This window comes from Uloborus diversus, chromosome 8, assembly GCF_026930045.1.
Source record: "Uloborus diversus isolate 005 chromosome 8, Udiv.v.3.1, whole genome shotgun sequence".
Classification (NCBI taxonomy): domain Eukaryota; kingdom Metazoa; phylum Arthropoda; class Arachnida; order Araneae; family Uloboridae; genus Uloborus; species Uloborus diversus.
The window spans coordinates 124,775,052-124,847,140 of NC_072738.1; the positions used below are offsets into that span (position 1 = coordinate 124,775,052).

The 72,089-nt window shown below is 33.4% G+C and overlaps 1 protein-coding gene across 1 annotated transcript; it reads left to right on the forward strand.

The window, feature by feature from the left end:
* Positions 1–6,935: 6,935 nt before the first annotated feature.
* LOC129227304 (uncharacterized) lies at positions 6,936–54,058 on the forward strand. The gene is made up of 12 exons (XM_054861844.1): positions 6,936–7,062; positions 12,583–12,750; positions 20,359–20,537; positions 22,451–22,594; positions 26,258–26,399; positions 27,765–27,909; positions 30,936–31,084; positions 32,219–32,286; positions 38,104–38,156; positions 40,079–40,258; positions 48,960–49,073; positions 53,558–54,058. The coding sequence occupies exons 1-12, from the start codon at positions 7,048–7,050 to the stop codon at positions 54,055–54,057; spliced, it is 1,857 nt and encodes a 618-aa protein (XP_054717819.1). The 5' UTR covers positions 6,936–7,047; the 3' UTR covers position 54,058.
* The last annotated feature ends 18,031 nt before the right edge of the window (positions 54,059–72,089 follow it).

Here is a 72,089-nt window from a genome sequence, read left to right on the forward strand (position 1 = left end):
ATTCAGAAATTTCCTGCGATTTGCAGCTCTTTATCGATGCTATCGCCTCAATAGCCGCATGAGAATCCGATAGGACAACGCATCCCTTAAGTTTAAAATCACGGTATTTCAACTGATCTAGAGCCAGGTGTATAGCTTTTACCTCTCCATCGAAAGCAGAGGCATATTTACCAACAGGAATAGAAAAAGAAAAGTGCTCACTGTAGACGCCTGCACCTGCATTTATATGGTCTGCTACTCTTGACCCATCGGTATATAAATGTATCCATTCACTTTCGGGGTATTTAGTGTAAATCGTCTCCAGAGCAATGGCCCTAAGAACTACTTGGTCAGTCTCACTCTTTAAAACAGGCTGTATCAAATTTAAATCATAATTCACTGGTTCGTATTCGCATGGGTTTGTTGGTAAAGGGAGCGACTGTAGGTTAGAATTGATGTCATACGTTCGTTTTGTATCAAGCGCAAACTGCACAAACCCCTTTTGCGTTTTGAGAGATCTCGGGTGCAACTCCGGTTTCCATTCGTTTCTAAATGGTATTCTTTGCATTTTTTCAAATAAAAGTAGAGTTTTCTCCTCTATGTATGATTTTATTGATCTGAAATTAGTAAATAAAAACAATGCATCCAGTGGTGTTGATTTCACGGCTCCTGTTATTAGGCGGAGTGCTTGGTTATGTATAGTTTCAACTCTGTTCAGGACATGTTTTGATGCAGTGCTCAGTACCTCACAGCAATAGCTCATTAATGGGAGAACAAACGTCCTATAGGTAATTTCAAGCGTATTACGACTACAGCCCCATTTGCAGCCCGCTAAGCGTTTCAATACGTTTAAACGTCTGCATACCTTTTCAACAGTCTTCTCAACGTGGGATTTCCAATTAAGCTTGCTGTCAAAAGTTACTCCCAAATAATCATATTCATCAGTATGGGATAGAATATCCTGTTTAAATTTTATTTCAGGTTTTATTTTCTTATGTGCAATCGAAAACGTCTGAACAGCTGACTTTGAAGCATTTAAAAACATGTTATTATTATCACACCAACTGGACAATGCCCCCATAGCTCTGTTAAGTGTCTCCTCAATGTTCTTAACTCCATTGCGTTTTTTAGTTTCAGTCCATATGACCAATTATTTCGCCAATGTACTGTAATTGGTTTTGTTCGGCGATCCTAACCGGTCGACCACTGAGTAACCGGTTGCTAACCACTGCATTTTATCATCAACCGGTTACCGTATTAATATGTTGATTAGTTGATTGAAGCACATGATCATTAGATGTCACGTGATCGATTAACTGGTAGCTACCAGTTGAGCTCATCGAACGCAAGCATTCCTTGCGTTCGACAAATCTCACCGGTCAACCGGTTACTAACCGCAGCGTTCTATGATCAACTTTATGCATAACATCGAATTTATCTGTTGAATTATGTAATATGTGTGAAATAATGACGAATTCTCATAAATTACAATTTAGTAAATTTGAAAAAGTAAATTGTATTTCAGATTGATTTGAATAATCATGAACGGGAGCAGGGTTTGTTAATATTCATATTGTACTCAGTAAGATTTAGTTATCAGTGACTAAAAAACATGTTTTTAATTTTAGCTAAGACCAACATTTCTTTTTAAACTAATTAAATGCGGTAGAAACTTATTATACCTCAAAGATTGAGGGATATATTTTGCACTTGGCTCATAACTTAACCATGGTATAACATTGTTCATTATTGCCTTCCCATTAGGCAACAAATTATAAAAATTAAAATGAAGAAAATGCGTTTTACTTGGGTGTTATTGTTTGACAGCTGTACTTTACATGTTATATTTTTTCCCCGTTATAAAACTCGGGCAAGAGAGGAGAAAAATTATAGGAACATTACATGAAAATTCCAACTTTGTTTTGTACATGCATATTAAATGCTGTCATAATTTATTTTGTCGGCTAAGGTTGCAGAGTGCTCAGGGGGATGAGACCCTGGACCTGGAGAAGGGCACCCATTTCAATCTTTAAAGTAATTGTGTGTTTAGTATTATTATTTGCATCTGCAATAGTTAATCAAGCATTCTTTCATAATTTAACACATATACATTACATGATATCAGGCCTGGCTCCTGGGGTAGGCAATCGCCTAGTGCAGCAGATTTTAGGGGTAGAAAATTTCAAAGTTGAAACATTTTTTTCTTTTAATTATGAATAACTGTTTCAGCGTCATAAGATTCACTGCTTCAATGCAATATATATATATATATATATATATATATATATATATATATATATATATATATATATATATATATATATATATATATTTAAGAGTGTGTACCAGTGCTTGAATATGCTACACATAGTTTGGAATTGAACTAGAAATTCAATTTAATTTTAGAGGTGGCAAATTGCATGATTTGAAAGTCTTTTGAAAATATTAATATCTGTTTCTATGGCATAAGATGCACTACTTTAATGTTAAAATTAAAGTGTGTACCAGTGCTTGGATATGCAAAAATCAGTTTAGAATTTAACTAGAAACTCGCTTTAATTTTAAGCACTTTACTATTATTTTTATTTTATTAATATATTATTATTTTATTATTCAATGGGGGGGGGGGCACTTGTCAATATCGCCTAGGGCTGCAGAACTACTAGAGCCGCGCTACATGATATAAAAAGTAGTTGTGCACAATTCTTTAATCTTTTTGCTATCTACATAAGATTTAATTCAAAGGGAGCTGTAAAATGAATGAACATTATGGTCAATAGCCAGAAAGTAAAAAATTCCATGCTGAGAATGATAATATGACTAAAAACCAAATGTTCCAGAAGAGAACTTTAATGCCCCCTAGTTGTAATCATTAAAAGTCCCTAATTTTTTGTAGGAACAATTTAAAAAAAAATTATTTTTTGTGTAGTCTTATTTTTTTTTCTTGTCTATCCAATAAACAGACGTGCTGAAAAACTTTGAAATTTGATAGTGAGCAGAGTTATTATAGGGGCTCATGTGAACAATTGAAGACTTTTTTTTTAATGTCATAAAGTAAAGAAACTTTTTAAAAAAATCTCAAAAAATTCCATGACATAAAGAAAATACTTAATAGGGACGTTAATGGGGAAGTTCGTCATAGTTCATAGACTAATGTGCACCTAACCTTATTAAATGGGATGATTTACGAAAATTCTTAATTCCAATTTGCATTGTTTTGACCTAAATTACCCTTCATCTTCATTTCAAATTTTAGCGTATACACTTTTTTTTTTTAAATTTTCTGCTAACTACCTTCTGTTTCCACTAGTACAACGCTGTACATGTATAAACAAACCATGTCATGATTCACATCATGTGGTATGTAAACCAATCAAATAAAATAATGTGGTGTATAAACCAAAATATAGTCCAAGTGGTGTATACCAGCTAAGAAAATGTATTTCTGTTTCCACTAGTACAACGCTGTACATATATAAACAAACCATGTCATGATTCACACCATGTGGTATATAAGCCAATCTAATAAAATTATGTGGTTTATAAACCAAAATATAGTCCAAGTGGTGTATACCAGCTAAGAAAATGTATATCTGAAAAACATAGAGCAGATCAAATTCATCTAAAGTCAAACCCAGTAGCGAATTTACCATGTGTCGCAACTGTAAAGGGGATCCGAAAGACGCACAAAAGTGCACATGATTAATGCTTTACATAGTTCTGTTTTAGACAGGGCCTCCAACTTTGTATTCTGACGGGCTCTAAATCTAAAACCGCAACTGGTCAAACCATCTATTTTTTTCCCAAAATTAGGGCCTGGTTAAGACATCAGGGAGCCCTGTGTGGTCAACTCTTACAATTTTAGCCATTGACGAAATCAATTTGAAAAAAAAAAAAAGCCGTTTGGGGCCACGGCCTAGTTGACCTATTCAGTAATCATGCAATGCCTGAAATTAAATGAAAAATTAGGTATACCAATAATTACCAAAAATCGCAATCATGAAATCGAAACTTTTTGAAAAACCGCGATAAAAAAAAAACGAAAGCTTTTCATACACGAGTATAAACTTAACATTTACTTTCATTTTTATATTCGCAACTCCAACGAACTATAGGGGGCACCGAAGTCACTGTCTAATGGCGGACTTAAAAACCAAAACAAACGCACATGGTAACGAAGAAAATGCTAAAAGTGTTGTGATTTTTGTTCGTACGTATGATTTTTTCGCTTTATTCTTTTTAAATTAATTTTCAAAGTCTTGTGGATATTCTGGCCCACGTAGAAAGAAATGAGAATTCAAGAAGCATTACTAAACGTCAAAGATTAATGCAAACTACGTAGTTCGTAGTTCTAAGCAGCTATTTCCACGATTTTGAATTCGATATTTATCAATTCTTGATAAAACTAAATAATAACTGTGGCCTGACAAGAATAACAATTAATGCTAGAAAATTCAATATGACATTACAAATTGTTATCGAAAGAAGATGATACTTTTTTGCCTTGCTTGGCTAGCGCTTATTGTTTTCCATTTGTAGCCGAGTTATTTCTCTCGAATTCCCGAATCGGTTAATTTAAAAATTTTCTGTTTCGATTTTTCTAATTTCTGAGTTACGATTTAATTGTGTCATGTTATACAAATCATCAACAAAATTCTCACGGATATATGGTGGTAGTTTTCTTTTCAGTTGTTGACCATTATTTCTTTTCACTTATCGAATTCTGTAATCCTACTACCATTTTATTCCACTCATGATAAAAATTAAAAATGGTTTAACTAAAAACGCGAAATCTCGCCAAGGCTACTTTCCTCGCACTATACTAAAATTATAACCCTAAACAAATTTGGCGAACCCTTTCAGCTGAGAATAAAAGGAATAAAGTAAATTCTTTCTCGGTTATTCATTTTGTTCTACGTTAATATATTCAAGAAAATACTTTGCATACTGTCCATTCCAACTAAATGCTGCTGTAAAATATGGTAAGTTTAATTAATTTAAGATTAAAAAGAACCCCATATAAATTCATACAAAACAATAAAAATTTTTACCTTGTATAACGTTATCCAAGTTTGTTAATCCAGAATTTTCGCTTTCACCAATTATTAAGGAAATAATGAAAACTAACATTATTTTGAGAAGCTCGAGAATACTACTAAGGGACGAATTAATTTCTGTAGCTGAAAGCAAACTAAGACACACTGATTGCGTTAATAAATACTCAGAACAAACTGCCTGTGTTTACGTCAACAGACACACGTGGAACGCAACGTGGCAATGTTTTAGTTTCATTTGCAGTTTTGTAAATCACCGCAAGGTAGCGTATTCGAGCGCTGGAGTTCCGAATATTTCCATTTCAATTTTCTTCATTTTAGTCCATTTATTTCCCCAAAAATGCAGTGAAGTTTTACCGATTTTCTTCAGGCCATCTTACTGACCATATTCCTTGAATAGAGAGAGCGACCCATATAAACGAAATTAAAAACTTTTATTTTCTAAATGTATTCATTTTCTGTTTTTATATTCTGTTTTGTTCTAAATTCCAGCGCATGGCAGTCCAGTTCCTGCACTTGTTTGCAATTTTTTTTTTTTTTTTTTTTCAAAGTTGTCCATTAAGAATGATGACGTACCCCTTCAGATGTTACAGAGCACCTACAAATTGTCCAAAACTTCTAAAAATCTCAATGACGCAGTCTGCATCGTGTTTTTTTCTCATTATCGACGGGATCCTGTCTATTTACGCATTAATTTAATTTCTGAAGACTTAGTGCAATTTTTTCTGGCCAAGCCACTGGCTCTTATAACACTTTTTAAATTAGAAATGAGGCCTTGCCCCGAACCTAGACTAGTGTATTACATATAACAGCAAAAAACAAAATAACATAAAATGTATTTTTTGCACTCAGTTTTAGTTGCCCTGCGTTTTCAAAATATCCCGCTTCTTGTTTTTTAGAGACGGGACGTCAGTGTATGTGTGTGTGTGTGTTTTTTTGGGGGGAAGGGGGGGGGGGGGCATTTAAAGGTATTTTTCAACACTCAGCGCAAGTGATTTTTTTAAAATAAAAATTTAAAATTAGGAACATTTTACATTCTCAAGTAGTTTAGATTATTCTGGAGGCCTAATGATTAAGCATTTAACCTTCAATTCTCGCGACATATCATCATCGTGAGCACGTGAGCCCTAAAAATTGGGGGCACAGGGCCGCAGTCCCATCTATAGAGTCCCTATATGAAATAAGTTTGGAGCATTCGATTCTCTCCCTACTCTTCTGATGATGCTCATGGAAGCATTAATTAAAATTTTACCAACTTTTCTCAGTTTCTTGTTCATTATTATTATTTTAATTGTCATTATCCGATTTTTAAGAAAAAAAGACTCTGCGAATGACCTACTTGATCTGTACAATCCAGAAAACACCAAAAATGAATTCACATAAAACGTAAAAAAAAGTTAATTTAATTACATTATGCGATGTTTACTCTTGTTTACGATTTTTTCAAGGCTTTTTTTATGTTTTAAAAGTGAAAAATACTAATTTAAAAAATATTATTACTGTGAAGAATTTCTATTTATACCATTTTTAACTGTGACCCAGTTAAGTGCTTGTTCTGTCTTTATCCATATCTTCGAAGTGAATAATTAGAATCTTTCAACTAAGCGATAAGTTGCCAAATATGGTAACCCTGCAGCGTTTCCTGTTCCTATTATTAGTCAGACTACGGAAACATTGGGCACCGAGCATTTTAGGCCCCGGGAATACTGGGCACAATATGCTCGGCGCCCAAAGTTTTCGGCGCCCAAAGTTCCCGGCGTCCAAAATGCTCGGCGCCCAATGTTCCCGGCGCCCAAAATACTCGGCGCCCAATATGCGGCGCCAATCTTCCCAGACCGCCGTGTTCCGGTGTTCCTTCCTGTTATCATACCTCCAGGATGGGGGGAGGGAGATAAAAAACAATGTGACGTCATCAGCCGATCGATTTCCGGGCAGCCGGCAGCGCAGTCACTTGTTACTGTTTTTGTTTTGCTGGCGAAGAGGCAAAGTTGTGGGTTTTTCAAATGTTGTAAAAATGGATCGTGTTGATGTAAGATATGTATTTTTTTTATTCGTTTCATAATTTTTACAACCGGTGGTAAAAAAGTTTTCAGTTAATTGAAATAGTGTGTTGCTATAGGAAGATTTTCGTTTTTTCTGAAGTAGTGTATTGAAAAAAAATATATATGCTGGGTTTTTGGATGGTTCTCTAATGAAGCCTTCTTTTTACTTTCTTCTACTATATCTAATACAGTGGCTCTCAAAAGTCTTCGTACCCCTTGAGATTTTGTAGTAAAACCAAAATAACGCAAAACTGAATTCGAATATGAAGTCCAATTTTTTTTTCGCATCATTCCTATGCCATTCTGAATAAAACCCAGTAGTGTTTTTCAAAATATTGCCAGATTTTATTTTTGAAATTTGTCAAAAAACGAAGAGACAGAGAAAAAATACGCCACAAAAGTCATCGTACACTGAAATATTTTCGAATAAATTCATGATTAAAATTATCATATGTCGTTTCTTATTATTTTTGCATTGTATTGACCCTTAAAAGTCATTTGGCTTTAATTTTTTGTTTATTCATTCCCTAATATTCTGCTTATTATTTTTAAATGGCTGGTATGCGTAGAAAACAACAAACACGATTCGAAATTTGTTTTTTTCCCCTCACAGTAGCCACAAATTGGTTTGAAATGTTCCTAAATTAGTTAATTTATACCATTCTGTAGTGAAGTGCTTGATAAAATGCTTTTAAGACAAGAATCGGATCGAAAACAAGGTAAGAAAAGGTCAACTGGCAATGGTAACAAAGCGTGATCGGAGGTTTACAGTTAAAGAAATTATGAAAAATGCGCATTTGAGTGCTGAAAAAGTTTCTGCATAGTTGAATGAAACATTTTACGTTTAATTTTCACCTAAAATTGTTCGCCAAGTTCTCTGGTTAGTTGCATTAAAGGGGACTTCTTCCCGCAGAAATTTTTTTGTTCATGCGAAAAACACTAAGCTCACGCTTTCCGTCGTAAAATAAATGATAAATAAGCTCAAAACGTTTTGGAACAAAGTCGTACTTATGGAGGAAAATAAATTCAATATTTTGGTTTGAATTGTTGTATAATTGTCAATAGAAGAAAAAATGAGGAATTTAATCTTAAGAACTTAGCTGGATCCGTTAATCAGGACGGTGAGGTGTTCTTGGGTGAGGGTGCATAACTGTAACAGGACTTAGAAATTTTGAATTTTTTGATGAAATAATGAATCATGCTGTTCATTTAAATATTTTAAAAAACAATTTCAAATTATCAGCCCAAAATTTGGTAATTGGAAACAACTTTGTTTTTTATCAAAATAACGATAAGAAGTACACGTTTGCGGTTGGAGCCTCCAAAATTGTCTTTAAACTTAAAAATATCTCCTCAATCGCCAGATTTAAACTTAATGGAACATATTTGTAGATATCTGGTAGCTAGATTACGAAAATAGACCATTGAATCGAAAAGCGAACTAGAAACAGTAAGACTCGAAGTGCGGCTGAATACTTACTCAGAAATCGCAGAAAAAAAGAAAGAAAAAACAATGAAATCTATTCCCAGACGTTTAAAAGCTGTTGTTGATACTCCATGATACTCTACTAAATAATAATTTTATAAAAAGTTAGATTATCTACTAATCTTTTTAGATTTTTTCAAAGTGTATGAAGATTTTTGTGAGATAAAATTTCCGGCACTTTTTGGTTTTTGATTTTTAAACAATTAAGTTTTAATGGTTTTTTTAAAAATTTCGTGTAATTTTGTTAAAAATAGATTATATATCTTATAATTAAATACCTATTCTGAAATATTAATTCTAACCAATGCATAGGGGCCTATTTCATTGAAAGTTGTAGGTGTACGAACACTTTTGGGAGCCACTGTATATAGAAGAAAGTATTGGATTCGTGCAAATTTTCGAATTTTGACGGATTTGAACGTTTTGAGGTGTGCTGAGTCCATTTCGACTTTTTTTGGAAAATGTCTGTCTGTCTGTGTGTGTCCGTGTGTCACGTCTGTGTGTGACCAGTTTTTTGTGGCCGCTCTACAGCAAAAACTACCGCATGAAATCGAACGAAATTTGGTACATGTGCCCCTATGTGAACTTGTGCCCATTGGTTTTTGGCACAAATTCTTCCAAGAGGGGTGGAGCAATGGGACGTTTTTTGAGTTACGCGTGCTTGCTATTCCTCAGGAAGTAACTGGCGGAATCAAACAAAATTTGGTCCATATGTTGACATTAACAGGAACAGGTGCTGATTCAATTTTGGTGTCAATAACTCAAACGGTGGTTGAGCTATAGAACGTTTTTTGTCGTCGATTGTGACTGCTGTATCTCAAGAAATAATGAACGGAATGAAAGAAAAATTTATCGGCAAGTAGCCCTTAGTGGGTATAAGAGCTGATTTTATTTTGGTGTCAACAGCTAAAAAGGGGGTAGCGCAATCGCCCGTTCTTTTTTTCCATTGTGAGTGCCCTAACTCAAGAAGTAATGCTACGTTCTGGTTGAAATTTGGAATATATGTGAATCCATATGTAAACAGGCTTTGGTTCAATTTTGACTCCAATCGCTCCAAGAGGTGTTAATTTTTTTTGAATAAAAATAGCTTTATTAATGCAACAATAAGAAAGATAAATCGTAATAGACTGTCATCTGCGTATTTCTCGTGATTTTAATTGTATGGAAATGATCGGAAATATTATCTCAATGATTTAAAATGTTTAACTGTTGCCATTTCATGTTTGTTAACAAATAAAATATTTGTAATTAATTCAAGCAATGCTTTTAAAATAACTTTCAATTTTCGCTCTTTGCTTTGCTTTTGCAATAATTCAGACATTTGGATGGTTGTCAAGTTTTTGCATCTGTAATTTTGTTTTTGTTGGGAATATTGCTTCCTCGTCAAGCATGGGGAGGGATCAGAAAAAGGAAAAATATAGAAGAAAGTTTCGTGATGGCCACAACATACTAGTTTTATTCTGAGATACATTATAAGGTTTTACTGTGATTTAGGTAAGGTTGATTTAAGATTCCCATACAAAGAACAATTCTATTGAGCTTTGAGAACTGTTGAAGAATGAATTCTAACGCTTTTTATACGATATCCAATGGGTTGATAAATTTCATTTTCAATTACTAATTGGGAATATCCGAAGATCTCCTCACGAATAGATTGTATCCTCAGTGTAATTTTTGTGTTCATTTTTAGACTTCAGACCACATAACAAACTCGTTTTTTTTTTTTTAATTTACCAATAATGTTCCACGGTCTGTGATTTGAGTATTTATTAAATCATCTGTCGGATGTGATACTAGATAAATGGGGAATGGATTCCGCACTCTAATTTGCTTGCTTTAAAATTTAGCCTCACAGAGGTTGAAAATTCTGTAAGAAAACAAGAACTTACTAAGTTGTCAACAGCTAAACACTATTGAGACCCTGGTTTATTTAAAATTTCTAATCCCAAAATTATTTGCTGCTCTTCCACTTTGGGGAGTTGGATTTTTAGAAGTGTTTCCTGCACACAAGAGTTTAAATAATTTATGCAATGAGTCCTTATGCAGTCCTTCCTTGTGACGTGGACTTGTAAATGCCTATCAGGCAGATTTTTATAAATGGGCTCAAAATGTAAATTTATAAACCTTTGTACCATTTTTAATACTTATAATGACCCTAAACTAATATTTATATTATATAGAGGATATGAAAACACTCGACGTTAAATCCCGGTTATCACAAATTTGCCATTTCAACTGTGTTTGTGCGCGGACTTTGCTGATTTCGAAACTCTTGCTCAAACTAATGAAAAACATTTAAATTTGTTAATATGAGATAAGAACAGATAAAAATTAGAAATTACAAAGCTGTCTTTGATTTAGTTTTTACGCCTCGGTAAAGATTGAGTTTTGCGTCTTAATTATTAATGGATTTGGAGCCTGATTTTTCTATCAAACAAAGGCCCTTTTTAGGGTCAAATTTTTAACCTCAGAAGAGCGTACTCAATCTGCAGGATCACTTCCAATACAAAGCGGAACCCTCAACCTAAATACAAATGTATAATACTTAGTTGTTTACGCCTAACGTAAAATATCCGCAAAAGACGGATATTTGTAATATTCCGATCATTTTTGAAGTACATAACGTGTTTTACGTTTATGTTAAATAAATATTTCCATACCAATTAATATTTAAGTGTCATTTTTCTCTTTTCTTTATAAAGATTATCAGTTATTCATATCCGTAGTTTCATATAATGTATCCCGAAATCGCTGTGAAAATACTCTAATCGCATTCATTAATTTGTTGGGACTTTAGCACAACCTAAATATAAACAAGCAACACGAAATCTTAAAACAGAAAGCCCAAAAAGCTAAGTCCGTGCGCAAGCGCAGTTGAAATGGCAAATTTGTGATAACCGGGATTTAACGTTGAGTTATGAAAACTGTTCACGTGTGTCCCTACATGTTGTATTGTTCACAAGTGCCCCGTCACCTACCTTAAAACTAATTTTTAAAAATAAAGGTTTCTTAATTTAATTTTAAAATTTAAACATTGTCATAAATTTACTTGAATGTTCATATAATGGTTTGCAATAATTAAATTTATATTAGTTTGTTTAAAATATATTTTCACTTGAAGAAGACATCAATAAAATTACATACAACACCAGCTAAAACAAAGAGGTTGTCACCACAAAAACATAAACTTACTCATTGGTCCAAAAGTTTGACCAAGAAGTAGGACTTGTACTGCCATTACTTAAGAATTTTGAAAAAATTTTTGCTTGACATTATCCTAGTAAAACATACCATGTTCACATGTGCCCCGTCCTCACATGTGCCCCCTTTCCCCCTACTATCAAAATGAAAATTGATTTTTGGAAAAAAAAATATTGAAAATGAAAAATTTTACTCAGTGGAAGATACTATTGACATTTTTTATCCAAATTTCCAAATACTGTAATAATTATTTGTTATCTGACCATTTAAAAAAAAAAATGAAATGTGAAAACACTTTGAAGAATGGAAGTGTATGTAAAGCTTCAGACGCTATTGAACTGTAAAGATAAAAATCAATTATTTGGAAGACATTTGAGCTGAGTGAAAGAACCAAGGTTTGATCAAACCAAAATGACGCCCAGGATTCTGGTAAAAGATGGTTGCTTCCCACAAGAAAATCCGTACACTTTCACTTTAATGGGTTGAATACTAGGTTAAACATTAATACCTACATATAATAAACTAATCCTACCATAATGTATTCTAAAATTGTGATAATGAGAGATGTGCTAAAAAGATAAAAAATTAGGAAATTTACCCTATTGTGATGCCTTAAAATCTAAAAGTTTTGGTGTCTACTCCACATCCATAGATCCTTATAGAACTATGTGTTGATCAAGTCCTGGTAAGATTTGTCAGGATTGCTTTTTGAAATGTCGGATTTTCTTGACTTTTTGATCTTGTGTGATATTTATTTCAGTTCCGAAATTCATTGCGTTAAAGAAAAAAATGCACTAAAAATATTTTTTTTTTTTTTTAGGAAGAAGAAAGTAGAACTTTGCCTATGGATGAAAGTTTGCAAGTAATTTTTAAATCGCTTGTTGATCAACAGAATTATGAGACTGCTATGGATTTTTTGATTGCTATTGATCTGCAATATATTCCAAATGAACACACGCTTAAATTAGTGATCTTTGAGATACTGATGGTGAGTATGTGATATACTTTGCTGTTGCTTTTCATTTGAAAATGAGTTCATGTTAAGATTTAAAATGTAGCGTACAATTATTTCTCAACTTGAGTTTAGGAATTACATTACCCTTTTTTTCATTGTCAAAAGTGAAGCCTTCATAAAATTTTCTCTGTGCATTATAAATTGTAACTTAATGAGAAATCCATTTGTACAATTCTGTACCTCAGAGCCAAAAAGGACGTAAGTCACAACATGGTAATTTTACATGAGAAGGATGAAACTTTTTCTGGCACATGCAAAAGATGGGATGCCCACTCTTTTAACCCTGGTAGAAATTTGAAAACTATTTTTTTTTTAAAGAATTAAGTTCACATGGCTCGATGCGGAATAGGTTTCTACATACAATGCACTAATAAATGAAAAATCGCTACTTTTGTACTTACGTCAGTCTGATTTAATGTCTTTATCTGAAGTTTCTTACTTTGTCATTTTCTGAATTTCCTGTGCACTATTAGGATTTAAGGCAGTGGTTCTCAACTTTTTCACCACTGAGGACAAGACCACTTGGTACCGTTCCAAATCCTAGGCGTACCACATTAAAAAAAATAATATTTTCACAACAATTATATTTGGTGAAATAAAAAGATTCCAAGTTTTTGTGATCATGTACTCTAATTTTCGCCTCCATATCCAAGATGAATTTTCACTCGTTGTTCACAAATCACATGAAAATTGCTTGTGGACTATAGGTTGAGAATCGCTGAATTAAGGTATGCACTTTCTCAGCCATGACAAATCGGCATATTTCTTCTGCAGTGCAGGTTTTAGAGTACGTTAAATTAGTTGTGGAAAAATGTGTTGGTTTTAACAGGTGTGTGCAATTTTGCATCAGATGTACGCTTGAATAAATCATAGTGTTATTGTAAAGGCTCTGTACACGTACGCATACACATACAAACTTGTATTTTGCTACAGATTGTTAAGAGGACACCCAGATTTAGATTGCAATATTCATCTTACTTATTTTTGTTTAACTTGATTGGTAAATTCATGTTTTTTCTTTTGTTTAAAAATACTAACTTAGGGGAAAAAATTAGTTGCATTTATTTTACTGAACTAATGAGCTTATAGAAGTATCATGTTTCTTAAAAATTAATAATTTTAATAGAATTTCTGAAAAAAAAATTTTTTTTTTGAGAATGTAGCCCAGTGGTTGGGTAGTTGAATGATGAAATGAATGAAATGAAGGAGACGGGGGCTCAGCAGAGCCAAGCACTGCGACCAGAGGTCTATTGTACTAAACCCCAAACAAAAATCTTAAAAAAGACCAGTAGCCGTAGCAAAGATTAGCAGGCATTTAATGGGAATATCATAGATTTCCCAAGGATCAAGTAAGTGGCAGCCAAGGTGTTCAAACCTATAGGCAGAAAAGGTATCACAATCATACAGAATATGTGCAACAGTTTCCTCATGAAAGCGACAGCCTCTACAAATTGGGTCACCAGACACGTCCATAATAGTAAGATGCCGCTTCAAGGTACAGTGACCAGTAAGGAGGCCAATAGCTCTTCTGACGCTGTTGCGGTTCAGACTTAAGAGCTCCTTTGCCCTAATACTAGGGCAACCTCTATTAAGTTCTTTCGCCTGCCGCTGTCCATTAAGGTTGCGCCAGTTATTATACTGTTTTTTTACCAAAAATATAAAAAACAGCAGTTCTAATAAGATTTTTCGAAATCCCAATTGCTGGCTCAGGGCCAACAAAAGAGATATCAGAACCATTCTGAGCAAGATAGTCGGCCTTTTCAATTTCCCTGCACTCCAGAGTGTCCAGGTACCCAGCGAAGGGTAACCTTGTTCAGCTTTGCAAGATTGCAGAGCAAATTATAGCACTCTCAAACGATGTGGGATGTCATAACAACCTTCTTGAGTGCGTTTAAGGCAGCCTGACTATCAGAGCATATATGAACACAACGGTCTCTATAGTCACGACTCAGGCAAATACCACAACACACCAGGATAGCATAAATTTCAGCCTGAAAAACAGAAGTAAACTTGCCCAGAGGACAGGAATATTCAATACCATCACCGGGACAAAAAGCCCCAGCCCCAGCCCTTTCATTCATCTTAGAACCATCGGTGTACCAGAGAGTGCAATCTTTACCATGAGATAAGGTAACATCCCTCCAGTCACTCCTAGAAGGAAAGATAACCTGATATGGCTTATCAACAGCATACTCGCCAAGCAAGTAGTCACTTGGCAGGCCAGAAAGAGGATGGGTAAGTACATCCTCATCAAAGTACTTCCAGGAAAGGTAACAAGAGTAGGCTTTCCATTGATTTGAGCGTTTAAGCCTCTCCATACACAAGAAAGCTTCAGCTTCAGTCCGCATATGGAGCGGACATAAACCTAAAAGTAGTTCCAGCGCAGCAGTAGGCGTTGTCCTAATACAGCCAGTCATGGCTATGCAGACTAACCTCTGCAGCTTGTTAAGCTCATTTTTAGCAATGTCAAGTTTAGTTCTTGACCACCAGACAATAGAACCATACGTAATGATGGGACAGATAATCATCTTGTAGATCCAATGGATAACCCTGGGGCTGAGCCCCCAGGTTCTACCAATAGCTCTCTTGCAAGACCAAAGGACTTTATTAACCTTTGCCAAACAGTGGGTGAAGTGTTTCTTCCAGTTCATCTTGGAGTCAAAATAGATCCCAAGATACTTGACCTCGTCAGCACAGCTGAGAGTTTGTCCGAAAAAAGTAATACTACTCACCTGGATTGCTCTTTTACATGTAACAGCAACCATAGTGGTCTTAAGAGGATTTACAGCAAGACCCTCAGAATGACACCATCTTTCCACACATTTTAAACCATGTGATAGGATTGAGGAGACAGTGTCTAAGAACTTGCCTCTGGCCACAATGACCACATCATCAGCATAGCCACAGCAAAAAAGGCCAGAAGAAGTAATGCTTTCAAGCAGCGAATCTACAACAAGACACCAAAGGATAGGTGAAAGAACACCACCCTGTGGACATCCAGCATTTGCGTGAACAGTTAAATCGACACCACTAATAGAGGCATTGACAAACCTATACCGTAACAGATTTTCAATCCAATTAACGATAGTTACATCAATACCCCTACTGGCAAGGGCTCTCAAGATAGTAGTAACAGGGACTCTATCAAAGGCACCTTCAATATCAAGGAAGACAGCCAGAGCTAACTCCTTGTCCTTATAAGACTTCTCCAAAATAAAGGAGAGACTATATAAGGCAGTTTCAGTAGACCTGCCAGGCTGATAAGCATGCTGAGAAGGAGAGAGAGGGGAGACTTTCAACACTGTTTCCCTAATATGTCTCTCAACCAACTTATCCAAAGCCTTCAATAAAAAGGAGGTGAGACTAATAGGTCTAAAAGACTCATAGTAGTTATCTTTTCCAACTTTTGGTATAAAGATAACCTTGGTGTGCCTCCAAGCAGTTTTGAACGTGCTCGAAAGCAATACAAGCTCTAAAAATCCTACAGAGTACAGGGGCAAGAACCTCAATACCCTTCTGAAGAAGGGCAGGAACGATGCCATCTGTACCAGGAGTCTTGAAAGGCTTAAATGAGTTAATTGCCCAAAGAACCCTTTCATAAGTGACAATGCTTCTAGCACAGTCCCATTTGCGCTTTGTACACCATCTAACAGGTAATGTGGCTGAAAGGAGTGGGCCATCTATAACATTTGAACCGGGAAAGTGGACCTTTAGCATCTCTGCTAGGGTATCACCTCCAGATTCAGTGAAGCTACCGTCAGTGCGCTTCAGTGTATTTAGGTCGCAATTCCTGTCTCTGGTCATGAATTTTGTTATTCTGGCCATAGCAGGAACATCCTTAATATTATCACAGAAATTCCTCCAGGAAGCATATTTAGCATCCCTGATGGCTTTATTGTAATCAGTGAGGGTGCTTTTATAAGTACCCCAATCACCATTCTTCTTAGCTCTGTTGAAGAGCTTTCTGCATTTGCTACGTAGGTCACTGATCTCTCTAGACCACCAAGGAACTAACCTTGGCGAGTCAGTGACATTAGCCTTACAGTTCTGGTAGTAGGATTGGAGAATGGCGCGTTGCAACTGGTCAACAGACAACTCCAAATCCAATAATGAATTAAACTTACCAGACAAATCGTGAATTGACAACTTGAGGTCCTCCTTAAAGGCCTCCCAGTTGGTGTTCCTGGGATTCCTAAAAGGGAAAGTATGTCTCTTTAAGACCTGTAACAGAGAAAGAGATTAGTCGGTGATCAGATAAAGTTGTTTCATCAGATACCTTCCAATCCGTAACCTGATCAACACAAGAATTGTTGCAGATTGTAAGGTCAGTAACCTCTTTCCTATTGCATGTAACAAAGGTAGGTTCATTGCCCTTATTAAAAAGACAAAGGTCATACATTAAAACGTCCTCCAACAAGTTATCACCACATTTGTTACAGTCAGAGCTGCCCCAAACAACATTGTGAGCATTGGCATCACAACCGATGATGAATTTCTTATTGTTACTTTTAGAATTCTCAATGAGTGCCTTCATACTCTCAGAGAGAGGTTCTTGCTTTTCAAAAGGTAAGTAAGCCGACATAAAGATAATTTCTTCCTTATGTCCATCATCTCCATAAGTGATCCTGACAGCAACATTATCTCCGTCTAAATACTTAATGAGAGTAAGTGCGTTTAACCTAGTGCAAACAAAAATGCAGGCTCTGGGTCTAGCACAGGTAAGATCATAATGCAACTTATGATCTTTAACATTTAAACCAAGGATTTTACCATGTCTGGTCCAAGGTTCCTGAATCAATGCAATATCAAAATCGCCTCTAGCCATCCTCCTACTTAAAAGAGCAGAAGCAGCACAGCTATGGTGAAGATTTATCTGTGCTATTTTAATGCCCATAATCATAATAGAGCAAAAAAAAAAAAAAAAGAGAGAAATGGCAAAAGCCCAATAAATACTAAGGAGGCTTAACAGCCACCACCTCTTTAGACTCAGATAAAGTCTCATCCTGCGACATAGGCGAAGTAGGCGTGAGAGTCTCATCAGAGCCAGAGTCAATTTCTAACATACTAAGAGAGAGCATAGTACTCTCTTCTTCAGAGCTGCTTACCTTTGGGGTTTCCTCCTGTGAAGGAGGACCCTGCTCCTTTGATGTAGAAGCCTGTTCCACTTGAGCCACACCGGTCTTGACATTGGGATCACTCAGAATCTTGAAAGTACCACGATCAAGGCCAGTATAGGCTCCATAATCAGCATTTTTGATTGCTTCAGCAGACTCCAGATCAACCTCAAAGATCCATCTTATGGTGTATTGTTCCTCCACTTTGTGGATGAAACGCCACTCCTCAGATTTCAACTCGGGGTTTAATCTGTTGATTCTTTTAAGCAACACTCCTGCATCTCTAGTAAAGACATCCTTGGTTTTGAAGGCAACTTTAATAGGCTTTGGTAACTCATTAGCCCAGACAACCTTTAGTGCAGTGTCACCAACAACTTCAACATTGCCATTGAGTATGTTCCGAAACCACACAGTGGCTTCAGTATCGTCACAATGGACAATCAATGCACCACCATGTGCGACAGCCCTTTGGATTTTTGGCGTATGCTCCCCAGTGGGGATCAGATCCGTTCTTTTGAGGATTTCAAGTTGGATCCTCTCCGCCTCATTTTGGGATAACCTCTCCCTTGGATAGGTTTCTCTAATGACAGCCATCTTAAACATACTTGCTGCCTGGGCGTAGGTCGGCAAGTGACCTGTCCTCACTCTTTTAGCTGTGGTAGTTTGAGCAGGAGAAGGGGTTGAAACCTCCGACCGAAGCCGTTTGGTTCCACCAACCTTCTCAGGAATGGCTGGCCCAGTAGCTTTCGCCTCTCGTGCCTGCTTTCTTTTCTTTTGTCTGCGCATGTTGCGCTTTTGTGATTTTGAAGCTGCACCCTGCCCCCCTACTGCAGAGTTGGCAGATTGCAGAACTGCATCCTCGCCGCCTCCAACAGCAAGGTTGCTTGTTGCACCTTTTGCGCCAGGATCCAGCTCCATAGGAGCCATTTCACTGGCTGATTGGGTATCTTCAGCAGAAGAACCCAACCCTTCATTTTTTTTGTTTTTGTTTTCCAAATCATTTTTTGTTTCTTTATTTATAATTGAATTATCCATAAGAGAACTTGAGAACTGGGAGGTAAAAAATGTCGACACCCGCATAGTCTCCCTGTACAGGTGCAAGGCTGGATACAACGAGGTTTCGCCTGGTTCCTTGAGGGGACCGTTTGAGACATCAGAAAACCCAGATGCCATTCATCCATCAGCACGGTGCCTCTCACCTTAGATTGGGTATCCATTTTAGTCGCTTTTTACGACACGCATGGACTATGTTGGGACTGTTCTGCTCAGGTCACCAAACGGAGTGCTGGCGTTCAGTTCACCGTTAACAAAAACAGCTATCCAGGGGCAGGACGCGGACCAACCAGCTCACCCCTTGGTTGGGTAGTTTGATACGGAAATAATTGGTAGAAAGCTGGAAATTGCTTAAATCTATGCCGTATGGGTCTGGAATGACCATATTAAGTCTTCCCCCTTCTCCTAAATGAGCTTTAGCCAATACGGCCAACTTAGTGACAAAAAACATTTGTTTTTTCTTTAATATAACAATATCTCAAAAATAACTCTTTTGATGGCCATACATATAGGCAGATAACTTGTAGAAATTAAAATTTTGAACAAAATGAGTACCCACAATATATATCTTTGTTAAATACTAAGCACACAACTTAATTTCAAAGTTAAATTCAAATCACTAAGCACTTCAAGAAAGAATGTTCCTTTCCCACTCCCACTGGTTCTCCTGGAGACTGTCTGGAATAGAACGCCATAACGCTAAAACACATGGCGATGCTTTCCTAACTACGGAAGCAGCTACACAGGTACGTATTCATCAAGTTGACTTACTAGATGTTGCTGAAAACAATTAATTTCATTACAATGTAACGAAGAAATGAAGAAGGATCCTATCTTCATACTGAACTCATTTTAGTTCTTAAAAGGAAGCACAAAAATACTGATAGGTTAATTTCAAATAGAACTATCCAGAGAAAATGTCTGATTTTGAGTGACATAATTTGAATTAGAAATTAGTTAGAAAATTGCTAATAAATTGATGCCTTTTTTTTTCAAATTTAGAACCCCCCCTCCCAGTCGAAAGCCCATTTTAAGGATGGGGGGTGAGGGGGGGGGGTTAAAATCAATGTGCTGTTCTAAATTGTGGTAAATTAAGTAGTAACTTGTAATGAATGATTACTGTTGATGTAAATTGATTTTAATTTTTCTCTTCATGTTTACAACCTTAAACATGAACCTTTTTTTAATTTTAAAAACAAAAACATGTGCACAGAAATAGCAAAAACAATAAAAAATACCATGGATTTTTATTTTCCTCCAAGATGGGAAAAACTATGGATAAAACAGGTTTCTCCAAAGGTGGTAAAAATCGGTAAGTACCAGACGGTTCTTCTGTACTTACATGATGTGACATGCTACAATGCAGCTAATTTGAAATCTTTTAATCTTTTGACAAGTTCTTTCTCTTATTTAGAAATGCACTGATGCTAGAGTTCTTGCTGAAGCCCATAGGTATTTATGCAGCTTATTGGAAAATTATCCTCCAACAGATGAAACGCGAAAAGAATTCTACTATAATGTTCTTCTTGGAACATCAGTGAACAGAACATCTCGTAACTCAGAATTATGGAACATCTTCTGTCACATCATGATGTAAGGAGAATTTCAGTTTTTTGATAAAAATGAAAAAAATTAAGGTACATCAATATCATGTTTGTAGTTTTCTGAAAAGAGCAAAGCTTTAAAAATTTTCTTTCTGTGCCATTAATAGCAAGCTAATAAAATTTTGACAAATAGCATGCAATCTCATCCTACAGTGTAGAAAATAAGCAGTATCACATTGCACTGTGCAATTCAAAATGTATGAAAAACTAGACAATATCATAAATGGCATCTAAAATTTTGCAATTGCCAAAAAAAAAAAAAAAAAAAACATTTTTGAAATGTGAATGACAAAACTAGATGTCGATGCAGAGTGCTTAATGATTTTAGATGACTATTTTTATTAGTAAATAGAACAGGGATGTTTGCAATTCAAAATTTCCGGCAAATTTGGGTTGCCGTTTCCGAAAATTTTGGTCTAGCAATAGACTAAAACTGAAAAATTATATTTAAAAGAAAAAAAAAAATTTTTTTCAATGATTTCAGTGATTTTTGTATGCATATTTGAAGAGTTTTACGCGGGAGGGAGTTGAGTTTCCAAAAATTTCACACTGTCTTCAGAAAATTTTACTTAAGTCCACTTGCACCCCTAAAACAGGATGCAAATATTTTTAAGTTTTTTGATGATATGATTTTTTTTTTTTTTGAAATTTTCATATCTTAAATATTTTTGTAATCAGGTCAGCACACCATGTTTGAGATTTCAGTCTTTTAATGGCCTGTTGAGGCTTGATTTATTTTGGAAGGGAAATTATCTCACTATGTGTAAAGCTTAAACCTAGTACTTGTTTAATTTTCTATTTGAATTATTGATATTTGTTTACATTTTAGTTTAGTTACTAAATTTTTTACATATTTTTAATTTATCTGATTTGGTAATTTTTTTATGTAATTTAAAGTATTGTAAATTTTGTGAGTAAAATTTTCTACTCATTAAATCACCAAATATCCTCACTTTTGCAAAAATTAGTGCTTTATCTGTGTTTTTGAATAAATGTAACATCCTGATATTTGATCTATGCTTATTTTTAATGCAGCAATTTTAGTTTTTTCATTGAGTTCAGCATTGTTTAAAAAATTACCTTCTCGGTCATAATGCCTGCCAATTACTCCCGCTTTTTGATTGTTGCCAATAAAAATGGAAAATAATGCTAATTATAAAATTAATTTTGTTAATAAAATTACTAATTTCAAGGCTGAACTTCAGCAAGCATATATTTGCAGATTTTGGGCATTTTAAACTTTTCAGATAATGCAGGTTTTTGAAGCTTTCTTTGATTTAAATCAAGTCATCAGTTTAAAAGTTTTTAAAAGCTTTTTTTCTGCTATATGCTTATTAAAATTGCTTTTTAATTTGAGTATACAAGCTTGCAATACCTAGAGCAGATTAACGGTAAATATAAGTTATTCTCTCTTTATGCACAATACATTTATATTGAAACAAAAATCAAAACCTTTTTTGTTTTTAATATGGATAGGTAACAGGTAAGTATATTTTAAATTTCAAAATGTTTTAACTGAAATAAATTTCAAAAGGAAAAAATGAAAATAAAATCTAGAAAATGCTTTTTATTCTAAAGGCTCTCTATAAGCTTTCTTACACTAAAAAGCATGAAATGAAGTGAGCAGATTATTTCTTGATTGCAACACTCAAAAATTGCAGTTAATCTTAATACTTTCATATTTAGATCAATTCCAAAAGAGCCAATAAAATTCAAATCAAAAATTTGTTTCAGGTACTATTTATTACTATGCACATACACATATGAAATGAAAGATTCTCCACTCTTATTTTTGCATTGAATTTTTTGTGCTTGTGTCTATATTTTTGAGATGGTGTATGACTTATTAAATTGAAATTTTTTAAGTTTTTGTGTCATATTTATCTGTTACATTTCTTTCAGCTCATGTTTAGTTCATTACAGAGTATATTCTCTTGAAAATATGGAAAAGAAATCTAGTGTTGTGAGATACCCAGGATGTAATCTTTTGTTAAATTACTACATTAAAGTAATCAGTAAAAGTTTTGAAATCTTTGCTGATCAGAAGTAAGTATGATAATGTTAAAACAGTATGATTTCTACTTTATTATCCATCTACATGGTAGTTTCTAACAGTTACATAATTGCAAACTATTCTTCCTTAGGCAAGTTTTAAAATATTAGTCTATATGTTTTTGAATCTGAGTAAAATAATAAGGCAGATAATAATACATATAGATTTTTGAAAAATCCCGAATTTCTTTATAATGTACCATTTTATAAACAATTAACTCCCAAATATCTGTGGAATAGGGTGGCGAATCAATCATGGATAATCTGCAAATTAGTAAAAAACAATGAAAGTGTATACATTAGTTTTAAAAGATCAATAACACTTGGGTGCATTATAACTATAATTAAGATGGTAGCAGTGTATGTAAAAAAAATGCATGTAAAAGCTTAAAGAGGATCGATCATTATTGCAAACAGATTACTGATAACAGATCAATTTGTGCAAGCCAATTAACTGCAACAGAGCAAGCAAGTTCCAGGGCTAGAAAAATCTTAAAAATTTTACATGTCCTACCGGGCATGTTTTACATTCCTGTGTACAATTTTTTCATGCCCATTTTTTTATTGTTTTATAATAAAAATATTTGAATTTGTCATATAGCATTAATCAGACAAAAAATTAATTTAACAGCTTTACATCCAAATCAAGAACTGTTTCAATATAAAATATGAGAAAAGTTTAAATAAATAGTACATAAGTCTTTTAGATTACGAATACTTAAATAAAAAATTATAATTGTTACATGCTCAGACGGGCATGTAAAGGTAAAAGATTCCTACCCAATCGGAATTTTTACATGCCCTGGGCATGTCGGGAAAATATAATTTTCGAGCCATGCAAGTTACACCAAAAACGCAAATCAGAGATTTAAAGATCAGTAAATATAGTGTAGATCCAAAGCAGTAAGTAGTGTAGATTTAAAAATTAGATTTCAACTAGTCAGGATTCTGTGATCTTAAAAGGTTTGATGTCATTGGAAAGGGTGGGGAAAGAAAAAATAGGAATGTCTAAAAATAAATTTTGCATTTACTGAGTTAAAATGAACGCATTTATCTACATTCAGATTGTTCATTGCCGAAAAAATTAATTTTTTTTGAAGGTGAGAAAAGGTGCGAGTAAGGCACACACTCCCTCTTATAATTGAGAGTTTATTGTATTTTCTTCACTTTATACTCCCATACAGGTGTAGGCAAGTGTAATAAGTACTCTCTCTCAGATTGTTTCTAACATATCATGTAAATCCTGACAAACACCTTTGAACCTATCCTGAATTTTCCTATCATTCTAAGGTGAAATTTTAAAGTATTTTAGTTCTGTATTAATAAATGAAATGAAGTAAAGGTGGACTCAACGGAGCTAAGTACTGTAACCAGAGTGCTAATGTAGAATGTTACTAAGTCAATATTTTTGATTGTTTCTGCAGCTTCCGGGGCTTTATCAAAGATCTATCTGATGGTTATGTGGTTCTTCCACTTTGTGGATGAAGTGTTGCTCTTCTGATTTGAACTTCAGGTTCATCTGGTTGATCTGTCTTAGCAGCAGTCATGGAATTTTATTATTGACACTCTTCGTCTTGGAACAACTTTTTTGGTTGGTTTTAGAAAGTCTCTAGTGCTCAAAACTTTAAGTGCAGTGACACCAATTAACCCATTTTTGTCATTCAAGTATTAATTTTGGCCACTTTACAGTTTCTGCGTCCTGCTAGGCAAGCAATGTACCTGTATGTGTGACAGCATTTTGGATTTTGGCATACAATTCCCAGAGGGAAATATGCCTGTCCTCAGTAAACTTTCCTTCTATGTCATTCAATGTCATCATGAGATAACCTTTTTGAAGGGAATTTTTCTCTTACAACAGCCATCTCAAAAATATTCACTACCTGAGCATAGGATGTGGTCAAATTGTCCTTGCTCTTTCAATTATATAGCAGACAGCTAGTTGGTTGCTCCTACCTTCTTCTCCACTGTACCAGGACTGGTGCTCATGCCTATGTTCAGTTTGGCTTAGTAGTTAAGACTGCTAAATTCCTTGCAGATGACCTGGATTAGATCCTCAGCAAGGGTCATAGGAAGAATCTACCACTTCTCCCATGCTGTAAGGGAATCTTAAGGTTCTAGGAGAAAGGTAGCTTATGGCTCCAGTTACTGCTTCTTCCTCATTTGCCTGTTGTCTGTTTCATTTGTCAGTTTTGAAAACTAATTATTTTGTTGCTTAAGCCTAATTTCATGTTTAATTTATTAAAAGACCAGAATTCGTAATTTTTTGATTAAAAAAAAAAATCAAAAATGTCGGATTTTTTAAATTTAAACCAGATTTTTTTTTAATGTTCAAAAATTTGTAGAGATTAATTACTTTACATTTATAAACATAATATATTTCATACAATAGATAAATCCGCTCAGCTTATTTTTAAAATTAAGATAAGTTCTCTAATTATTCAATAAATTTTTATGATTTATAAATACTTTATAATGTGTGTGTGCTTAGATAAGGTGTGATTTTGTTTTATGCTTTGCTTAAAGATAAGGTTTCCATTGTAAGTTTTTAGTGTAAAATAATGTGTTGAACAATTACTTTTCTTAACATGTTAGTCATGGTGTACGTAAGAAAAACTGCAAATTTTTATTTTGTTCTAAACTCTAATATTGGAGTAAAAGCAATAGTATTGCAAGACTGAAAATCTGTTAAACACACAGAAAGAGGGATCTATGTAGTTTTGCCTGCTGAAGTTAAGGTAGTATAATGCAGAGTAGTTAAATTTAGAGCAATACATTCTAAAAATGCAAATTAATTTATAAAAATAAAATCAACTGATTTTAGGAAAAGATTTTGTTAAAAAAATCACTTGATTTAAATCAAGCTGATTTAAATCAACGAACTCTGCAAAGGACCCAATTTCTTTCTTTTCATTGGTAATTTGTGGCTACTGATCATTTTTAGTTTAACATTCTCTTTCTTCTTATTCCTGAACTGTTCTATTGGTTTAAAACTGCAGTCAACAACTTCATAGTGTTTTTAGTACACTTAGTATTACATATTGAAATTTCATTCATATCTAAACGGAAACTAAAAAAAAATAATTTTATTATGAATTTAAGAAATATATTTTTATGTACATATGTTACCAGGGGCATGCACAGAAATTTAGGAGCCCATGACAAATGACTTTTACGGGCCCTCCCATATTGTTTACGCCTACGTCCCCACATATATTTCACCCCTCATTTTAAAACTCTTGAGCCCGGCCCAACAGGTGTCCCTTCTCCACCCTGTACGGTAGTACATGCATTTTCTTGTTTTCATTATTCAAGATATTTTCTTAATTACATTTTTTATTATTGGATGTAATTTAGAAAGTTGAATTCAGCTTCTCATTTATACTTCTGTTTTTGAATTATGAATTTTTCGAAAAAAAAAAAACATTTCTTGAGAGAGAGAAAAAGAAAGATACTTTCACTACGTGAGTTTTTTTATTTTTATGTAATTCAAGTAACTCAACTTTATTTAGAAAAAACCTCAACTGTTGCATTATACCTGAATTTGTGTGACAATTCTATTGTCAGTCTAATTACGTATATTGTTCATAGTTATTTGTCTTTTTTCCTTTTTAAAAAATTTATAACTCTCATCTAGCAAGGTTTTCTTTATTTTTACAGATCAATATATGCAGATCCTAAAAAATGCCTTCTAGTCAACATTTTTTGGCCTTCCTCTGAAATAGGTGTCATCAGTAGTAATTGTTTGCAATTACTTAAATGGATTAACGATGTTTACAAAACTCATATGGCCCATCAGAAAGTAATTATGTCCTATTGTAACTATTAAAAAATGAAAATAACTGATTTTTCTATGCAAGGTTTTTAGAGTACAGAAAGTAATAATAATTTTTACTGTATTTTTAATTTTAAAAAATAAAATTTTTAAGATTTTTATTTTCTGAAATTTTAACTAATGAAATAAAGTAGTTATTTTTCTCTACAAGATTTCTCAAGTACAGTAAATAACTGATTATTTTTACTTCATTTTTAATTTAAAAAAATTAGTATTTTTAAGTTTGTAATTTTTTATTTATAGAAAATATCTATGTAAGGCTCAATGTTTTTACTTGTTTTTTTTCATTGAATGAACAGCTTACCCTTTAAAAGCTCAACTTTGTATTTCAATAAAAAAATGTGTTATTCTAGTTGCTAGCATTTGTTGTAAACTTTTAAAAATTTTGAACATTTTCTCAATCCTTTTCATCTTGTAAATTTTTAACATTTATTTTTTAATGATCATTTTAAAAAGTAGGAAAATGAAATGCAATAAACAAATTCACGATCAGAAATTTGTGATGAATATGTTTTTTTCACGAAAAGTTTCATTTTTTCGATTGTAATGGATTTGATTTTGCGATACTGATTTTTGAAAAAAAGTTAAGTTTTTACTACTACTACATATTTTGGTTCACTGTTGTTTGCATTCTGAATGAATGCCAATAAAATTTTGAGTTTTAATTTCTTCTCGCCTTATTAAATTCATTTTTTGAAAACGAGTGCTAATTTTCATGTGATCAGAAATATCGGGAATGTGGCATTTCTTTTTACACAGACAGTCTTCTGCTGTTATTATTAATTTACAATCAGGCAGTGAGAAATTATACCAGAAAGTATCGGTTATTTGTTTCTTTAGTGTTCCTTTAAGAGGTTTGCATTGAAGTTTGGAAAATGTTTGTTACAGTTTCTTTATTTCAAGGTTTGCTTGGAGAAATTTTGCCTCATGAATAGATCTAGCCTCCTGCTGTGAGTGGCCCTGCCTACATACCACAGAGCCAAAATATGCCTATTTAATGAAGTATGATTGCATTAATACAGCAGTGTTCAACTTACGGCCGTAAAACTGACCTAGGTGGCCCGTTGTGTTTTTCAATATTACAAATCGAAAACCAAGAGTCAAAATTCCGAACGAAAACAACTAATGTCACAAATTCAGAAGAGTCATGCTTAGATCATGTAATTGTTTTTGTTGTGTAATGTACGTGTGATATTGAAGTTTTATGTTCTGACTTGTTCAAATTGAAGTACACAAACGTTTACATTACAATTTAATTAATTGTATTTAAAATACTAACACACAAATTGAATAATTTTTCATTGATGGCAAAAAAATGAATTTCTCTTTCAGAATACCTTGTCGAACCAGTTACATAATTTGCTGAATTTGATAGTCAAATTCAATATTGAACAAAAGAACGGACTTATTGGTACCACTGCATTTAACTCTCATGCTTTGCATGAAATGTGCTCCAATATAATGAATAATTGCAAAGGTAGTATGGTAATTATATATATTTTATGTATATTGTAATTTCATATGCATTATCTACAGATTAAAAGTTGAAAAGTGTAAAATTAATCAGCTGTGAATTATCTGTAATTTTTTTACTCAATGTTATTGAACAGTAGGATTCACTAATAGAAAAAACTGCATCTTTGTCTGTATTCTCTTTTACACCATGCAGGCTACGTAAAATTTAGAACTTTACAAACATTCAAAATTCAGATGCAATGAAAAAAAAAAAGCTGCAAACTCTAAAAATTATCTGCGAGTAAACACTTTGGCTTCCAAGTCCTATATTGCCCCTAACAGAAAAAATATAAAGTTATATTCAAGTGGAGTGCACTATGCAACTCCAGCATATTTTTTTCAATTTTATTTTCTACTAGAGGACCCGACAGACGTTGTTCTGTTCAAACTTTGTAAATTGAAAAGTTAAAAAATTTCAGTAAACCATCAAGTGTTTGAACCGTTCTGTTGAAAAAAAGAAGTAAAAAAAAATATTTTAAGCTGCTATGGTGTCAGAATTCATATATTTATTACAACTTGATTTATCTAATGCCCACTGAGCAGTTGTTTTATTAACTATTTTTTCTCTCGTACTTGATGGTTTGTTCTTTCAGCCATACTCAGAAGATAAAAAGCGTCCTCAGATATTGAGTGTAAAAATCTAACTACCCATCTAGAACAAACGGGAAATCCCGCTGCAACATCCCCCGTATGAAAAAGAATAAAACAAATGAAAGGATATCGTTTAGAAAAATGATAAAGGTAAAAACAGTTCTCTGAATAAGCTAAAATCACTCATCCCTCCCCCCCCCACCTCCCGATGTAAAATAAACACATTCTTCTACTAAAATGACTAAAAACTCTTTAAAAACGAAAAACAACTCTTTGCAATTTGAAATATTTCGCCTAATAAACAAAAAATACAATAAATTACATTAATAGTATCTTTAAAATGTAAACAAATGATCACGCAACTTTATTGTTTATAGCCAAACTCGCCAAGTCACCATGTTACTGTAATCCAGCCGATCAGTGAGAGAAGCCAACTCCGACCGATTAGCGGTCCGATCTTTTGAACAAAAACTTTTTAAACTTCATATATTGCCTAATTTGTTCTTTCCATTAAAGATAAAGATCTTCCACTGCACTGATCTTTTGTATACAGAACTACCCTGTTGTAATTTATCTGGACAAAAATTAAATTTGTTTTGTCTTTAAATTCCATCATCCTTTCCTTTAATAATGTACTGATTAGTTTAGTTGTATAATCCTTAAAGTATTCTTGACATTGGTGCCAAAACTCAGATGGATTTGAGCCGAGAAACAAATTTTGCTAGGTACGGTACTTTCTGATCAATTTAGTTAGGAAAACCTAAAGCACCGATCTGGTCACATGGTTCAACTACGATGACAGAACACACGTTTTGCGTAAACCTTCCAGTACTTTACTTTACAATATATCTCGGGACCTAAAAATCGTTGCTTTCAAGAAATGAAGGCTTCACTCACTCTCTCTCTCGACGTTTTATCTATTCTCTATTGACATATCACAGTAGGAAATTTTACTACAAAAAGCAGAGCTGGCTTTCTTATTGCCCTTTGGCAACGGGTTAAATATTTATTTCAATTCTCGCTCAACAATAGTTTAAAATAAATATTAATCATTTGGGAGATAAAACCATCCAATGTTTTAATTAATTAATTAACAAAAACGTTTCTGATTCGATCCATCGCGCTTCGAAACCATGCTTGCCACAACTTAATTACATACAAAAAATTTGATCAAAATCGGTCTAGCCGTTTAAAAGCCTTATGGTGACAAACGTACGCACAGAAGATTTTTATATATTAAGATTTTTTGAGTATTTACTGGAGGAACCACAAAGTTAACATGCAGCAGATTTCACTCAATGAATAAGTTTGTTTAAAAAGTATCAAAAGTGTTTGCAAAATTTACGTATCTTCTGCAATGGTGTTTGCAAGTTCCTCTACATTATTTAAGTCTGCTTACATATAGTTATCTTTCTACCATAATTTAAAATTATCTTTGTGAACATAAGATTTAAATATACCTTTCTCTTGAAGTTTTCATTGGATCCCTAAATCTTGAGAAGGATGTAGGGAACTTTCACTAACTTACAGGGATTAGCTGGTTCCTTTTGACTTCAAATCACTGATAATTGATTGTATAAGGCAGTAGTGCCAAACCTTTTTCTACTCGGGGGACAAACCTCACATTAAAATGATCCTCGCGAGCATTTAAAAATATTTAAAAATTTTCTAAATAACATGGAAAAACAGAGAAAAGAAAAGAAATTACAAGTCAAGAATTGTTGCTATCATTGCTTGGTGCTTATTTTATAAAATGCATCTGGACTTTCTCTAAAAGCATTTAATAATTTTTCTAAACTTTCTCTAAAAGCATTTTCTGATTATTTTGCTCCAAATTTTTGGCATTGTCACTAATCATGCGTTTCAATTTGTAACATTGAACAAAACAGTGGGCCACATAGGTCAGCTTCATGGGCTGGATGTGGCCCACGAGCCGTAGGTTGGGCACTACTGGTGAAGGTGCAGATCCAGAGGGGGGGGGGGGGGTATGATCTCCTCCTTAAGTGACTAAAGATAGCCTAAAACTGGACTTTAGGGATTTATATTTTGAAATTTTCGCCCCTGACTTTCCGCTTTTGCTCAAAATTGACACTTATGATCCCCCCCCTTGTGGAAATGAACCCCTCCAAAACCAGAAGCTGGATCTGCTCTTGTACTGGTGTAAGGTACCTGGTGTCAGCATCATATGAACTAATATCGAAATATCATTAATGAAATGAAGTAGCTTAAACTAAAAATACTATAATTTTATTTCTGTATCTTCATGTGTATATAACTCTTCTTTAATACATATAGGTTAGAAAATAACTTGATTTGTATAATTGTAGACAGGTTAATCTTACTATTTTTATGCTGGAAAATAAGGTTTTCTGTTTTTTTCCCTCTCTCTCTCTTTAGATGTACATGTAAATTGGATGAACATCAAATTGTTTATCACATCAGCTTCCCCAAAGTATTTCCAAATGAAATTGTGTGAATCTAAAATTGTCGAAATGCTGTATCGCCATTATGATGCTTCTTTAACGCCTTTGACGTTGCAAAAAATAGTATGTATTTTCTGAAAATCTGTTAGAGAACTAAGCAAAATAATTATTTTTTTTAAAAAAGTGAGATACTTTAATGCTTATTTAAACTTTCTAATGCATAATAGAAATTTGCTGTACTGCTTTGTGATAAATGAAATGTTTGACATTTGTTTCTGCTTTTTGTTTGCTCTACCAGGGTTGCAACAGAACTGGCAAATCGGGGAAATAACAAAAATTTGGAGTAAATTGATTATATATATAAAAAAAAAGAAAAAAAAAAGAAAAAAAAACATTAGTTTTTTTTAAAATTGAGTAAACTTTCTCTAAAAGTATTTTGGCTATTTGAGAATAAGTTTTTTTTTCCCTATAAATGGTTTAAATGCTGTATTCATTCATTGAAGAGATAGATTAGAGTTCTTGATTAGAGATAACCTTCCTTATGAATGGATGTCAAATGGTTTCAAATTGTTTTATATAAATATGTCTATTATTTAGCTTAGTATAATTACATTACTTTTATTCTTCTATTATTACATGTAATTCTTGCAGCAATTATTATACTGCTTAAAAATTTAGTTTATAATAGTTTCAATATTTTAATAATTTCTTAGAATTCTTATGCTGAGTGGTTACTGGAAGCAAACTATTTCTTTTAAATTTCCTCTAATCTTTCCCTGTAGATTTTTTAATGTACTATTTTAACATTTTTTTCCAAAGAAGTTTACTTGATTTGTTCTTGTAATTACTACTTTAATTTAAAAAAAAGACGGCATCTTTTTTAAATATATTTTTAATTAACAGCTTGAATTGTTTTAAATACTTCATTTTACATAAACATACAATGGTTTTCATGTAGGCAAAAACAGGAAACCATTATCGTTGTTATATAAATAAGGGAATTTTTATGGACAGTCAGGGAAAATTTTTTCACTGTTCCTGTCGTCACCACCCTACGACGAATTCTGTTTCACTAATTTCATAACATAATTTTTATGCACACAAATTTCCATAACATCTTTTCTGCAGGTGTGCTATCTTCTTCTTTTTCTAAATAATTGACAAATATTTTTGGATCATCACACATGAACTTATCCCAGTTAATCTACTATAATCTACTGTATTACAGCTACTTGACAAAATTTCTGTATATTCTAGCTCCTCCACTATATGTTTTGTTATGACCCAAAGACTAAAAAAATGAGAAGTTTTTCAAAGGGAAATGGGTAAGATATTTTATGTTTTTAATTATTGTTAAAGTAATTTGAAAATTACAAACATTTTCAGTTTTGAAATAAAAGGAAAAGATAAATTGTATACTTTAGTTTTCCTGAATAATTAATGAGTACCCTGATTACATGTTTGTTTCATTCTATGTTTTACTCATAATGAGCAGTAAAAACTCTCTTTTTCATTATGTGTGATAACCAGAGCTGCTAACTTTTGAAAATCTAAATTCGTAGCAGAGTTTCACATGGGGAGGGGTGTAAAACGATGTTTCATAACATGTATCAGACATAATAAATAATTTATGTTAGTAAAATCTGGAAAGTACCCTCCCCCCATTTTCAAAACCAAACTGATAAATTTAGGTGGAGGGGGAGCGAGGGATAATTATCGAGATGTTTTGGAAGTTGTTTTTAGTATAAGGTTATTTCTAAGTTTTGAGACCATTTTTAAACAACGTATTCTCCACATGGCGTCAAGTTAGAGTTTGTTCTTTTTTAGTGTACGTTCCGAATTTGTTCGTTCCAGATAAGTTCCTTTTGTAACAAATATGAACAAAAAGAAAGGGCGCCATAGCATCAAAATGTGCCAAGACAAAGTGGAATTAAAGAATCCCTTTATCTGGCTAATGGTTTTCTTGCAAAATTAATTTTTTTTTTGAACGTGTAATATTGTTTGCTTTACTTTTGTTTTTGTAGAAAAAAAAACCTGCATATGAAGGGGGGGGGGACAAAAATTCTAAAAAACGTTCTGACAAGCAGAGCTGAAAACGTTTGGCGTGTGTCTGTGTGTGTGTGTTTTTTTTTTTTTTTTTGAGGGAGTGGCAAATGAGGAAGATCGGCAAAAATTACAAGGATGTACTCTATTGCAAGATATCCGACAGTATGTATAACAATGGTCTTACTTTCTGTTAATAGGGGGGGGGGGGTATAATCGATGAAATGGCTACTTTCGGGATTTCACAATAAATTTAGATTAGGACAAATTCTAGATCATTTTGAAAAAAATATCTAATTTTTAATTATTTTATCATTTAGTATAATAAATTCTTTTTGTTTATTTTTAAGTAAAAATTTTTGAATCTTAGTTAAAACAAAAGTATTATTAACTAAATGATTACTAATGTGAACAATATCTGTATTGATGGAAAGTTTTTTAGGGTTGTAAAAAAAGAAGAAAATCGTAATTTTTGGACGTGTTTTCGTAGCGTCATAGTTCAAGGCTGTAGTTCTTAGAAACTATGATTTTTTCGTAGCAGTTGGCAGGTCTGGTGATAACTGTATTGCATGCATACTGTGTATATAAAAAAAAAACACTCTTGAAATAATGAAATGGCTAGGCACTTTTGAAGAAACAAATAAGGTAATGGAACCAGTGACAGACATGCTTAAAACATAGCTCTTAAGTCAACCCAATTTTCTGACACTTTTTGTACTTAGACTTCTTACACTACTTTTCTCTCATGCAGTTATATCTCATCTAATGTTTGGCTGTTTCTGGACACCCTGAACTAGTTAATTCTATTTTTATTTGCTCAGTTCGGAAAAGGTCCGACCTCCAGTAACAGACACCAAAAAATTTAATGATATCTAGGAACAGAAAGGATTAGTTATGGACAAAATTCCCTTTTTCTTCAAAATGTGCAAAAATTCTTTATTTTTAGAAATAAAGCCTTATTAAATTTAAATGAACGTGAAACACCAGCTAACCTCGTGGTAGTTGTTCATAACCTTCCGCCACTGCCTTGTAAATACCAATTGGCTCATAAAATTCACTCGGATAACATTAGGTGGTTGCACCGTATTCATGGGCTTCAGCGACATCAGTTTTATCCGCCTAAAATTCTCACTATTAAAATCCAAACTTACGACTGTCTGTCACTGGTGCCGTTACTCTAGGCCCTTTTATGTGTACGTTTGGTTTTCAAAATTAAATTTCAATGTAAATTTAAATCAAAGGGAAAATGTAGGAGGAAATAGGCCTGTATTTGCTATTATTGTGATAGCATTATTTTAGTTTCTTTACCTAAAACTGTTTTGCAGTTGTTTCCTGCATTGATTTTGATCCTTTCCCTTACTGGAAAGCATTTTAGTTTCAGAATAAATGCAAAATGTAACAGTTCAAAGAATACCTTTTACTTCTTTTTACACTCTTCCGCCTCCTTGTTTTCTTTTTCCTCAACAATAAGCTTATTCTTTTACATAAAAATTGTATGTAGAACATACTTAGTGTTCCAAAAATGACTGATGCATTTTAAAAAATCAATAAAAATTAAACCGGCAGCGATAGAAATATACCATTTGTTGCATTTTGCTAGAGGCAGCAGTAAATTTTTCAGACAGACAAACTAAAAATTAGTTACAATGTTCCTCAACCGATGGTGCTGGCAGTATTTGAAAAGATATGAAAAAAAAATGCAGTCTGTAAGATCGCCAAAATGACTGGTATATCGGTATATTTGAAGAATCATTAAAAATTAAACGAGCAGCATTGATTTTTCAAATATACCTGTCATTTTGGTGATCTTACAGACTGCATTTTCTTTCATACCTTTTAAAATACCGCTAGTGCTATCTGTTGAGGTGTAACTAACTTTTATAGTTTGTCTGTCTGAAAATTTACTGTTGTCCCAAGCATAATGCAACAAAGGGTATATTTCTATCGCTGCCCGTTTAGTTTTTATTGATTCTTCAAATGTATCAGTCGTTTTCGGAATGCCATGTAAGTTGTCCCATATGAACAAAGGGAATCTGCAGACTTGTTTTCCCCGAGTGGGGGGGGGGGGAGGGTAATTGTTTGTTGGCGTAAATAGAGGGCACGGAATGAATTGATGGAGGTGAACTAATTTCCCACCACTTCTTGGTGTTAAAGGTATAAGCGATTGAAATTTTGGTTTAACAATGCGGAAGTTGCCGTATATCACAAAAAGCAGGAAACTTCCCAGGGTGGGCACTCACTTTGGAAACCAGAGAATTTTAAATCTGGAGAACAGGGAATTTTAAAATACCACTGGAAAGCAGGGAAAACTCAGGGAATTTTTTTGTCGACTCTGGAAGTTATGACAGGCAACATATTGGCTTTTACCGCTAACTTGGTCACATGATTTTCCACCAATTGGCTTGTTATGTGCAGCACTGGGGAAGTTTGTTTTATTCTTTAATTTTGGTGGTCTTGCTTTAAAGTTCAATCCTATTATTTTCAGAGAAAAAAATTAAATTTGCAGATGTCCACTCCATACTTTAACAACAAAAAAAAGGAAACTATTAGCTGCAATTTTTTTTTTTGAAAATCAACGCTATAAAAAGAAGAAAAGGGAAATTTAATAAACATTTACAATAAAAAAGAATACTTGTTTCCTCCTCACATCTTATTGTAGGTTTCATTTTTCAGTCGAGAAATTTGGGTAAACTGCTCCTGTTTGCAATTACCGTTTTTTATTTAAATTTTATTGTTAGTTGATGTTAATGAAATTTTGTTTTTTAATTTTTTTGTAGCCTTATTGTGGTTATTATTTTTTCAACAAGTTCTAATGTCCGTACAACTAATGATACAAAACATTAGCAAGTCCGTTTTTTTTAAGGCTAAAATCGGAAAAAGGTCTTTTTTTTAGAAAGAGATAGCAGGATTTGTGTGTTATTATTATTGATTTTCTTTTCTTTTTGGTTGCAATTTCGCTCTGCCAAGTTTTTATTGAATTACAATTTATTAAATTGTTAATGAGGAAAATTTATTTCAAGAGAGATTTTTTTTTTTCTTTTTGTTTGAAACACACATGCCATCATTCTACAGTCTTTGAACTAATATGACAAAGTCAAAAGGATATTCTTCATGATATTTTAAATGTTACCTCAATAATATATAGGAAAAAGGAGACACATGTGAGCAATATTTATTAAGAATACAAAGCATGAAAAATGCTTGTAGGGGGCTACACATACAAATTAAAAAATCAGAGTTACGTTTTGTGGTACCTGGAATTTTAAAAATTTTACTTTGGAAAACTTGAGTCAATTTGAGTTTTTCTCGAAAGTGGCTGCCCTGCCTCCTTGTACCTTATCAAATAATAATTAAAGGACTGAAATTCCATTATATATTTATACACTGACCATCATAACTGCCAGTCAATTCAAGTCTTTACCTAAGGCCACTAAGAGGTTGGGTGATGCGGAGAAGAGTCAATTCAAGTCTTGTTGTTGTCATGTGCCTGCTAGGCTGGCAATGTGGGGTGTGCTGCTTCACTTTTCCAACTATACCGTATTTTGGTGAGAAGTCCGACTTCTGCGGTTCACGCATGCAATAAAGACCCACTAATAGGGTAGGCAACCATTCATAGCATAACAACACATTCACACAAAGACAAGGACAGGAGAGAGAAAGCACGTCCGTGCCCGAGCCGGGATTCAAACCTGGACCTTCCTGTCATAGTCACACTTTTCTGACCACTAGACAAGGCAGGTGGCAATTCAAGTCTTAAAAGCTTTGTTTAGCTGACTGACAATAAAAGACAGAAGTGTGACTTTAAATTGCTAGAACATTTTCAAATAATAACCGTGCAGTTTACATGTCAAAATATTTTCACAATAATTTCTTTATTGGGCAAAAAATCTTGGTTCAGTTCTTTTTAAAACCTGTTTCGGAATTAATGCTAATAAAAATTTAACTTTTTTTGTCCGATGCATTGAATTTTATGTATCACTAGCTGTACCCGACGCGCGTTGCTACGCCAACAAAAAAATACATCATTATACTGATTTTCATGACAATCGGTTGAACGGGGCAGAAGTTGCTACTCTGCAGTGCCACCTGGTGGCGAGTGGCTTCAATGAACATATAATGCACCTTCTCCGTGGAAAAATACATATATATAGCAATTTTCATAATAATCGGTCCAGGTATCAAGTGAAGCCGTGACTATACTCAAATTTTGCACTCACGCAGTTTGCAAGATCAATCAATCGCTAAAAATATCAAATAGAAAAAGTTTTAAATCCCCCCGTTGCACGAAAAGCCATAAAACAATAAAGAAAGAATTTATTTGTTCAAACTCAAGAAAAATGGCAACAGCTAACTTCTTATTAATGAGATCTTTCACGCGAATTAATTTCTGCAGCCGATAATTTTATCCCTATTTATCCAATGGATTGTGACTTAAATTGGAATAAAAAAGAAACTATCGATTGGATTTTTTTCGAACTGGTCTATAAACATTCCCAGTACCAAAAATAACAAACGGTGAAAGTTTCAGCCAAATTTGCCGGGTAGTTTTTGAGTTCATGGATGACATACAGACAAACATTCATTTATATATATATATAGAAGATTATATGCTAATATTCAATCTCGTATATTGCGAAAATGGCAGGATTTACTTAAATTTGACCTTTGTGTCCCCCAAATAAGCCTTCTTTTAAACAGCTGATTTCTAATTTTTGTTCTTAAAGAAATAGTCTGCACAAGGGTGCCCATATAAGGGGGCAAGTGGGGACTCAAGCCCCCCCCCCCTTAAAAATAAGAACTTCCTTGTTTTTAGTGCTTTTTTTCTTTGCATATATATATATATATATATATATATATATATATATATATATATATATATATATATATATACTTTTCCAGCCATTAATGAAAAAGTTATTAAAAATGTCAAATTTTAATATCTCTAATCTGTATTGAAATCAGCTTCTATGGGGAAAATTTCTGTGCCCCCCCCTTAAAATTTTGCATATGGGCGTCCATGAGTCTGTGATGTCCTCTTATGTTTCATTTGACTTTTTTTCAGATTTAATGTTTTTTATGTAATGTTTATCTGTTTTTAGGTCAAAAAATCTTCAGAAAAAAAAGAAAGTTTTTGCAAAGAAACCTTCAAGAGGTTTGTTCTTATCAACCATTTTTTTTTCCTATTTAAAAACGGAAATCATGAGTTCTTTTCTATTTTTTAAAACTCTTTATTTTTATTTTTACTTTTTTTTTGTGCACAAAATGCACTATGTTTATAGCTCATTTATTGCATGTTTTGCAGGAATTCATGGATTTTTTTTTTGTTGATATTCTTCTTTTTATTATATTATTTAAATTTAAAGTATGATGAGAGAAACTGAGATTATTTTTCTCAATGTATTTAAGGGGTCACATTACCAACCTTCCAAACATTTTTTTAAAATAAAAGTAAATTTTGTTACTTTTTGAAACCTTAACATGCACACTTAGTTTGCAATCAATAATTTGTTTTCAAAAATTTAAAATATTGCCCACTTAAATTTTTTTTTTCAAATTTAGGAAAATTTTACTTTTTAAAAATCTCTAAGCCTTTTTTTTTGTTTTTGCTTTTAGTTAAAAAATATTTTTTGCTTAACAATCCCAATAATCATCTTTAAAAATCTGGGCATTCATTTGCTTATATATAATATATTCATTTTAACCACATTTCCCCACAATTAACCTTCTTCTTTATATTTCTCAACACTTGATAAATCAACGTCTTATGATCGCATACAGACATTATGCATAATGGATTACAGAGAGTATACCCTCAGGAAAATTGATGAGAACATCACTGCTAGTCAGTTGGAGTTTGACAATGATATGAGTTGATTCTGTAATAAGATGCTAAGCTTATGATGTGTATGTAGTACTGTCCTTTTGTAATGTGGAGCATATGTCCTTAATAAATACCTTTTTCCAGGAATTGTGTATACAAACAATGCAGCATTGAAAAACTCAGGCTCTATTGTGAAAAAAAGAAAAAAGAGTACCAGGATCTTATAAATCAAAATTGATATCATTAAAACTAGGAATTTCTTTTTGGCAATGTTTGTTTAATTTAAAGCTTTTTAGTCATACTGTTCCATTCTATCTCGAGGGATTTTTAAAATATTTCTCGAGAGGTGCAAATGCATGATCTGGCTATAGTAGATTCTCAAAAGTCCAAAGTTCTGCTTAATTCAAGGTGATTTTTTAACATTTTTAAGGTATACTTTTTTCGACAAAAAATATTTTAATCTGAAAATTGAAATATTTTGCTATGTAGAACTTCTCTAACAACATACAATAAGATAATAAAAAGATATTGAAAGGTTTATGTCAATAACACTTGCCAAGTGGCATGAAATATTCATTGACTGTTAGAGATGGATTTAGAGATGCCTTGGAGAAAGTAGGAAGTAGGTTGGCACAAAAAATAACTAGAAAGTAAAATTCTTTTGTCTCAAAGAACAAACAGCTCTTATGGAATATCTATTGCAATTTAAAAAGTTAGTACAAAACTTACTGCTGTATAAAGCGTATATACGAAATCTTATCCTTCTAAAACTAATGTTTTTGTATTATGTGAGTGTTAGGTGCTAGGTACATACGTACGCTCACCCATAGACACAAATATCACGACAAAACTCATCAAAACTTATTCGAGGGCGATCAAAGGGCATTTTGTAGTTGCCTGCAAGTTTACACACAAGTACGCGCGGACATAAAGAAATAAATTAATCGAGACTCATGTAGGGTTAATTAAAGCATATATTTATGTTGATATTTATGTAATAAATTTTTCAAGGACACAATATTTCTTTTTTAGCATGTAAGGAAGTAAACAGTGCATGTCCTTTTGCAATCCAAAATTTTTTTTGACTAATCCGAGTTTTTAGTAATTCGAGGTGTTTCGAGCCACAATTACCTGGGATTTTCGAGATTCTACTGTATTTTTAAAAAATCTGATACAATTTTCTTTCATTATTGGCACACATGTTTAATTAGCTATATTTATCAAATATTTAAAATATATATATTTTTACGTAGGCAATACCAAGCTTCATGAACTGGTTATAAGTAACAAATTTGCAGACCTATTGGAATGCATGCAAGAATCACCTGATGACATTAATGCAAAAAATCTTTCTGGAAACACGCCTTTACATGAAGCATGTCTAGAGAAACAGTTTATGTGTGTTAAGGTTTTGTTAACAGACACTGGTCAGGGCAAGTAATTCTTTATTATTTTTTAAAAATCTAACTGTATAATCAAGTAATATGTCTGGGCTTATGTTAATTGTATCGATTTAGAACTAAATTTGAAGTACTAATTACTCAAATACTGACCTATTCTTTTAACACCTAATTTTTTCAGTGTATCGATCTAGTAATTCAGAAAACTAAATATAATTTGCTGCTTAACTTAATATAATTTGCTGCTTAACTAAATATAATTTGCTGCTTATCATACATTTGTCATTATATCAAATTTTTTATCTTTGTATTAAAGCAGCAGCACTTAGATATACATCTATTGGCCATTTTGTTTTCATGAATTCCACAATGGACCAGACAATACCCAAGTTCAATCTATCATGGACTCATTTGAAATTGTTTTTTCAATTTGTGAGTGCTTGTAGGCCAAGCTGGGTACACGAACTTTACCACAAATACACCAAGCTTCAAGTTACCTTTTCAATTCGTCTGTGGTTTCATGTTAGTACTCTCACTCTCTTGAAAGGAAAAAGTTACCAAATGATATGATATAAAAAGAGCACTAGCACTGTTAGTGATTTTGTCTTGGTAGTATCTCGCTTCCAACGTCATTTTTTGCTGGTTTGTGACAATTGCTATATACAGTGGTCGCCGCTTATATGAATCACGTTTGTTGAAAACAGTTTTGATTCCATAAAGCGGCTGAACCAATAAAGTGGCTAGTTCAATAAAGCTGAATTGTGTTCTGTTTTTGACGATTTGATTCATTAAAGCAGTTGATTCCATCAACCACTGATTCAATTAACCTCCGTCCACTGCACTGATAATATTCAAGTATTCTGAATTTTATGTAACCTTTTTTCAAAATATTCAATTTCTATGTTTTCCTACAAACAGATCAAAATCATTTTTCATCTACAAGACTAGCATATATATTTTTTTGATTTTTTTTCATGATAATTTTGTTTTTTATAATGATTTGAAGTTGCTCTGGCACTTTCTGTTCCATCTTTTATTGTCCTTCAGATGATCAGGAAAAACTCTCACAGACAATTTTCCTTCATGACAATTGCAGACCAGAGCACTGCTGAAGCACTTCTTGAAAATCATCCAGGAGTCGATAACGCATGCATCGTTTCATCACATCACAAATTATTTCAATATTGGACTTCATACCCCTTTCCAATGATAGTGATAAAGACAATAAAGTAAAAATGGAGTATGGGCTCCCACAGCTGATCAAACTTGAGCGACGTTAAATATGCTCATGGTCACTAAGTCCTCCAAGTGATGCAATACCTCTGGGGGTGCTGGACCAGGGATTACTTGGTTTCTTGTCTGGATAAAAAAAGTCAGAGCTGTCTTCCGGGTTCCATCCAACTGGTTAAACCATAGATAGTGGTAGGTACAGGCAACCCTGGAGTGAAAAGGGAAAAGCTGATCAAACTGTTCAAAGCATAAAAACTCAAAAAGAATATTTATATTTGAGGCATTTGCTATCAAAACCAGCTCATTGCAAATTTTTCTGAAATCCACTTTCTTGCTTTTTTTGAAAGTTTAGAGGATCCTTCATAACCTGACGAAGGGACATAGATCAAATCCAGCTCATTCCATTCTTTTGCCATCTCCCACCAGGAGTGCTCGCATCCACCTTTTTCATTTTTATTTATTTATTTTGTTTTAAGTGTTAGTATCTCAAAAAACCCCACATCCCAATTTAAAAAGAAAATGAATTCACGAACATCCTGTTGTTTTATTAAAAATATCTCGGTGATCTTGGTTAAGTCTTTTTAATGCTTGTAATACCTATCTGTTTATTTTGAAAAAAAAAAAAGAAGGGGGGGGGGAGTTTAAAAGGTACTTTTATTTATTTATTTTTTAGTTTAATAGTGATTGAATAATATTGCTTCGTGCATTCTATTACAAATCAAAAGTAGGCATTTATATTTTCGATAGAATCAATGTTAACTAGCACCAACCTATGGGTTTTTCAAGGGAGGGGGGACAGTGTCAGTCGACCTCTAGAGGTGGGCACTGGGCTCAAAACGGTATGGAACCACCACTAGATTGTGCATTTCTTCCATTAGTTCATGGTGAGTCAATTTGTTAACAATTTTGTTTAAGTTTTTAGCCCTGCCACAGATCTTACCTTTGCCGTCTTAGCACATCTTTTATCACTAATCCAACAAAAAATTCAAATTCAGGGTTTCACTGTATGTGTGTGTATTAGAGATGAGTTCAGGCTCATTTTTGAGAGCTCGGGCTCGCCCGAGCCCAAAAGTTTGTAACCGAGCCCGGGTGATATTGTCTCGGACCAAAATCCGAGCCCGAAGAAAACTTTCTTGTATCAAAAACCAAGCCTTCTACAGTCTGACATGATATTTCTGTTAATGAAAAATATTAAGTCAAATGTTCTTCATTAGCAGAAGTTTCTAAATTTTCTCAAAATGCTCCACTTCAAATGCATCACTCTATGACATACTGCAATAGTAATTGCAAAAAACACTATAAATAAGCATTATTATTTTTTTTTGGGGGGGGGGGATTAAATTTTCACAATGATTGAACTGATTTAAATGTTCCTTTCATTTTCTCACAGTAGGAAAATGTTTATTTTCTGTAAATTTGTTTGGAGATTGACGATTGAATATCTTTGCTTGAGTCCGATCCTGCCCGATCCCAAAACCTATTTTTTTTTCTAGAGCCTGAGCCCGCTTTGGGCCCGAGCTGAGCCAGTCTCATCTCTAGTGTGTATCTATATTGTATGTATATACAGGGTGTTCCGTTTTAACCTGTAAGACCTTTATTTTCAAAACCGTTAGTCCTAGATGTATACTTCCAGTTGCAAAAATGTTTAAAATCAGATGCAGAGTTATATCGAGCCTCCATATATCGAACTTCCACATATCGAAATTTTCTATATATCGAAATCCCAGCAAATTTCTATGTTCATTGCATAGAAAAATTGTTTCTATATATCGAAAAAATCTCTATATATCGAATTTTTTTCGAGACACTCATAGATTTTTTTTTCTTTTTTAGGCTGTTTGTCTCATTAAAAATAAAGGTTAGGAAGAAAATTATGTTCACTAAAGGTTGCTACGAAACTCATAAGGAATCTGATGTTGAGGGGTGTGTAGATAGCTCGTTGTTTCGTTCTAGAGTTCTTAAACTCCCTCAAGTTTATTTCAAATACTATCTTAGTTGTAACCAGTAACATTGCAAAATCAGTTTCAAGTCTTTTGTCTGTTGATTAGGGGCTGTGCACATATAACGTTATCATTTTAGGGGGGGGGGAGGGGGTAAAGCCAAATGATATCGTATGATATCGAGAGGGGGAGGGGGGGTTTTAAGTTTGATAACGTTATCACTTTTTTAAATTTTCGTATAATATTGCAATTTTCGTATTTTTCGTGCAATATTCGCGAGTTTATTTCTAATTTAAGGCACAAAACACATACAGTAACGATTGATTGAAATAACACCAGAAATATCACACCTGCACTCCAGAGCCAAATCCTCCTCCCCCACGGTTATTCCGAGAATTCGCCTGGGATACATCTTTTTGTTCTATCGACCAAGGTCGCCCAATGTCACCTTTGTTCCATTCCCTCGCTTTTTTTTTCTACCTATTGACCAATGAAGTTATGCGAATTGCGAACTGATAAGGAATGAAGACGGCAACTTGTGGAGTCACACTCATCGATGCAATCGTTCTTGTTGTGTGAAGACGTTTTCTAAATCTCTTGAAATGGATAAAAATAAAATGTTTTTAGAACTACATAAAAGCATTCAAACTGCAAATCCAGATAAAACAAAACAAGTTTGTCAGAGAGAGGCAACCATATTTTGGAATGCTCACAAGTTTGATCCAGAATTCAACACTGTTTTACAGAGAAAGCTTGAAGAATTGAACAAAATTGCAAAGAAAAAGAGAGCAGGGCTTTTATCCTTTTGGACAAAGGTAAGTTTTTTCTAAAAATTTGATAATGCATGCGTTGGTATTAACATGGGGATGTAAACTATTGCGTCCACTCTACTCTAAAACCGTTTCACTAGAAAATTGGAGCATTATGGAGGAGATTTTTTTTCTTAGCGGGGAGAATTTTTAATTTAATTTTTTTTTTCAGTTTCCTTTCTTTTATACACATCTGCTTTTTTTTATCGTTTGGAATTATAGATGAATGTTATATTTTTTTAGTTTCTTTTTTGACCATGGTTGATTATTCTATTTTTGATTTTACATTTTTTTTGAAGTTTTTTTTTATTAGAGAATATTTATTTTTTTAGTTATGATTTTATATTTTTTTTTTTTTTTTTTTTTTTTGTCATTTCCAATGAACTTCTGTTTTTTTTGTTTTCCTTAGCAGACAGGAAGATTTTTTTTTCATCAGAACATTTTTTCTAATGAAATCGAAACTGAATCGTGTTTGCTTTAGAAAAATGATTATTTTTCTTTTATTCTGCATTCTTATATACGTTAGAAATTTGTTAAATGTAAATTGTACTTTTCGTTTTTATTTAGTCCCCTTTACAACTGCGGAACAGGCTAGTCATCCTTTTAAAATAAAAATATCAAAACAAAAGTTAGAACTTATCAAAGATTAGCATAGTGATTTTGATTGTTGGTTTTGAATTGCAGTTTCTGAATATTTGATAAAATGGATTTCTGACTTTTCTTACACTTGTCAGATTTTTCTTTATTAGGATCACGTAGTGTATACTAAGATCGTAATGTTAGTACGGACGTACGGACGTTTCTTCGCACGATAACTCTCGAACCGATGCGAATTTTCGAATGGAATTTTTTTAATCGATTGGTATTCTTAATATCTCGGTCAAGGGTTTATTATAATTCTTTTTAGTGAATGTAATATTTTGTTTGAAAATATAACATTCACTCCAAAGGCGCTCACTAAACAACATTTATTTTTACACAGGTACCTTCAACGGAGAAGAAAGCACAGATTGCAGCGTCAACAGCTATGAATGACAGTACCAGTTCTGGAAGTAGCGAAATAACGAATTCGAAACCCGAACCTGAAGTTATTCCGAAAGATTCATCTGAGAAGCCCATCAACAATGCCCGAGAAGCACCAGCACAAAAGACACTGATTTCAAAAATTGCCCTAGCGAAAGATCGGCTTTTCTTGATTTTGCGTCAAAGGGATGTTGGGCTCGCTGAAGTGAGCCACTCTGATATTCAAAAGGCCAGAGATGATGTGAAAAATCTAGAAAAGCAATTAAAACGGCTAATAAATGTAGCTGAAGCCAATAGGAAAGCGCGAGAAAAAAAGAGAAAACTTTTTGAGGCATTGGAAGAGAAATATCCTGAAGATAATATGAAGTTAGTTAAGAAAATAGGGAGACCAGCTCTGGAAAATGACCAACCAGAGATTTTGAAAGTGATTTGTGAACTGGCGAAGCAGGGAGCTGGTGCAGATGGACGACGACGTTGTGAAGCCCTTAATTCATGTATGACATTAGACGACTTGCACAACGAACTGAAGGAAAATCACGGATTAATGCTAAGTAGAACAGCTACTTACTTGCGATTACTGCCGCGAAATTATTCTACAGTCGAAGGAAAGCGCCATGTTACTACTGTGCCGGTCCGTTTATGCCAACCACAAAACAATCAAAGAAGAGCTCACGCAGACAGCGAGTTTTGTAAAATGACAATCAATCACCTGAAAGAATTATCCGCAACGTTAACCAGTCAAGATGTTGTCTTTCTGTCAGTTGATGATAAATGTAGGGTACCAATTGGCATTACAGCTGCTAAAAATCAAAGCCCATTGATAATGCACTTAGACTATCGTGTTCGACTTCCAGACCATGATTTTGTGAAAGCAGCTAGACACAAACTAATACCAAGTGTTTATGCCGGACTAGTAATTAAAGATGGTAAACCATGCGATCCGACAAGAGTATCATATTCCGGTCCAACTTATATAGCGATTCGCTCTGCTAAACACGATTCTTCAACTGCTGAAACTCATGCATTTGACTTAGACAATGTGATGACTCTGCCAGAATTTTCAAAATTAGTTCGAAGGGAAGATTCTACTGTAAAACCAGTATTAATCATCACAAGTGATGGTGGCCCCGACGAAAATCCTCGGTATGAAAAAGTACAGCTTGCCGCAATTGAGACTTTTAAAAAGTTTGATTTGGATGCCGTATTCCTAGCCACAAATGCCCCTGGTCGTTCGGCCTACAATGCAGTAGAGAGGCGAATGGCACCCCTTAGCCGCCAACTCTCAGGTTTAGTTTTGCCACATGATCACTTCGGAAATCACTTGGATTCGAGTGGTAAGACTGTTGATGTCGAGAAAGAGAAGAAAAACTTCGAAGCAGCTGCAAATGTGCTCTCTGAAGTATGGAATTCAACAGTAATTGATGACTACCCTGTAGTAGCAAAGTATCAGGCACCTGGAAGTGAACGTATAAGTTCAGAAGTTTGTCAGAGTTGGAAAAGAACACATATGAGATGTTCCACATATTTGTGTCAAATAGTAAAATGTGACGATCGATCGTGCTGTACACCAAAACGATCAAATATTGGTTCAATCTTAAAGAACCATTTCTTGCCAGTTCCTGTTCCAGTCAGTGAGGGATTGACCATTCAAAAGGGAGGAGCATATCTTCCTTTGTGTGCCGCGCAATTGATGCAGGATGCTGCCAAGCTGAAGCAGACATCTTCAAATGTTAGTGAAATTGCATATGATTTGTTCTTGCCATCAATAAACGACGAAATCTTGAAAAAACGCATTTGTGTGAAGTGTGATATATATCATTGCACCTTAAAGGCTTTAAAAGATCATTCAAAAGTATGCGGAAAAGCCATGATCATTGAGAAAATGAAACCAAAGCGTATTGCTGCTCGCAGGCGGACAGAACTTTTGGCTTGTTTTAGGGATGATGATGATCTACAGTGGATTGATAAAGATGAGTGTGATTGCAGTGCAGATTTGAAAAGTGATCTTCCAAACATTTCAGACGAGATACCTATAATAGAACTAATGGAACCAACATGGGAAGAATTGTGACATTATTTCATTATTCATCACTGTATTCCACTTAATTTTTGTTCATTTTTCCTTATCTTAATTATTGTAAATTCTTAAATTTCCTTTTTTAAATGTCAATTTATACGTGATAAAATAATTATAACAAATACATTTTTTAATTTATCACATATTAGTCGTAATATTAAAATTATTCTATTTTTAATACCTTTGTTAATTATACCTCGATTTTATAAAAACATTACTGATAATTATGGTATTGATATTGACTGTACACAAATAATTTTATAAATTAATGGGTGGGATATAGAATTAAAAACTTAATTTTTTTGTACCTGATAACGATATCATAGAGTGAGGGGGGGGGGGGGGGTCGTGTAATGATAACGTTTGATATCGTAGGGGAGGGGGGGGGGTCAAAAATATGTGAAAAATTGATAACGTTATATGTGCACAGCCCCTTATCGTTCCTAGTCGTTTTAGCTGCAGTAAAAATCATTCAAGTTAAGTAGATTTTTTACTTTTCTCTCGATTACATTGTCAAAACGAAACTCCCCTAATGTTGCGGATCAAGTTGAATTGCCGAAGAATGAAGATGCATGAAGGCGCAAAAATGTAATTTCTGTTATATTTTTAATTATTAACTTTCATTTAATCCGATGCTCGTATAAATTATAAATTAGGTTTCATACACAAAAATTAGCTTTAATTTTAATGTTTTAGGAAATTTTTAAGATAAAATAAGATTGTTTCTATTTATTGAAATTTCTATATATCGAATTTTTTTCCGGCAATTTGCTACTTCGATATATGGAGGTCCGACTGTATATTCTTCATTGCCATTCAAAAATAAATGCAAATGTTCTGCCGTGATACGTAAAAAACACACTACAAAACCTCGAACAAATTGAAAAACCACTCTATGCACACATAATTTTAAACACTTGTTTCTCCCCAAAAGGTGTTATTGACAATGAGTGAAAAGTGGTGTAAGTCACAAAACGCTGCATTTTAAATCTCGGTGAATATTGGTGGTACTAATTTCAAACTTTTTGTGTTGAAATTATTTTTCAGTAAAGATCATTTCCCCAAACATAAGTTTGGGGACCTGGGGCCCGTATAAAAAGTTAAATTTTGTATTTTTTGACTAATTTTTATTTTTGCTTCAAACTTTCAATATCTTAGCTCTGCATCTGATTTGAACATTTTTGCAATTGGAAGTATACATCTAGGACTAAGGTTGAGAAAATAAAGGTCTTGCAGGTTAAAACGGAACACCCTGTAGCCTGTATACATATACACACATATGAGGCAGTGAGAAACAAAAAGATGTAAGTGGATATTTTCAAGTTTTGAGTAAAACGCATTTAAAGATAACATCCTAGAAAGGCTTTCATTGAAATTTTTCTAAATCATGCTGTATTAGCAGCAACTACCAGGGCTACTAGTACCATCTCTTTCCCCTAGACAGAAGAGAGCTTCACCTACATATGTACTGGTTATCTCCAAATTTTTAATTTTGCCACTTATATCCCTTTGCTTCTCACTGCCTCATATGTGTGCATGTTACCGTGAAAGACCAAAATAGGAAAATGTTGAATTACACTGAAGATTCACCAGAAATTTTTTGAAATGTTTGTTCCCAAAACAAAAATGGGCTGTTATTTTTATTTCAATTGTAGATCCCATTCCTGCTGTGGATATACTAGCAGTTAATAATGAAGGTCATACTGCGCTTCATCTTGCTGTTTTAAAGGATGATCTTGCAAGCACAAGAGAGTTGTTAAATTTTGGAGGTATTTATTTTAATTTTTTCCTGCTCTTTTATAGAGTTAAAAATTATTCTATCCCATCATTTCTCGTTAATACAAACATGATAAAATTCAAGGTCAGAATCATCAAAAATTAAAAAATACTCCTATTACCAAACCAACTGAAAAGAACAAATTTATTATTTACAGTGTAACTCAAATCAAGTTAACTGAATATAATCAACAAACTTAAATTGAGAAATAACTTCATTCAAATTAAAAAAAAAGAGGAATCTAAACAATACTTACTTTATCAAAATTTCACAAGAAAACAAAAGTTAAAAAAAAGGGAATGTTCAAGAACTAGGAAGTATAGTTTTTTTTTTTTTTTAAATAGGAAAACTTAGTTACAAATCTTATTGAACTACAGAAACAGCTAAAATGAAAGCAAAATTATACATCTTTGAAAACTTAAAGAAACATTATAAAAATTTAAACTTAACTTGTAAGGAAAATTAAATTGCTCAGTGATTAATCAAATAAGGTCGATTGTTTCCAAAAATGTCTCAAAAGATAAATAACGTGAAATTCGAAAAAAAAAAAATTATATTTAATAACAAGATCCTCTCTCTAAGTACCCGGAAATGTTTAGAAAAAGTTAGAAACCTAAAAAATAACATTAAAAGAAAAGACAAATGAATTAAAAGGCATTAAAAATATCATAAGAATTTAGGCAATTAAAACCGACAAGAAAAATTAGTCAGTAAAACAAAGAGTCATAAAAACGTATGCTTTACTTGTGAAAAGCACCAATCAAATATAATTCATTAATCAAGTGAAGCTGTTGAAAAGCTTTCCAAAAATCAAAGCTTTTAATAAGAATACATTTTTTGTTGTTTTTAAGTCGCAAATTAAAAAAATATATATATATGTTTGAAGATAACCAATTTTGTTAGACATGTTTCAAAGGTGCAGCACCGCCAAGAGCCAAGGTGGTTCCACTCTTCCTATAAAATTTGTCAAATATACTACTCCGATTCCAAGACAATCCTATTCTAGGCTGACATGGCCACTTGTCGGCCCTGGTAATAGAAATCTCTTTTTCCATTAGAGGTTAGAAATGAGGTGATTGTGTGCCAGAGAAAATCCAGTTTTCGGTCCTTGATAGTTTTCAACATTACGTTTTTTAAAAAATTTGAAAATTTTTGTGACCAAAAAGTGGGAACTATTTTAAAATTAAATGCATTTTTTTAAGTATTGTATCAAAATTGACCTTACTTTGTATTAATCTTTATCCCCCTTTTCTCACATGGACAGAATTAGAATTATCTTGCTCTTTGCCACGAATTCTTGACTTGGATTAGCTACCTAGGTCCTTTCCACCCTTTACCTTTTTTCATTAAGATATTTTTTTCAACACATTTGAGGACTAATTTATCAAAAGGAAACATATCCTTATTTCCAAAAATGTTCAGGAGGTGAGAAAATCGAATTAGGGTAAGAGCAAAATAGATTTATCAACTTCTCTGGGTACGGAATTGAGCACAAAAGCACAGCAAATCATGGCCCCGAGTAAGAAATGTTTGAGTGAAAAAAACAAGGAGATTGCGTCATCTTAATTTTGGATATGTGCCCTTTTGAACGAAAACCTGAATGTTGAGAGCTCCAATTTAAACAAAACTCTAGTATTTCGCCTTCTTATATTCTCTTATTGAAGTACATGAACCAAAAAATAGTGGATTGAAATTTGAGGATTTTGGACATGTGTTCCTTTGGATCTAAAAGTCTTTGTACTACAGATTCTTTCAAGATATGTCCCCTTTTGTTTAAAATAAAACGTGCAGAGGACAGATATGTCGCCTTTTGATCAAATAGCCACACTTTACCCTTAAATAAAATAGGATTTTCCACATTTGGACTACTTGAGAGTGATTCGATAAAGGTCATCTGAAAGATTTAGAAAATGTCATACAATGAATTTTTCTAAAAGTGGATATGTTCCCTTTTGATAAATTACTCCTCATTTTGTTTTATTTATTGACGATTTATTGAATAGTGTAGATTGCATCTACTAACATTGAATGCAAAAATATATGTAAATGGTAAGAACAGACAAAACACAATCATAAGTTTAAAAAACATTTAATGATAGTTAAAAGAAAAAAAAATATATGAAAAGACCCGTGGATAATCCGAACCGCCGATAACCGAGAGTTGACTGTATATTCATTCTATATTCTCATTATAAAAGTTAATTGACTTATTTGTTTACAAAATAATTTTGATTTTGCCATTTTACTTTTACATTTCCAGACAAAATGAAAACATTTTATCTTCCCTTTGCTGTTTCCATAGAAACTCTTTTTGTTTCCTCTCATTTTATTTTAGAGAATACAATAAATTAATAAGGTCCTAGTGACATTATAAAACACACCGTCCCCTCAGAGCAACAGTAGCATATCTTACTGTTATTCCTGGTATTAGGTGTTTGGCTGTTGCTCTTAAGCGACAACATGTATTAACCCGAGATTGCTTGCGCAGGGTATGACATACCCACCTCTTCGCTTTCAATCAAATTTCTCCCCACCTTTTTTTTTTGGAAGTGAAAGATTCCTTGACTAGCTGACCCATAGGTCATAACGTTGAAGGGGTAGAAACGGTGGGGACATTCTAAAATTAGTTTCCTTGGAATTGACTTCTACGGGTGTATCATACCCTGCGCGAGTATTTCTGCTACGGTTCTGAACTAAAGCATACGCAATGCTTCCAAGAGACTTAAAACTAAAACTAGGATCTAGTGAAGACATTGCATCCCCTGCTAAAAAAGCAAAGTCAAAGTACAAAAGCCAGACTGAAAGCCCCAATATAATAGACAAAAACCAAATTTGTGTGTGAAAAATGTGACAAAAACATTTGCATGGACCATATGTGTTGGGGAGAATTTCTAATCTAATAATATCTCCCCAATGTTTTCCTTTGATACTAGCAGAGTGAGTTCTGAAATAAAGCTAACAAACATACTTCTAACTTTCATGAAGTTTATTTAAACAATAATGTAAATAGTTAAAACACGCTGTAAATGATAAAAATAAATACTAAGAACATAATCTCTCCACATGCTACTTTTGCATGTGATAACTAATACTGCAATGCAAACTGCATGACTATTGACTAAAAACTTCGATGAAGTAAACCCATTGGGAAATAAGCTAATTCCAGCTCATCATTTCTAATAAAGGGCGAGCGGCACAAACAAGCAAGTTCGAATACCGATCTTGCGACCGCCTACAACGACAAGAGATGATCAAAGAGAGAGAACATAAGTCGCGAGCAGTTTAAATATCCCCTGGTTTATTAGCATATCCGAATCACGTGAACGGACACTCATCACTGCTATCGTTAAGCACACGTGCCATCAGATTCCTTCTAGAAGCATCCATGTGACATCATCCACAACGAAGTTCCCGCCAAAGGTGAACGAAAGTGAAACAAACATTCGGTCGATTCGACCAACGGGAATGAGTGCTGATAAGAATCTTTTACCCCAGTCATGCAGAATGATTGGTAATACATTATAAGTAAGGAAAAACATTCTTTTACTCTTTGTGTTGTGAGGTGATGAGATAGGATTATTTACTGTTGTTATTAACAGGCATTTATGCCTAACAATATGGCATGCATTTGCAAAAAAAATGTAGAAATTGAATGCAAGTCTTTTAAGAAAGTATATTATAATTATACTCTTTTCTCTTATTTGCATTTCCAACCTTTAAAAACAAAATAGAACTCGAAAATACTAAAAAACCTCTTCGGGCATGAGATACCCTGCGCGAGCACTCCCGGGTTAATATTCCATCGCTATTTTCCCTTCTCCCCTACTAGATTCGTCTTAACTTAGCCAATTGCCAAATTATGTATATTTCATGGTTAAACTGTAGCTAGTTTGGAATTTTCTGAAAAAATGTGTGGAGAAGTCAGGGAATTTCATTTTTAAAACAGCATATGAACCCTGCCTTACTGCGTCTTTGAGTTAAAATTATATTAAAAATGTAAAAATGAACAGAGCACACAGCTTTCTTTGCCTCATTTGAAGAGTGAGGAAGAATTTATTTTTATAAATTGTCAAGTTTTTGCGTATTCTAAAAGCTCTTAATTTTGTACCACATGTAACTTCTTATCCTTTAACAGGAACTTTGAAGAAATCGAATGTGGTACTTATTTACCTACCATTCATGACATCAAATGATGTTAACTCAGCCAAAGCTAATTGCTACTGATGTCAGTTATTTTAACAAATCAAATAAGTACATTGAAGCCTATTAAGTTCACCTATTTTATCAGGTGCTGAATTAGTCCTATATAGCAACCTCTATAAGTTGAGCACTTAAAAAAAAACAGTACATACTGAAGTGGTCAACTTACACAGGTTACACTGTATTTCATCAGATGTTACATGGCTTTACTGTGTTTAAGATAACAATAATTTCATTGTGAAATTGTATTTGAATACAGCCATCTTTATTTTTCAGGTTACGAATTGTTATCTGTTAGAGATTACAAAGGAAGAACTGCAAAGTTTTTTGCTGAATCAGCTGAAATGAAAAAACTAATGGAAGAATATGTAGCAAATGAAGATGAAGTCGATGAAATTTCTTTTGAGCTTCAAAACTATGGTCCTCCGATCTTTAAGTCCTATGGAGAGTATCATATTTATCTGTATTTACTGAACATTCTACTGTCATATTATACAGATCTGTTTCATCTCACAAATTGGCTCAAAAGCGGGAAAAAAACTGATTTGGGAGACCATGAAAACCAAAGATGCTGTCATGTTTTGTCAACTGAACAAGTGGTGTGCTCTGAAGATGCTATGTTTCTGGAAAAAATGAACGATTTAATTGAAAATTACATTGAATTGGTTAAACAACGTGCAGAAGGACAGGAAGTTCAGGGAATTGAATTAGAACTTATTCCACTGAAAATGTATGTGGCAGCTCTATCTGTACCAGATTATTTAATTAAAAAGTGATTTCTTAATTTTTACCCTGTCAGGGTGTTTTTTTCCCCCTGCCCGCAATCGCTCTATTGAACATATTTCATAGTCATGACTGCTTGTTTCCTGGGTCCGTATCTGCATACAGATTCGATATTGTAGGATTATTTTTATCACATCAAAATCACTGTTTCGCAAGCAATATAGTAACCCCTCGTTATATCCCGCTTGTAGGGAGACAAAAAAAAAAGTGTGATATATCCAAGGTCTTAAGAAGTAACAATTTAATCAACATAAAAATTCATTACATGTACCCTCTACAAAAATATTTTTTACAATCATATTAGGATGCATTTTCTTAAAATCAAATAGTTTACAAATTTTTCTTTAAAAATAAATATTTATTGTTTTACCGCGGAATATGAATCTAAAGTTGCTGCTTAAACTTTTCCACTTGTATATTTAAAATTGAAAAAAATTTTAAAATTTTTTTCTCTCACAACGTTAAGTTTTTCTTTTCTTTTTTAACGTTTTGTTCAAAATTGTTTTCATTTGTTTACTACTTGTTGAAAACAAAGTACTTTCAACTTATTTTAGCATTTCTTTGATGCCACATGTCATGCCATTTTGCTGCAATCGTGCAGCAATCTTTCTCCTTTTGGTTTACAATTCTTCTTTTTATTTTTATATTAGTATCCAACACAAAACATATTGAGCAAAGTACAAAGCTATTTTTCAGTATAAATATGATTAACTTGTTGCATCGAAGGGCATACCATATAATGCATAATAACCAAAAATCGACATCCGTCGACCATAGGCCGATGCAATAATCATCAGTTTTTTTCCTTTTGCATATAAAGGATGCTTACATTAAAATTAAAAATTCTGTTTTCTATAAAATAATTTTTTTAAATTCATAATTAATTGCACATTTACTTTCAATAGTTTACATTGAGATAAACATCCAATTATGTTTTTGTTAATTTATGTCTACTTCCATCATGCAAGTGACCAAATATGGCGACTAAGTAAAACATTTAAGATAATAAGTAGATTTTTGAATTTGTAGCACAAAAGTAATAATTAAAAATCTGTAAAAAAAACTGCAACTAAGACAAAATAGTCAGTTTTTAGCACATAAGCGCCTAAATCAATAATTAGAATTTAAAAAAATGTTCTGGAGATAAAATTTCCAATTTTTCCAGAAAATAATTATGAATTATCTGGAAAAAAAAAGGGGGCACATTTTGCAATGTTTTATCAATAGTTTTCATTGCAATAAACATCCAATGCCATTTTTGGAAATTTAGGCATTTAAAAGACTCGCATACTTCCATCTTGGGAATGACCAAATATGGCGGCTACGACAAAAATTAAGAAATAATTTTTTGAATTTGTTGCATGAAAACAATTTAAAAGTAATAAATCTTCATGAAACTATGATTCAGTTGAAAAGTTTTTAGCACATTTACATCCAAGGCAATGAGGGTAAGATTAAGTTTTAAGAAAAAAAATCATTTCTCAAAAAAATTATATATTTTAAATAAAATTTAAAAAACATCCATAAAAGAAATTAAAGTAATTTGAATTCTGACATTTTGAATTTAAATTATGTATTTCGCAATCACAAGTTGCGACAGGGCCCTACTCATTGGAGTTATTGTTTCTAGAAACAGCTCCTATCCCCCCAAGCTTGCCCCTCCGCCTGGGTGGTTATGTGTGTACAGTTGCGTGTGTGTGCATAGGGGCGCGTGCATGCATGTGTAGGCGTGTGTGTGCAGCTGTGTGTATGCAGGTAGGCGTGTGTGTATATGTGAGTGTGTATGTGTGAGAGTATGTGTGTGTACAGGACATGGACACATCTGACCAGGTAAAGGGGATTCCGACGCGCTTGCAGAGGCCTGGGGGCTGTGGTGCTGCAGAGACCCCTGGTCCAAGCTGAAAAAGGAACCACAATGCCAAGGACAGTCAAGTGAGAACAATAAGCAATTGTGATTGCTCAAGAAAAAAAATTGCAGCACATTTTGAGTTATTTTCATTGGTTTGCAGTAAAGAGATAACATCTAATTCTGCTTTGTTTTTGGAAATTTAAGCATTTAAGCATCCTGTGTACTTTCATCTTATGAATGAATGATCAAAAATGGGGACTACATTTCACATGTCGCTGAAAAGACTTTTCGATAAAAAAACGATTTGCCCGATCGACCCTACGATCCGCAGGCTTGTGCTTCAGAAGCAGTCAATTGTCTTCCCCCTATTAAGTTAGTGCATAATTCCTGTTCATCCTAGGAATCTTTTTTCTTGGGAACTATTGAGGGGCAAAATGGCGTCCGCGGAAGTTTTTTTTTTTTTGGGGGGGGGGGGGGTCACTCTTTCTTTTATTGCCAGCGTCATTTTAACTCAAAACTTTAAATTTTTTTCAGAAACTGATTAAAATGAAGATTAGATCTCATGGTACAAAATCCCCGTAGGAAAAAATTGAAAAAAAATTTTTGGGGGCAAAATTGGAAATTTCCCTGACATTTGTAACTTTGTCATTTTCCTGATAATTCCATGTTTTCCCGTAGCGTACTTTACAACTATCATTACTTTAACAAGGGAAAGTATTAATACAGTAAAACCCCTCTAATGCAGCCACTAACAGGACAATTTTTTTTTTTTTTGGTCCGCAAAAGAGGGGTGTCCGCAGGACGAGTTTTATGATGTTATTTTCCTTGGAGCAGGAGAATAAAAAATTGTCCGCATAAGAGTTGAGTCCGAATTTGAGGGGTATCCGTTAGGAGGGGTTTTACTGTAATTTCTGAAAACTAGGAGAAAAACTTATAAATGTTACAAATTATATGGATATTTCTGCACTTTAATAGTATTAACAGTTAAAAAAGTACCTTTAAAAGCCAAATTAAATCTATGAATTCAGGAATCCTCTTCTAGATCATTAATCTTTGCTGAGCCACACATAGATTTCTTTAAAACTAGTAATTAGACACCTGGAATTGCGTTTTTTTAAACTTGTTTTTTTCATATGAGTATTTTAATTGTAGTTTTCTTATATTACTCCAGCCATCAGCTTTTGAAATCAAGAATCATATTTCTTGTTAGCTCTGTGATGTGGTTGATGATTTTATCAGTGTAGTATGTTGTTGAGGAGCACATGTACGGTACGGTTTCAAGTTTAGTTAGAGAACAAGGCTCCAGGGACATGGCATGTTTTCAAACTAAATTAAAGATTTCATTGTTTAATATTTTCTATACAGTGAAACCTGTGTACAATAATAGAATACTGTCTTTAACAATAACCTGTCTATAATGATGTTTTACATGGTCTCAGCAAAATGTTAGCATAAATAGTCAAACTGTCTATAGTGATAACATGTTAAAAACTATATTTTTTTAAGGTCCCAACAGTATCGTTGTGGACAGGTTTCACTGTGATTAATAGGAAAAGATTTTATTTTCAGGCTAAAAGGTGTGTGTGTTATACTAGGGCTGGGCGATATCAGAATTTTAATACCGCGATATATCCATACATTTAGGTCGTTAAATTCAACATTTTATGGGGGAGGTTGAAAAGCAAATAAATGCAATGCCTAGTGTCTGCAACAGAGAAAAGCCATCCGCAATCTTAGTGAATAAATATTTCAGCAATTTATTCTAATAATAATAGCTACAGAAATGATGCTTTTGTGTGTGTGCGGGAGGGGGGGAATCATGAGGCAGATTTTACTATTGAAACTTTTAGAGGAATTATTTTAGAAGAATTTAAGTCTTTTTATTAGTGGGTCGCAATTCTTGGAGGAAAATGTGGGCTTGGTAAAATTGATGCGTGCCATCGCAATTGGGTGGGGGAAGGGGGGTGAGTGGGTACTCCTAGTTACATCATCTGCAACAAGAAAACACCATCGGACATCTTGATAAACAAATATTACATCGATTTATTCGAATAACAACAGCTAAAGCAGGCGTGCCCATTTGAGGAGGGGGGGGAGGGGTCTTGATGCTAAGTATACCTTTAAAATTATCAGAGAAGTTATTCTGAAAGCAGTTTAGTACCTTCAATAGAAGATCGTGTTTTGGGGGAAGAGCGATAAAATTGAGGGTGCCATCGCAGTTGGGGGGCAATTATAGCTGTATCATCTGTTTATTAACACCTAAAATAGAGAAAAGCCATTGAACATCTGGGAAGGTAATTATTTCAGCAATTTAAGCGAATAATAACAGCAAAAGCACAGTCCCTTGTGGGGGGGAGGGGGGTTATGAGGTAGACAATGCCATTGAAAATTTGATAAGTTTTTTTTATAAGGATTTTAATCTCTGTAATAGATGGTGGCGTTTTTTGTGTTTGGTGGGGGGGGGGGTAAAATTGAGGGGAGCCACCGCACTTGGGAGGGAAATAGGCACCTCTAGCTACATCATATACATTATATGATCTGAAATACAGAATAGTTATCGAACATCTTGATAAGCAAATATTCCAGCAATTTAGTTGAATGATAATAGCTAGAACAGGGTACCCATTTGGGGGTGGGGGGAGCTTAAAGTTGACTATACCATTGAAATTATGAGAGAACTTACATTAAAAGGATTTTAGTCTTTTAAATATTCTTGTTTTTTTGGGGCAGGGGGGGGGGGGGCGATGTTTGGTTCAATTAAAATTGAAGGGGGCCATCGCACTTGTTTGGGGGTTGGCAGCCTTAGCATTATTATCTATATATTAAGATTAGCAGTAGAAAAAAGCCTACTTTAATCTTCAAAAGTTAATATTCCAGCAATTTATTCTAATAATAGCTAAAGCTGGGGTGCCCATTTGAAGGGGGAGGGGGGGGGGGGACATGAGGCTGATTAGATCATTGAAATCATCAGAGAAGTTATTTTTAAAGGATTTTACTCTTCAATTCAATAGAGGAGCCAAATTTCTTTTTTTTTTGGGGGGGGGGGGGGAACGCTCGGTAAAATTTAGAGGTCTCGTCACAATGGGGGGATGGGCTTCCCTAACTATATTACTTGTATATTGAGATCTGCAATGCAGAAAAGTCATCGAACATTAAAGTAGTTTATCTCAATTAATAATTGCTAAATTGAAATTTTTTTTGAGGGGGGGGGGGGAGAGAGACTTGGACGTACATCTATGCATATCAAGATCTGCAATTGATAAAAACCCTCGGACATCTTGATAGGTAATATTACAGTAATTGTTTCTAATAATATTCGCTACAGCGACCTTCCCCCCGCTCATGTGGTGAGGAAGGTCGCAGAACAGACCAAATTGTTGAAATTTTTACAAAGGGTGCTTGAAATTTTCAAATCTTTATGAAACAGATCTTATTATCGGGGAATCGCATTATTAGGGGGGGGGAGGTGTTGTGTAAACTTCCGAGGGATGGTACCACCCTCCACCCATATTTAAATCATCTGCACATTAAAATTTTCTTACTTTACATCATTTGCAAAAACCATACACGTTCAGAAATGCAAGTTTATTTTCGGTTTTCTACAAAAATCAATGTTTCCCAGAAAACCGGAAATCCTAACAAATGCTACCCTAACTCCGCAACCTATGTTCAATAAGTCTTATCAAATAAAATATCGGATCTTGAACGAACAAGATACAACTCCCCTAGTTCCGATACCATTTCGAAAGAAAATGCAATCTGAATTTCCTTGAAAGAAAACTTGCAATCGTCAAAATCGAAAGACGTGCAAACACGGCTTTACTTCTCGAACCCCGTAAGTAACCTACAATGTTGGAAGTTCGTAGATGAACGTAATTATTCATCTAACCCTGAGTGTCTATTTTGGATTCTATCTGAGTATCTGAATGCAACTAAGGCCCCTATAGTGGAGGAGCCGATGCATCCGCATGATCCACTCATTAAGCACAAAGAGTAATGAATGAATATGTATTTTTAAGTCCTTATTTCAGTTAGTTCTTAATTAAGTCCAGTTCTTCGATCTATCAGACATTGAAATCCTGAATCGCGATATATTACGATATATCGCCCAGCCCTAGTGTATACACGTTTTGATTGGGGAAGTATTTGAATTGAAATGCCTTGTTTGTTCATCATAAGCAATTAATGTACACTGCTGGCCATGTAGAATTCAACTCTGAAGGAAGCATGCAAACCATGTGAAATTATATGCATTTGCAGCAATGAAATATGCAAATCATTAGCATTGCAGCGCAGACTCGCATCACTGGCAACTGTAATATGAGTGAAGAAAAGTTTAGCCATTTGAAGTACCGCAATTATTATTTTTCAATTGTAAGCTGTTTACCTACGCCTCATAGAAGACATCAAGCATCTTTTTACCACCAAGTTTCTGAATTCGACAGAGGAAGAAGAGTAGCTCCTTCTCCAGGATAATCCTTCAGAGAAATCTGCCAACATGTGTGCCCATATCAAGCAATTGTGACGCAGATCTGTTATCTCTGGATGCAGGTCTGCAGGTGAGAACGACAAGCATCCAGTGGCGGATTCACGGGAAAAGGGGGGGGGGACCGGCCCACAAAGATTTTACAAATTTGAAAAAATGTCCGGGAGAAGACCACCAAACCTCTGCCCCGCCTCCTCCAACACATCACAAAAAAAACGCCTACAACAGTATTTTTAAGACTATAATTCCAAAAATTTACTATTGGAGAGTCTCTAACGAACCCCCTCTCTTCAATATCGTTGAAGATCGTCAAAAATTTTTAATTTTTGGAGCCTCAATTTCAAAAAACTGCCAGGGAAGATTGCGTTTCTAGGACTTCAATTCCGAAAAAATTGCGAGGGAGAGCTCCCCTGAGCCCTTTCCTTTTCATCAATGAAGATACTCTAACAGTGCGTTTTTGAAGCTTCAATATCGAAAAGTTCAGAGATTTTGGACTCATCCCTCCCCTTAACGCTATCAAAAACCGCATTCTCAAGACTCCAATGTTTTACAACTTCCGGTGGCAAGTTCCAAACCCCAAACTTTACTCCAACATAGTAAAAGATGGCCCATAACTGTGTTTTCAAATTCGAAAGATCTCTGGTGGGGAGCCTCAAAATCCCCATCTTCCAACATCATTCAAAGATCTTCTAAAACTGCGTTTTCAGACCTTCTACAGTGAAACATTTCTGGGGAAAAGTTCTGAATCCCATTCAACTGTTACGTCATCAAAGGTGACCTACAACTGCGTCTTTAGGACTTCAATTCCGAAAATTTTTCCTAGGGAAATCCCCGAACCCCTTGTTTTTAACATTATTAAAAATCTCTAAAATTGCAATTTTTAGCTTTAATATGAAAAACTGACTAGGGAGAATTCCTGAATCTCATCCTTTCCCATCAAGCATCCAAAAATGGCAAACAATTACGTTTCGGAAAATATGCCCTTAAATTTGAAGAAATTTCCTGGGAGGAATCTCCAAACCTCCCATTAACCACCATAAAGCGTTTGAAAATGCACTCCTACCAAAAATTTTCAGAGAAGAGCCCATAAACAATCCTGCTTATGCGCGAATATTAAGCAGCTCCATCAACAATCAAATCCATACTACCTTTAAAATTTATTTACAAATGCAACTTTTGTAATTAATTTTGTTCAGTACAAAAAATGGTAAAAAGAGATTCCATCTTGATACTGTAACTTTGTAAGGAAAAAAGTACAATTGAGGACCTAAAAGGATGGCGAACAACCACATCACAACAGATTTAGTATGTTATGCATCATTTGGCGCCCGCTAGTACCTTTCGACGGCGAGTGGAAAGTCCGCAAGGCCTCCATTACTTTATTTACACTACACTAGAAACTACAGGCATTTTGCGATGCCAATGGTAACTATGAAAGGCGAACATGGACAACAAAATGGAATGACATTGTGTTTACTGACGAATCTTGATTCTACCAGCAACATCACGGCAGTAAGATTCAAGTTTAGCGACACTGATGAAAGGTTGCTAACTGTTGCATTATGCATCGTCACACTCGTACTGCACCAGGTATTATTTTTCTTAAATTCTGCACTTTTAATTTAGAACACTCAATCAGGGTTCATACTCATTTTTAAAAATTAAAATTAAGGACTTTTTAAGGACTCATTAGAAATAATAAGATTATTTTAGGCACACCATTTCAAAGTTTCCTAGGGGGGGGGGGGGGGTAAAGTACATGACATATTTATATACACATACACAAATGCATAACATGGTTCCCAAACTGCAGGAAAAGCCGCAATTGACTGTGATACCCCAGTATCAGTGAATTATATTTTAAAATGTCATACATCACAGGGATGAGAGTGGTCTGAGATCAAAAGGGAGGAAATCCCCCCCCCCCCAAAAAAATAAATCATGTAGAAAAGGGGTGAGATCAAAGTAGCCCTTGAAGTCCAAGACACTCCAAAATTGAACAAAAAAAAAATGTCAAATTTACCAAATTCAAAGATATAACAAACTTTTTCCCTATTAATTATCTTTGAAATAATTGGGTAGTGATTAATACAATACACGACACATATTGTTCTTAAAATATTGTATTTATTTCTCAAATTTCAGTTATAAAAAAGATCAGGAAAATGTAGAAAATTATTTGTATATTAAAGCATTATTTTTTTAGCATACCTTATTGGAGTAAGAGGGAAATTGAAGAAAAAGAACTAAAATCTTTTTTCAAGGTATTTAAACTATGGTTTATTATTGCTTTGCATTTGTTAATGTTACTAACATTCCATTTTGTACAAATTTGCTGCATTGCACCAATCCTTGCAAGTTTGTTTATTCCAATATAAATTTAAATTTTGAAAGAGAAGCAGCAATTTCTAGTCCCCCTCCCCCCCCCCCCCCCCAAGTCCTGAAATAAAGGGTTGAGGGAGCTAGAGTTCAATCTTGGCTGTATCACTAAATAACATCAATTTTTCAAATTTTTTAGAGAAAAATATATTTTTTTAATGAAAAACATTTTAAGATATAGAAAATTAGATTGTAAATTTTAAAATTAGGTTTATTAGTAAAGTTAAAACTTACAACAGAATAAAAGATCTAGGTTTTCCCGGGGTTCGTACTCAATTTCAGAAATAAAATGGAGTAAAATGAAGTTTTGAAGATGTACTAATGGGCTGTCATTATAAATGATTCACTTTTTTTATAGCATATTTGACCCCTTCCCTTTTTATCACTTAGTGTCACACTTCACCTAACTCCTCCTGTCGCACACACACATCTATTATTTTCTACAAACAATATTACAATAACTGTGTGATGTCACTTTTTATCACCCTCTCTCTTCCCCTTGTTACAATTTCACGAACCCAGTCTCCTCCTCAAGGCATGACATCACTTGTGGATGACCTTTTTTACAATATCATAATTGCTATTTACTGAACTATTATTTTTTTTTTTGACACAATTACTTAATATAGTACATCTACTTATGTAATTTTAAAAATAATTAAACAACCTGACTTCTGCTGCTGAGAGTGTGGTGGAGGGGGAAAAACAATAATCATAAAATTTGAAAATACAGCCAAGCACCATTTAAGCATGTTTTACTTCACTTATAAATATTTTAGTCCTCTAATAAATTTTTTACCTTCAAATTTTATAATTTAACAATAATCAATTTGTAAATCACATCTATATATAAAAAAAAGCACAAAATTAATATTAAAATCACCATTGTGACGAAGTTAGTTGTCGATCAAAGTGTTATAAGTTACTGTCATAGAGGAAGATTATGTAGCCTTGAACTAAAAAAGGAGTTTTTAAGGAGTTAAAACCAAAATGAAGGAGTTTGAAGGGCCCTTCAAAAAAATTTCCTAAATGAAGGAGCGTATGAACCCTGTTTTCCTTATCTGGTAGAACATATTTTCACAGCGAGAATTAAAAATAAATACATATAAGTATAATTGGTTAACCTTTTCCCTTGTATTGGAATTTATAATTTGGTTAAAAAAAAAAACTTCATAACACTATTTCAGGATTAAAATAACTACTTGAAATTGCTTCATTTAATCATGAAATTCCAAAAAAACTCACAGGCTGCAAAAGCGTAAACCATTAGAGATTCATTCACCATAAATATTTTGAAGGTTTTCTTAAATATATAAAAAAAGTAACCATGCAAGTTTCAATACAATGTGAGACTGTGGGAGTTAGCCCACTTTTTTTTTTTGACTAAGTTTTGCATTTTTTCTAAAATAAATTTAAGAAAAAAATATTATTGAAATAATGAATAAAATTAGCAGGTATAAAGTAGCCTATGGCGAAAAAACTTTCCAACATTAAAAATGATTGAAATATTTGCAGGATGCAAAAAGATTGAAATCTTAAACAAGGCATGCAATTTTCGGCGAAACACGTGTGACATTGTTGACATGTTTCCCAAACATACAGAAAACGCGGAGGATGAAGATTTGAAGGGAGAAAATAGAAAAACTAAGAAAAGGGGACCAAACTTAATACAGTTTTGAAAAAATTAAGGAAATTTTCAGAAAAATAAGGACTTTTTAGGGACCTTAATTTTGCTTGATGAAAATAAGGGTTTTTTAAGGAAGTACGAACCCTGTCAATTAGCTAAAAAAAAATATTGACCAGGTGTGAAAGCAACTAGACAACCCTTACTCATACAAACCATACAAAAAAAATTGGGCCTTTTTAGGGCTTGTTTAAAGTTTAAACCCTGTAATATTAAGGTTTAGGCTAACACAGGAGATTTTTAACAACCAGAAACTTTCCTCTATAGCGACCTTATGGATTTTTCTAAGGTTCTTCTTGAGCCTAAATCAAAAAAAAAAAAAAAAATAAATAAATAAATAAATAAAAAAAAATCTAAGAGTCACCAAACTGTTTCAGTAAGAAATGAAAATCTGAAATTATAAAAGCAATATTCAGGAGAAAAATAAGAAAGAGATGTGTTAAAAGAAGTGAATTCAAACAGACAATCCATTTTTGAATGAAATGTTTATTGATGAAGATAATGGTTACAAACTTTAGAAAGGCATTTGAGGACAATGATTTCACTTAAAATAAGCAGTTTATTTTCTTCAAAATGACATGCTTCAATACGGGAATGTTGAAATGACTAATGTAACTGCAAGAGAAGAAAATAAATCATATTAAATTGCAACAAGTGGCTTGTTAAAAAAAAAACCATAAGTTTATTGCCACAGAAATGCTACAGCACAGAAGTTAGCAGCTGAGGCACACACACCAAATGCTCGAAAGAAAAAAATGCTCGAAGTAACATGACAAAATATATAATTTTTTTCATTTAAAAAATGCCTCGTATTTCAATCTCGGGGTAAAATTAACTTTCATATAAGTATTTGGTTAGTAATAGTTAGGATAACTAAACAGTTTTCTGCATCAATTTTTACATCAATGTTATATACATTTATTATGCTATCCAGGGGTCAGAAGTAGCATGCTACATATAGCAAAAATACTGTAGTAGATATAAATCTGTGGTTCTTTGTCAAAAGTTGATATGGCAAAACATGGTAGAGTTATCAACTTTTGGTGAAGAATTATATGAAAGGTGTTTATTATATCATATTTGGTAGTTCATATTTTTTACACTCAACTTTATTTTAGACACATCAAATTCTGGCATAGAAAACTACCACTCTAAATACATATCATGATCAATAAAGTAGAAAATGGTCAAATTTCACATATCCAATTTTGGCAAATAACCAGTTATGTTTTAGTAGTTAGTAGTGTAGCTTGCTACTTAAAAAAAAAGAAAATAATACTGCAGTAAGTCATACGACACAAAAAGTAGTTGTTTGTAGAGATTCCTGGCAACTAGTTATAACGTTAGTTTAATAAAACCGGACGCAGTGATTAACAATTAGGTCCCTAAAAATGAGCTGACCTGACCACCCAGACATTTTGATGTCCAGTCTGTCGATCCGCTTGATGCCATCGATTTGGTTAGTATAATTTATTGATAGTGGAGTTTTTAGTTTGCCAATATTCATCCCGAATAGACAGTGTCAAGCTTTTGGTTTTACAGGGGAGTTACAATTAATCGGAAGGGAGGGGTATCAAAAGACAATTGTCAGGCATAAATAAGGGATTTGGGATAAGCTTTTTAAAATATATTTTCTGGCATCAAAATGGCTTTATTAAGTTGGTCGAGAATGTCCAATGGGTGAGTTTCAAATTTCAATGCGAAAAGTTTTTTTTCCATTTTATATGGAAGCAATTATAAATATTCAAGAGAATCTCTTTGAATTGCCATGGACAAGGCTTACCATAGTCAGTGTAATCAAGAAGCATGAAAACATGTGAAGTGCGGAAAAGATGCCATTGACAGAGTAAAGTGCACATAAAAAATTTGAATTTTTTTGCACAATTTCTTGATTTGCCCCAATTAGGTTAAAGTTTTGAACAGATACTGTTTTTTAATGTTTTTAACTAAAATTAGTAAAAATAATATGTTTCTATTTTCGATGATGAGTTGCATGGGAAAAGGTGCTGTTGGTAGTACTAAACTCCCATTAAAATTTTTAGGTGACTGGTATAGTTCTTTCCTTTGCCACAAATGAGTAGAAGTTTCGACAATTTTCAGTTTTTTTACATTTTCAATAAAATTTCTCAAATATTAAAGATTTTGTTTTCGCCATATTTCTCTGCCATAATTACATAGTTTTATCATATGTAGTGATGTAAAATACCCAGGGTACATACCTGGGTAAATAAACAAAATGGGTATTTACATGAGTATTTATTTCAAAAATGTATATTCAACTAAAATACTTTTCTGTATGTATTCCCCACTATCTATATATAATCAACCATATACAAAAGAATAAATTTTTACCCAAAAATTGTATTTTGATCACATATTTAAAGAATTATTGTGTGAAAAAACTTAGCAATCTAATATGATATTCACATTAAATCTGTTGGACATGCCTACTCAATGTTGATAGCCAAATTTCAGATATAAAAAGTCATTCTACAAAAGTAAAAAGCTTAACTTGTTACAAAAAACAAAAGCAAACATCCCATTTAAGTTTTAGAATAGTTCATTAAAAATTCTGACAGTTAAGATATCATTAAGTCTTTAATTAAAAAAACTATGATACATAAATTTTTATATTTTTAATCTTTCACTTTAGGGTTTATGTTTTAAAAAGAAAATCGTCACCTTTTGATACCACCCAATTTTTTTTTTGCAAAATGCGCAATTACTAGAGGATTTACCTTGCCTTCGGATGAATACCCAAAAATATATTTACCTTCCCACTGTATATCACTAATTGCGTGTATATAAAAATAGTTTGAATAAATCTTTATCATGAAGTACCGGGGAGCAAATGCAAATTTTCAAGGGAACAGAAAACAATATTTTGATTTTTTTTTGCTTACTAATGTGAAAATTGTTTCAATATTTGTCACGTTATCACTTAAACAGCAATAAAATAAATAACATCACAAACTTAATAATTTCTCAGTTTATTCTTCCAAACATCCCTCATGCTTCATTTTTTTTTTTTTTTTTCATTTTGTATATGACTAACCTAGATTGTGATTTTGAAATTCTGAAGTTCCTCATAGAATTGCTTCTACTTCTCCAATTATGACATTGAAAAGAAAGATTCTTTGGTTCACGATATGTTTCTTTCATAATTTCATCAAATTTTTCTATAAAAAAATTATAAACTGTGTAATACATATGTATGTGTCAGTTTTACCAATTATTTTATATTTAGATTTTTAAAAAAAATCCCATTCACTTTTTGCATTTTTTTGTAAAATACCCAGTTTTTGGGTATTTACCCAGGCCTTGGGTAAAAATCCAGGTAAATACCCAAAAAATATTTATCTACCCGCTGGGTATTTACCCGATCCACATCACTAATCATATGTGATGCATTTTTTGATGTCATGTTATAAATTAACTACTTACTGCATATAAATTTCAAAATTTAAAACATGCTATTGGAAAACTTAGTGCGGCTCTCGCTTTGATTTGCGTTCAAATTCAAAACCAACGGGAGTAATGCAGAATTCTTTCTTAATCACTGGTAAATCTTTGAAAATAAGAATAAAGTTTTTATCTCATAACAAAAAAGTCGCATGAAGCGGCACCTACATAAGAACATGAAAAGAAAAACAAAAAATGGTGTCATTGCAGGAGTTTAAAAAAGAAGGAAATAAAGAACTGCAACATTTAGTGTATATTTTTCATAGGAACAAACTCTCGGTCTGACACCTGATAAATAAGATAGAGAAAGTACTGAAAGTAATAACTTTCTAGCCCAATCTGATGGCGTGCGAAAATCTACTTATGCTGTCACTCCAGGTATCTCTGTCATGTATTTCTACCCTGCAAGGCGCCCATATAGGGGGGCAAGGGGGGGGGGGCTCGAGCCTCCCCTTAGAAATTAGAACTTCCTTGCTTTTAGTACTTTTTTCTTTGCAAAAATGTAAAAACATTTGTTCTCCAGTCATTAATGAATAAGTAATTAAAAATGTCAAATTTTAATGACTCTAACCTGTCCTGAAATCTGTTTCCATGGGGAAAATATCCTGCTAAACCATGGTTAAAATATCTGAGTCCCCCATACAAATCTGCATATGGGCGCCCATGCTACCCTGTCAAAAGAAAAGGAAAATACTGAAAGTTTGAACAGATTAAAGACACGTAATTGATAGTTGTGCAACTGTTTCAAATGGACTGTGCTCTCCAGAGTTCCAAGATAGCTTACAGATGCCTACAGAACTCTTTGCTTGCACTTTAGTAACTCGAGAGTCAAAGATGCCTTACCAAGTCTTGCACCGTTCGTAAATATGAATTGATTTGCCCATATGATTCGCTTAAAGGAATGACCAGTACGCAACGAACGTACGCAAAAGGGATTCAAAAAAGTAAATAACATGGCCATCCTAAGAATTCACAACAATGGAAACTGACGAAAACCAAGGTATCGAAGCATTGTGATGAATATTAAATGAATAAATAGATAGTAATTAACAGAAAAACAAGTATCAAGAAATTCAAGTGTTTAAGGTTCCAAAATTAAAAGTCAGGTTGATGGAATACAACAATATGCTCGGTTTGGTTCTCAATTAATATCGGCTAACCTGGAATCACGAAATGTCTTTTGTAACATGAAACTGAAATAAGCATAGTATCTGAAACAATTTTAGAATCTGAAGCCCTATGCCAGCTGTGTGTAGTAAATAGAAATACTACTAAAATAGCATGGGTTTTGCAGATGCCACTAAGGAAAAGATGCTTTCATTGTAGCAAAATTAACAGAAGTAAAAGGGCTAAAATGCAAAAATTCAACTCAAAAATAATTTTTATTACCAAAACCAGTGCAGATAAATATTCTCTGTTGAATGTACGGGCAGAATTTTTTTTTACATCTATACCATCTTTATTTCTTAGTTGAGCTCTATGCTATTTAATCTTAATTTCGAACATAGCTGCACTAAGTGGAATAGCACATTTCAAATTAAAATTTTTATACATAATAAGTAGTTAATTTATGACACACCACACATCTAAAAATGCATCACATGAGATAAACTATATAATAACTTCAAATAAATATGAGGAAAACAAAAATTTTACTATTTGACAGAATTTATTGAAAACGTTAAAAAAACATAAAATTGCCAATACTTCTATGCATTGGTGGCAAAGGAAAGAACTATATCACTCACCTCAAAAATTTTATAGGAGTTTAGTGCCCATCTTTTCCACGCAACTCATCATCAAGAACAGAAACGTAACTATTTTTACTAATTTTGTATAAAAACATTAAAAAACAGTATCTGTTCAAAATTTTAACCTAATTGGGGCAAATCAAGAAATTGTGCAAAAAAATTCAAATTTTTTATGTGCACTTAGCTCTACCAATGATACCTTTTCCGCACTACCCATCATCGAAATAGTTGTTTTTCGGCCCACCCTAATATACATCTGTTTCTGTTTAGAAACATGTGTAACATGAACAGGGCAGGGTTGGGTTTTGGACTGCCCAAAACTGGTTTAGGACAGGACGGTTTTTACCGTCCAAAAGTGTCCGAAACTGTCCAAAACTATGTTAAAGTTAAAGGGGTGTAATCTAATCAATTCGTATTCACTGCAATATTCATGATGCATAAATAAAGATATTAATGAGGTTTAATTAATGAGAATTTGATAAAATTTTTCTTCAAAATGTTCATTTAAAAACATTTTACTTGCCAATTGCCAATAACTATTACATAAAAACTTTTTTATTTAACAGTTGGTAGAGTTATGAAAAGAAATTCACAACACTACCAAGACAACTAATTTCAGTTCCATTCATAACGCAAAGAAACGTTATTAAATGTACACTATTTAGGTGCAAAAAAAAGCTAAATTTTTAAAATGGTTTTTGAAAATAAGTTTTACATGATGTTTCAACAAAAATTACTTTTTAAATCTTAGATTAAAGAACAAGAAATTGATGATTAAACACTTATATTATAAAACTTGTGCTATTCTTTTTTTTGTTCATATTTTTAATATAATACATTCTGTAACTACAAAAAATTGTAATTTATTGCATTTAAGTTAATTATTGCACTATATTTTGAACACTTTCTTTTGCGCACATGCATAAATGTAGAAAAATTTGGTTTATGCAAAAAAAAACCTCTTGCATACAAATTAAAATTTTTAATGAAGAATTTAATTTCTACTTAACTATATTAAAATCAGCTGCATAAATAAGTTGGATATATATTTATACCTGAATGTTCACATTGAATAAATATATTAAATAGTCAACTAAATAATTTTGACATTTTTTGTTCTGTTTTTGATATTTTCTCACAAAATATAGTTTCTCAAAAATTAGTGTTGAACATTTTCGGACACAAGGATTTTGAACAGGATGGTAAAAACCTTGCCAACCTTGCTTTCATTTGCACACATGCATAAACATAGGGAAATTTTGTTACTATTATCAAAAATAAATAAACTTATGCATGCAAATTGAAATTTTTATCAAGAATTCAACTTTGATGCAATTAGATTAAAATCAGCTGCATAAGTTGAATGTTCTCATTGAATAAATGTTCAATATAAAACATTGCTTTGATACATTTTATTCTGTTTTTTGATGTTTTCTTACACAATACTATTTTTTCTAAAAATATAGTTTTGGACATTTTCGGACACTAGGGTTTTGGACAGGGCGGTAAAAACCAGTTTTTACCGTAGTGTCCAAAACCTTGCCAACCCTGGAACTGGGATAGAAGTGACACTTGCACACTTAGAATATTGTTGTAATTATTGAGATATATTAGAAAAAAAAGTTTTTATATTACTTGGGGTAGGTTGGTCTAATCTAGTGTTGTAAAATACCCGGTTATTTATTTTTAGGGGTAAATACCCAGGGTATATACCCGGGTAAATACCCAAAATGGGTATTTAACCTGGGTATTTATTTCAAAAATTTATATTCAACTAAAATACTTTTCTGTACGTATTCCACTTGTATATATACAGGGTCTATTCCAAAAGTAATGCAATTTTTTTAAAAAAAGTACTTTATTGAACAGATTTGAACAAACACTTTTCTTCAAAGTAATGTCTTTGGACTTCTGCACATCTCTTCCATCGTCGACTGGTAAGTGCCCTGAAAGGCGTTTTTGGGGAATTCCCCTAAGATCTTTGTCATGGCTGATTGGATCTCTTCTAGGGATGAAAAATGGGTTCATTTCAGGCCTGCCTTAATCGGGGGGAACAAAAAGAAGTCTGTCGGGGCAACGTCAGGACTATATGGGACTGGGACAGCGTTTTCAAGTGGTGTTTATCCAGGAACTTGCGGACTCACAGCTCGTTATGGCAAGGTGCTTTGGCACAAACTTGCCTCACACTTTTCTCATCGCTAAATCTTGAGTAATGCGAAACACAGCAGTAGACGACATGTTCAGTTCATTTGCAACCATCTTGATAGTCAATCGAGGGTCAAAGTCAACAATTGAGGAACACGAATCACATTGTTGTCGATTTTGCTGGTTGACGGCCGCCTAGAGTGTTGTTCATCTTGAACCTCTTCCTGGCCCTCTTTAGAGGTCTTTAACCACCTCAAAACTCATGAATA

Coding starts and splice junctions, on each gene's coding strand:
- LOC129227304 (XM_054861844.1), top strand. Junction 27,910..30,935: donor TATAATGAATAATTGCAAAG/GTAGTATGGTAA, acceptor CTCTCTCTTTAG/ATGTACATGTAAATTGGATG. Junction 49,074..53,557: donor AGAGTTGTTAAATTTTGGAG/GTATTTATTTTA, acceptor TTTATTTTTCAG/GTTACGAATTGTTATCTGTT.